Below are 71,922 nucleotides of genomic sequence, written 5' to 3'. Positions count from 1 at the left end.
TCTGACTTATTTGTGAACAACCCCTTTTTAAATAATACCTCATTCTTGGGGAACCCTGAATATTTATACCTACAGGTCTTTTCTCATGTGTTGATAATTTCTCTAGAAAAGAATCCTCTAATGTCCTGCCTTTGAGATAATAGTTCTGGCTGTCAATATCCTAGGAGCCCAGCAGCCAAAGGACACCAGGAATCCCCCTCCTCCCCAATTAGTAGGCCAACTTTTGTTCTAGTAAGGTCTCATCTATTCCTGGTGTTCCTGAGCAGAAAGATTCTCTGGTTCAGATTCTTCATTCCTGGGACTGGGCAGAAGTTGATGGACAGCAAGGCACAGGGGAGAGGCCTTGGGGTTTTAACTGCTCCTTCCGTGTTTAGATATCCCTGTAATATGCCCCATCTCTTACCCCTGTGGCAAATATATTTTCCCAAATGGCCACATCAATATATATCCTACCCCATAAACACTTTTTATAAACTGGTGTTGACACACCTCAACTGTGAGGTGGAGGTATATGTTCCCTCTTCTTGAATCTGGGTGGAACTTTATAACGGCTGCCATGGCCAACAGAATGCAGCAAAAGTGTGCTCTGTGGGTTCCGAGTTAGGTCATAGAAGTTGATATGACTTCATCCTACTCCTTTCTTCTCTTTTGGGATACTCACCACTGAACCCAGTTGTGAGGAAACCCAGGCCACATGGAGAAGCCACATGTGGGAGTTCTGTCCAACAGCCCCAGCTAAGGTCCCAGCCAAGAGTCAGCTTGTAAGTGAACTGCCAGACATGTAAGTGAACCCTCAGGTGACTCCAGCACTCACTTTTGAGTCTTCCGGGTGAACCCCAGACACAGGGGGGCAGAGACTAGGTGTCCTCATGGTGCCCTTTGTGAATTCCTGACCCACAGAAACAATGACAAATAATAAATAATTATGTTTGTATTAAGCCATTAAACTTTTGGAGTAATTTTTTTACTCAACAGTAGATAACTAATACACCTCTGTCTTCAGCAGTCTCTTATACCTCTAATTTGTGAGTTTTGCCAGTGTTCTGATGCAAAAATCAGCTTCCTTCATTTTTATCCCCTTGCCTTCCCTCAAACCCTGCCCCCCACTGCAGCAATTCATTATACCTTTCTCTGAGTCCATTCTCACTGTCCGTCTACTTTTTATCTTTCAAAACTGTGTTGATATCTCTTGTCTGCATGTTGTCATTTCTCTTGTTCTCTGTGTCCTAATAAAATTTGCTTTTTAAAGAAAAATCCTTATATGGGTATTTTAGTGGACGCAAGGATGAGTGGGGATAAATATATGTGTTTAATCCACATGTCTCCCCTCTCCGATCAGGTTGAACCCGAGTTGATTCAATCCCTTTATGAATCCTCAGAACATCCTATGATTTAATTTTGTGGCGAAAAATAGAAATGAACTCCAGCTAGTTTAAACACCTTATATACGAAGCATTATGAGGTTTTCAAATAATTGAAGAGAGAGTTCAGTGGCCAAGACATGAGGAGGGAAGAAGGGACGTGTGAAGTTTGGTAGAGATTTGATAATGTTGGACTCAGCTTCCATATAAAGATGAGGCATCTGCCAAAAGACAGCAGACAGGTTTCAACAGTCTTTTCATGTCCCAAAAGAAATGTGGTGTGGCCAGCTTCCTAGAGGATGTTTCTGTCCTGCTTTGGAAAATTCTAGGCATACAGGCCACTGGATATGAGGTGTGAGGAGATGGCCTCTGAAGACCAGTCTTTCCCCCGCTGTAGAAGAGCTCTGAGTCTCATGGATTGGGAAGAATTTGTGGTGCTAATTGACTATGATTGAAATTGTAATTTCAAAAGTGAGTCACAGAGTTATTTGGCACCAATACAATGGGTTATATGTATAAGGATGGTTTTTGATGTCTTTTTTGTAGTGGCCAAAAATTGGTAACTGCCAGGATATCCATCAAGAGGGGGATAGTTGAAGAAATTGTGATACTTATACACCTATGGAATATTATGCAGCTGTTTAAAAGTAAATTAAACCTATGTCTTTTGACCTGGTGGGAGCTCTACGATGTATTAAGAGAGAAAATCAAGCTGCACAATTAATATACAGAGAATGATCCTATTTTTACAAAACAACAAAATCCCACCTAAGTGTATAAATATTAGTACGTGTCTGTGTGGATAAGGAAAATGTATGGAATGATACACACCTGGAGAAGTGGAGCAGGAGCAGACTATTACCTTTTCCTTTTTATTTTATTTTTTATTCTGAAGTAATTTCAAACTTACACAAAAGTTGAAAAATAAAAATAGAACACCTATACCCTTTACTCAGATTCACATAACTGCTAACATTTTACCCCTTTAGGTTTTTGATTTGTGCATGCTTCACCCCCTCACTTATCCTTTCCCTTTCTTTCTCTCACTTGCTCCTAATCTCTACACACACACACACACACACACACACACACACACACACACACACTCACAGAGTTTGTTTTCCTGATCCACTTGAGGATAACTTACATACATTATGGGAGTTTACCCCCTAAATACTTCTTCAGCCTGCATTTCCTAAGAATGGAGTTGTTCTGTTACACAACCAGAGCACAGTCACTGGCTTCAGAAATATATAACATTGATATGAAGTAAGTTCTCTGATCACAAGAGAATTAAACTAGAAATCAGTAACAGAAAGATATACAAGTTCTGACAATTAAGTTTGCAAACTTTGTTGCAACAATGTTGTTAACCTTTTTTGATATCAGAAGGATTATTTATTATGAATTTGTACCAACTGGACAGTTAACCAAGTTTACTATTTGGAAGTGCTGAAAAGGCTGCATGAAAAAGTTAGATGGCTTGAACTTTTCGCCAACAATTCATGGCTCTTGCATCACGACAATGCACCAGCTCACAGGGCGCTGTCTGTGAGGGAGTTTTTAGCCAGTAAACAAAAAACTGTATTGGAACATCCTCCCTACTCACCTGATCTGGCCCCCAATGACTTCTTTCTTTACCTGAAGATAAAGGAAATATTAAAAGGAAGACATTTTGATGATGTTCAGGACATCAAGTTTAATATAACAATAGCTCTGATGGCCATTCCGGAAAAAGAGTTCCCAAATTGCTTTGAAGGGTGGACTAGGTGCTGCCTTTGGTGCACAGCTCCCCAAGGGGAGTACTTCGAAGGTGACCGTAGTGATATTCAGCAATGAGGTATGTAGCACTTTTTCTAGGATGAGTTCACAAACTTAATTGTCTGACCTCGTATAAGATGGAACTCAGTGAAAATTCTTCTTCCCATTTGGCCAGTTCTCCTCACTGCCCCAGGATAGCTCCTGTCTTAGTTTTTCATGAACCTTTCTGGAGTTTAAGTATATATAAGCAAATACAAATATTTTCCCTCTCCCTCTTTTTTAAAGAGGGAGTGGCTTTTAATCATCTCATGTCTACTGTTGTCACTTCTCCTATTCTTCATGTCCTTGCAGGAATTTTTTTAAATTCTTATATAATCATGTACAGTTTACTTAATTCTTGTATTTTTATTATTATTATCATTTAATTTGCCACACCCATAGATCTCGTCACTCCTGTCATATTTTAAATTCCTGGAGGTGAAAGCAATGTCTTATTTATCTTTGACAGTGCTTCATCTATTAAGTGCTTTCCACATGGTCAGTAAAAGTGAACTAAATTGAAAGAGATGATGAATAGATCTTTGTGAAACAAGTGAGATAATATAGGAAAATGTATTTAACACCTATCCTTTTCTAATAGTAACTGATTTCATAAACACTATGTTTTTAAAATAATTTTGAATATATAATGTTTCTTTCTGTTTGAAATGATTTTTTTTTTTTTTGCATTTTAAGAATAGGCTGATAGTATTTGTGATCTTGGAAAAAGATAAGTGTAAAAATCATATCAGAATGTCATTCAAAACTAACATATGTAAACAATCTCAAATAAATGAGTCAAGGTTTAATATTTTTCTTACAAGGAATCAACTTACATTTTTATTTGGAAACTTTCTGTGAGAAACATGAAGGCGTAGGACAAAGCAAGCATAAATCAAACTAACATGGGGACAAGAAGAAAGAAAAATATTTTCCCAGGAAGCTTTATTAGAAGCTAAATGGCACAAAGAAACCCTGGTCCTCTGATCATTCTTATATGAATTCTGATCCGTGCTTTTTTACAGTCCATGGCAAGTTTTTCCTTTAGAAGTGGTCTGTAATAAATAAGGGCTAATCCTCTCCCAATCTCACAGTGGTATTACAGGTCTTTTTAAAAACCTTTTTCCTCTTGTGGAAAATGGTCATTTGTTCTCATGCAGCTGCATTTTCACCGCGCAGGACAAAACGTAATTCGGAATTTGGTGCATTCCAAATATCATCATCCCCTTTAGCAAATATTTATCGAGGGCAGGGGCTGCGTCTTTTCTCCCATATGTTCATAGAGCCTAGCACAGTGCCCTGTCTGTGTTTGTCAAGTGGAGATAAGAAACCCGCAGTCAAGGAACCAACAGTTGACAATGAAGTTTAACCCTTTGTACAACTCCACCTAGACAAACATAAAGCAGATTAAAATAATTTCTAAAAAATTTTAAGCATTTTAAAACCCTGGAGTAACAATACTTACACAAGTTGATGTGCAAATCTGAAGTATACAGCTTAATGAACTTTTACAAATGCATATGTTCATGAAACCACACCCAGATCAAGATAGAGCACATTTCTAGCCCACGCAATGCGCCCATATGTACTTTTCCAGTCACAATCCTGCTTGTATTGTCTCAGATTTACCTTGCCAGTTTTTGAACATTATGAAAATAGAATCATATAATGTGGTCTCTTTTGTATCTGGCCTCTTCACTTAATATTCTGTGAGATTCATCCATGCTATTCTTTTTTAGCACTGAGCAGTGTTTCTGAGTATGAATATATCACAGTCTGCATACCCATTCCCCTGAATGGACATTTGGGAAGCTTCCAGTTTAGGCTGTCATAAATAAAGTGCTATGAACATTTGTATACATATCTTTTTAAAAATTATTTTTGTTTATTTATTGACTTTTTTGGTGTACTATTTTATGAATCTTGATGTGTGTGTCATGTAGATTTATACACCCACCAATCAAGATACAGTCCCATCATCCCAAAGAACTCCTGCTATTCCTCACCTCTAATCCCTGACAGCACCAATCTGGTCTCTATCACTACAGCTTTGTCTTTTTAAGAATGTCATGGAATTGTATAGTATGTAACCATTGGAGGCTGGCTTCTTCCATTCAGACAATTCCTTTGATATCCATCATTAGTACATTCCTTTTTCTTGTTGACACTATTATATGAACTTTGATAGACACAAGCACTCACTTCTATTGGGTATATTTTCAGGAGGGGAATTGCTTGGTCATAGCTTCATCATATGTTTAACTTTAGTAGATACGAACAAATATTTTTCCAAAGCGGTTGAGCCAGCAATGTAAGAGAATTCTAATTGCTCTGTTTTCACCAGCATTTGGGAAACATACTGTGTGATTATACATTTTAGTCGTTCTTATAGGTGTGTACGTAAATTAGATTTTAAGGTTTGTCATTAATCGTGGAAAGAATTAGTCATCTTCTGTAGCAGATGCTGTTGGTGCCCTGCCCAGATCCCCTGGGATCCTTTTTACTGTCCCACAGCTGCTGCAGGTGGTGTTGCTAATGGCTCACACCTGCAACTTTATCCAGAGAGGGCTCTTGGGCCATTAGAGCTGCCACACAGTTTTCATACCCCACCCCCAAACGCACTGGGGTGGTCACAGGCAATGGCTGACTGTTGTGGGGTACAAAAGCCTCAAGGCAGACAGACTCACAATGTTGCAATTTATACTTCCCAGCTCCCCATGGGATCAGGCAGACAGTGACTTTACCTGAAACCCCATTTGTGTTTGGTTTTTCCTCTTGCCTGGCTCTGCTCCCCTCACTCCCTTAGAAGGTTTTCCTGTGAGCACCTTCCCAATAAAGAAATTGGACAAGCACCCTCATTTTCAGCTCTGCTTCTAAGGAAACTGACCCCAGACAACTTTGCAGCATCCATTTCTCTATCCTCTGCTCCCCAAATCCCGCTTTCTATGTATGTATACAGTTAGAAAAATTGCAGAAAGACTGCAACTCACAAAAATCCTGATAAGCAGCGGCGTAAACAAACAAGCGTTTGTGTGTTTCCTCCAAGCAACTTTTGCCTCAATATGACAAGTGCCAGGTAAGTGGCAGGTTTCCAGGCAGAACTATGAGATAAATGAAATTACCTCTGACCATCCCAGTAGCCTTTCAAGACCTTTCTGCCTGTGTTGGTTGCTCCTCCTACTTCCTCCCCCCCCCCCCCATGTATCCCAGTGACCTTGGTATGCTCACTCCAAACATTTTCAATAAAAAGCTGAAACTTTTCAGCACACATAAAGTAATATTTTATGCCAAACAATAGAAATTTTTAATTCCTGAGATTTTTATCATTAGGCAAATTAATAACTAGGCAGTTAATTTCATTCAACTTTTAAAGACATCCCTCTAGTTATTTATCTCCATAGGAAGTGATCATATAAACTCATCTGTGCTCAGGTGTTAATGACAGTCATTAATTCTTTGGCTTAATTAGTGATGCTAGAAGGCCTGACCCAGGCTCTAAATTAGGTGTAGGGATTACAAATATGAATAATATATTGACCTTTCTTTTAAAGACCCTGCATGTACACATTTGATTGTACTTTTCACTCTACTGTAATTGTCAGTTTGCTAATTTATCTTGTCCATTTAGATTGTAAACTTCTTGAGGTCAGAACTGTGTTTTAGCTCTGTGCTCCTATAATTAGCATAGTAATTGGAACATCCCATACATGTTTATGGAAAGCAGAGTGGCAGAGAGGGATGAAGGAAGATAAAGAGAGAGAGGAGGGGAGGAAGGTGAGGTAGATTAAAGAGGCCACCAGTTCTTTGTGTTTTCCCCACTGAGAGGGCAGAGTCTATTTCCACTCCCCTTGAATTGAGGCTTATCTTGTGACCTGCTTTGACTAGCAGAATGCAGCAGACATAACGTAGTTCCAGGCCTAAGCTTTAAGAAGGTCTGGCAGCTTCTGCTTTTGCTCTCTAGGGGAAGCCAGCCGCTTGTAAGAAGTTTAACTATCCTGAGACTGCTGTGGTATGAGGAAGTCCAAGAGAACCTTGTGGAGAGGCCATGCAGAGGAGAACTGAGGAACCCAGCCAATAGCAAGGACTGAAGCCAGGAGGTATGACCCCAGTTGTTCCAATCAGACCTTCGTTATATGAGCCATTTCAACTGAAGCCCCAGAACCACAGAACAGAGATGAGCTATTACCTGTGCTCTGCTCAAGTTACTGACCCACAAAATCAGGTTCAAATTAAAATGTTTTCTAAGCCACTAAGTTTGGGGATGGTTTGTTACATAGCAAAAGATATCTGAAGTAGGAGGTATTTGTCATCAAAAGGACAGTTTACTATCTCATCATTCCAATTCCATTTAAGATATGCCTGTGGGAAGATAGCAATTCTTGCTACAAAGTAGAAGTTGTAATAGTGCAGATATTTAGGGGCAGAGAAAACATTTCTGACATTCCTCATATCCAAACAAGGGTAGGCATGCCTTGATTGGTCATGTTGGATGCCTTGATCAGGGCTAGGAGAGAAGCTCGGAGCCCACTGCATGTGTTGAAATTCAATTATCTACTATGGTCAGGGAGCTGAGATCAATGAATAAAGTGGATTGATTAATCATGGCAGGCTTAGGAAATGGAGGGAATGGTGAATTGGGAGTCACCAATACTCACTCAATTCCAGCCAATTATAGTTATGAGGGAACATGGGCCCTGTGTTGCTGGATCATCAGTTTTCTTCCAGAAGCAAAGTAGCCAGATTTTTACATAATAGCTGTAGGTTTTTTGTTTGTTTGTTTTTTGTTTTGTTTGTTTGTTTTGTTTTTATCTAGGCTATATAATTTGTTGGGCTGCCAATTTGATCATCCTGGTCCAGTGAATGAGAGCTCTGGATGAGGTGTCAGACTGAACATACATTGCACGTGCGTATCTCTAGACACCCTGTGACTTTTGGAAATGAAAGTTGGCCTATCTATGTGTTTTCCACCAAAGTCCAACCGGAATAGACTTAGAATATTCTAAGTGTTGGTGGAGATGTGGAGCAATCAAAGCTCTCACACACTGCTAGTTGGTATGTGAACCGGTACAACCATATTGGAGAATTGTTTGGCACTAAGACTGGGAATACACCTTACCTATCTTTCTGACTCCAAGGTACGTACCCAAGAGAAATGCAATATATGTTCACCAGGAGACATATATTAGAATGTGCACAGAAGCACTATTAGTAATAGTCAAACACTGGAAAAAAAATAGTGTTCATCAACAGTAGAATGGATAAACAACACATTCATCAGGGGAGTATTACACAACAATAAAAACTGATCTATTGTTTGGACATAATAGTGGTTAGTCTTGACAGAAGAATGGTAACCCGATGGGGTATAGGGAACTTCTGGTGCACTGGTCATGCTCTGTTTCTTATCTTTGAGCTGGTTACATGGGTGTAATCACTTTGTGAAAAAATTCACTAAGTTGTACACTTTGATTTATGTACTTTTCTATATGCATGTTGTATTTTATTTTATTTATTTATTTATTTTTAAAGATTTTATTGGGGAAGGGGAACAGGACTTTATTGGGGAACAGTGTGTACTTCCAGGACTTTTTTCCAAGTCAAGTTGTTGTCCTTTCAGTCTTAGTTGTGGAGGGCGCAGCTCAGCTCCAGGTCCAGTTGCCATTGCTAATTGCAGGGGTTGCAGCCCACCATCCCCTGCGGGAGTCAAGGAATTGAACTGGCAACCTCGTGGTTGAGAGCCCACTGGCCCATGTGGGAATCAAACCGGCAGCCTTCGGAGTTAGGAGCACGGAGCTCCAACTGCCTGAGCCACCAGGCTGGCCCTGCATGTTGTATTTTAATATAAGTTTTTAAAAAGCAAAATTTGAAATATGCAGTACTTCTCCTTCAACCCGGGTCCAAAGGTGAGGACAATATCGACCTGGAGCAAGCTGCTAGCTAGCTACCTGGCATGGGCATGCAGCATGAGAGAGAATGAAGCCTTTGTTTTCTTAAGTCATCAGAACATAGAGCAGTGCTCTGGCGCAGCCTGCTAACTGTCCTCTCAAATCTCATCTCCATCTTCCTGGATATAGATAGGGCTGCCTAACAAGAGGCTGCATTTCCCAGCCTCTCACATTGGGCCACTGGGAAGTAGGCAGAAGTAAAGGATATGAGCAACTTCCTGGTTATCTCCACATAGGATGAACACTTGCCACAGACTTTTGCTTTTACCCTTTTTAATGTGCCTGAATATGGAAATGACAAGGACCCATCTCTGACCATGCAGACCAGAATAACAGCTTAGGGGATGGCAGAGCCACAAAATGGAAAGAAAGCAGGTCTCTGAATGACCATGTAACTGAGAATCACCCTATCATCCTCGATGAGCTAGAATATTGACATGAGAGAAACAAACCTTTTTCTTCTTTAAGTTGCTATATTTGGGGGTTTATTTGTTGCTATAGCTAAGTCTCTGCCCTTTCCCAAATGTTTCATAGTATGGCTGTCATCATACAGCCACAAGCAGTAGGGACTTGGGGCTCATGGACTGCAGCTGTGGAATTACCTAAATGGCTAAAGTCGGTCAGAATTATCATGTAGTCTGGGGCCTTCAAAGCTGTAGCTGTCAAATAGAGCATTGAAAGAAATGGCTCTATGTTAGGTATTAACCTAGTGAGGTTACAACAGCGGTTCTTGAAGTGTGGCCTCCCAAACATCAGCATCAGCATTACTGGGAGTTTGTTAGAAGTGCAAATTTATTCTCAGATGGAATAAATCAGAGACTCTGTGGATGGGGCTCAACAATGTGTGTTCACCAGGCCTCCAGGGATTCTAACGCACACTCACACTTGACCCCCTAAGCCTAACCACTGGCTTAGGGGTCAGCAAACTTTTTCTGTAAAGGGCCAAATAGCATATTACATTTAGTCTTCATGTCTCCTTAAGCTCCTCTTGACTGTTACAGTTTTTCAGACTTTCCTTATTTATGATGACACTGTCATTTATGAGCAGTATAGGCAGGTGTTTCGTAGATTATCCCTCATTTGGAATTTATCTGAGGTTTTTCCTATGACTAGTTTGCTGTTATGGGTTTTGGGGAGGAAGACCACAGAGGTAAAGTACCATTCTCATCACATCTTATCAAAAGTGTAGGGGGCCGGCCCCGTGGCTCAGGCGGTTAGAGCTCCATGCTCCTAACTCCAAAGGCTGCCGGTTTGATTCCCACATGGGCCAGTGGGCTCTCAACCACAAGGTTGCCAGTTCAATTCCTCGAGTCCTGCAAGGAATGGTGCGCTCTGCCCCCTGCAACTAAGGTTGAACATGGCACCTTGAGCTGAGCTGCCTCCTGGATGGCTCAGTTGGTTGGAGCGCATCCTCTCAACCACAAGGTTGCTGGTGCGACTCCCACAAGGGATGGTGGGCTGTGCCCCCCTGCAACTAGCAACGGCAACTGGACCTGGAGCTGAGCTGTGCCCTCCACACTAAGACTGAAAGAACAACAACTTGAAGCTGAACAGCACCCTCCACAACTGAGATTGAAAGAACAACAACTTGACTTGGAAAAAAAAAAAAAAAAAAGGCCTGGAAGTACACAGTGTTCCCCAATAAAGTCCTGTTCCCCTTCCCCAATAAAATCTTTAAAAAAACACACCAAAAAAAACAGTGTATATTATCCATGACTTGTCACTGTTGATGTTAATCTTGATCACCTGGCTGAGGTAGTATTTGTCAGGTTTCTCCACTAAAGTCACTCTTATGTTTCCCCTTTGTGGGGACAGAGCCCCAGAAAGCAGTTTCCAGGCTCTTGGCCTCACATAGAAAGGTGCTGGCTCAGGTAGTAAATGGCCATCAACTGTGATTGGATGGCCATCAGCTGTGGCTAGTTGGCCGTCAGCTGTAACCAGTGAGCCATTGGCCACTAATATAACTGCCGTGGCTACGCTAGCAAAAAAATGGGGGCTAGCAAGAAGACGGTGGCTGAGCTAGCAAGAGCGGATTGCAGAGAGGCGGATGCCGCCAGAGAGAATATAGTGGTATGACTCCCCCATCTATGGCTCCGTGGGTGTTCCTTTTTAGCCTCACCGTGTCCTGCGTTCTTATGTGGGGAGTGGGAGCAGAGACCCCGCCTGGCACCCTGCACGACGCATGGCGTAGTCGGCAGGATATGGTGCCGGCCAAGGCTCTCCGAAGAGTGGTGGAGCAGTTTGTGCGTATGAACACTCAGTCTCTGGAAGAGCAGGAAGAGCAGCTGCCGGAGAGCTGGACCCCCGTGGAGGGGTGGGAGGACATGGATGGTTCTCCCACCAGCACAGGAAAAGCCATGCAGCTGCTGGAGAACTGGACCCCCGTGGAGGGGTGGGAAGATGTGGACAGTTCCCCAACCAGCATAGGCCGGAGAAAGCGAAAGTCATTGCGGCCCTGTGGGCTGGGAAGTGCTTGCTGAGGCAGCCCAGATGAGGGACTTGTCCCAGGAGGAAAGGCTTGCTGAGTCCTCCATGGGAGATGAGGGTGAGGTCAAGGTTGTCCCTCACCCCCAGGACAGCCCTGGCGAATGACTATGGACTATGGGGAATTGCCTTCTATCCTTAATTTAATGGACAGCTTGACTGTTTGTTTGGGAACATACCACCATGTGGTGGAACTGGTGGAGGTTTGCTTTTGTGTCTTGACCGGCCGCCATTGAGACTATGTAAGCACCTTGACTGTGAGCCGCTGTTGTTCCAGCACGGTACCCTGAGAGGCCCAGAAAGAGTGGCAGTGCCCTGAGAGCCCTGGCTGAGTCCAGGAAGTCTGGCTGTGCCCAGAGAGAGTGGCAGTGCCCTGAGAGCCCTGGCTGAGTCCAGGAAGTCTGGCTGTGTCCAGGACAGTGGCAGTGCCCGGAGAGATTGGTGGTACCCTAAGAAGTCCAGGAAGTCTGGCTGTGCCCAGAAGTACTGGTGGTGCCCTGAGAAACCCTGGCTGTGCCCGGGGAAACTGGTGGTACCCTAAGAAGTCCAGGAAGTCTGGCTGTGCCCAGAAGTACTGGTGGTGCCCTGAGAAACCCTGGCTGTGTCCGGGAAGACTGGTGGTACCCTAAGAAGCCCAGTAAGTCTGGCTGTGCCCAGAAGTATACTGTTGGTGCCCTGAGAAACCCTGGCTGTGCCCAGAGAGACTGGCTGTGTACAGGATATTGCATTCACCTCCAGGCTCCTCGCACAGGGCCCCTCTCAGAAGACGCTTGTCATGTAGATTGTGAGGCGAGAGCCTGTAGGGGTGGAGTGTGGGGACAGAGCCCCAGAAAGCAGTTTCCCGGCTCTCGGCCTCACATAGAAAGGTGCTGGCTCAGGTAGTAAATGGCCATCAACTGTGATTGCATGGCCATCAGCTGTGGCTAGTTGGCCGTCAGCTGTAACCAGTGAGCCATTGGCCACTAATATAACTGCCTTGGCTATGCTAGCAAAAAAATGGGGGCTAGCAAGAAGATGGTGGCTGAGCCTGCAAGCGGCGGAGTGCGGATTGCAGAGAGGTGGATGCCGCCAGAGAGAATATAGTGATATGACTCCCCTACTTATGGCTCCGTGGGTGTTCCTTTTGGGCCTCACCATATCCTGCGTTCTCTTGTGGGGAGCAGGAGCAGAGACCCCGCAGGACTCCCTGCACGACAAATGGCGCAGCAAGCAGGGTCTCCCGCATGACACCCTTTCCATATTGTCCTATTTGGAAGGAAGTCACGGTGCAACCCACATGCAAGGAGTGGGGAGTTATGTTTCATCTTCTAGAGGATGGTGCAGTAGGCAAAATAATACCCTCCCTAATGAAGTCCATGTCCTAATCCTCAGAACTTGTCAATATGTTACCCAGCAAAGAGGAATTAGGAACGTGAATGGGGTGATGAGAGAAAGGAAGAATCGAAGATGACTTTCAGGTTTCTTGTTGGGGCTGCTGAATAAGTGCCATTTATTGAGACGGGGGAGCCTGGAACAAGGACATGGGGAAGGAGAGATTTAGAGGGGAACATCAAGACTTTTTCAGACTTACTGGTATGTTTAGAAGACATTCAGATGGAGATACCATATAAACACCTGGATCCAGGGGAATCTGGATGTGGGGACAGAGCCCCAGAAAGTAGTTTACAGGCTCTCGGCCTCATGTGGAGGGGTGCTGGCTCGGGTGGTGAATGGCCGTCGGCTGTGGCTGATTGGCCGTCGGCTGTGGCCGGTTAGCCGATTGGCCGCTGGTATAACTGCTGCGGCTACGAAGGATTGCCGAGCAGAGCCGAAGAGAGCGGAAGAGGAGGGCCGAGAGAGAGGAACAGAGGAGAGAGTGGAGAAGAGTCATCGGTCGGTCGGTTGGCGGAAAAGCGGACAGCAGGTCGGCGTCCGGTGGGCCCAGCCTCCAGTGAGACCGTGGTGGTATGGCTCCCCTACCTATGGCTCCGTGGGTGTTCCTTTTCGGCCTCACCATATCCTGCGTTCTTGTGTGGGGAGCGGGAGCAGAGACCCCGCAGGCCGCCCCGCCTGAAAGATGGCGCTGCGAGAAGGCCTCCGCGCACGACAAATGGCGCAGCGAGCAGGGTCTCCCGCATGACACTGGAACTCTAAGGAAGGTATAGGTTGCGCATATGACTTTGAAGGTCATGGAATTTAACACTAGGAATGAGTGAGACCTCTGTGGGAAAGAATGCAGATAGAGAAGGGTGAAAGGAGCCAGGACCAAGCGCTGAGGAAGAGTTGAGATCAAAAGCCAGAATGCAGGGAGTTCCATGGGAGGGATAGTGAACAGAAAGTAAAAGTGTAAGTACGGATCACAGAGCACATATTGTCGTTCTCAAACCCAAATGATTATCAGAATCACCTGGAGGGCTTGTAAAACCTAGATTTCTGGGCCCAGGATTTCTGACACTGTAGCTAGGTCTAAGATGGTTCCTGGGAATTTGCATTTCTAACAACTTCCTGGGTGATGCTGATGCCTGTCGCCTGAGGACCTCACTTTGAGAAGCACTGCCAGAATGAACACTTTTGATATGCTTGGCTATGAGTGGGCATCACATAAGTGGAGGGGAGTGAGGATGAAGGATTTCTAAACTTGAAAGGTAACAGTCTATTTGCTTGTTGATGGGAGTGATCCGATAGAGGGGGAGATGGATGATGCAAGAGAAAGGGGGATAAATGAAGAGACAAAGTCCTTGATAATTCAAAAGGGGGCTGGATTTGGAGCATCTTGGGGGCTTTGGCCTCTGATAGGAGAATGGACATTTATCCCATGGTAGCAAGTGTGCATAGGTTTAGAGGATTAGAGGTAGGATATTGCACAGGCTTGTATCAGAGAGCTTCATATTCTCAAAAAAGAATGGAGAGTTTATCTGGAAGCTTCTGTATTCTGTATTCTCAAGGAAGAATAGAGACAATGATGGAGGAGGTTTGAGGTGGGGGGAGAAGGTATGAACTAGTTGTTTTGGATAACAGGAAGTCAAGTTTACTAGACCAGCTTAACAGCACTTTCTTTAATTGGGAAAATGTTCTATAGTCTGTGCTGTCCAATCTGGTAGCAACTAGCCACATGAGACAATTTATATTTCTGTTAATTAAAATTAAATAGAAATAGAATTTACTTCCTTAGACCCACTAGTCACATCTCAAGTATCAATGGTATATTCTTAGAGAAACAGAGTTGGGCTGTGGAGCTGTGTTGAGGGTGTGCGAGACGTTAGTGAAACCAACCAGCATGGCTTGTAATTTTTCTCCAGCAATGCTCACCAGCTCAGCAACAGGGCCAGAGAAAGTGAATGATGCAGGACCTGCAGGGTGGGATTTTTTCCAGATGAGTGGTACAGAGAGCAGGCCAAAGCACCAAAGATATTGCGGATGTAGTGATTAGAATGTCCAGTGCAGAACGCAGGACAAGAAAAGTAATGAAGCAAAGAGGACTCACAAATGTGTCCCCACTGTTAAAGTGACCCTTCCAGAATAAAGCATTTATCTTACTTTTTCTATATAGTGCATCTCAAGAATAAATTGTTGACAAGGGGAAGTTTCTCTTCATAAATATTCCACCTAATAAAGGAGTGATAGAATTAGAGCATCAATAATCTGTGAGTCCCTAATGAAGTAGTGGATATAGCCAATGCCCATAAATGGCTACTAAAACTACAGAAATAGAGGGAGAAAATGTTTTGTGCCTCTTGATGGAAGAACTCAGCACTACCTGGTGTGTCTTTGCCAAAAAATCACCCCTAAGTCTCATCAAGTTTCTAGATCCAACAACCAATTTACAGAACATGTTAGTGCCTAGGAGATAGAATCAGTAAAATCTACACTTTGAAAAATTCTACCAGATAAACATCTTGGTTTCTTCAACAAATTGATTGGAAGGGAAAAAAGAGATAGAGAGGGAACCTGAAAGAAATTTATGAGACACTTCAATAATAATGATATTGTGGTTATATGTTTTAGGTGTCCTTATATTTTAGGAATACATATTGAAATATTAACAGGTGAAATTATATGTCTGGGATGTATTTCAAAATACTCTCAGTGGTGGGGGCATAAATGAAAGAAGAAAAGGCCGTTTGATGATTACTGTAGCTGGTGATACATCTCTGGGTCTTGATTATACTATTCTTTCTTCTTTATGTATATTTGAAATTTTCCACAATAAAAAGGTTAAATAAAAATAATCCTTCCTACTCTGGATGCTTTTCACAGATACAAACCTGCCTCTCTTCTTCCTTTCATAGCAAGTATCTTGAAGGAATTATCTCTTGTTTCCCATCCTTACTTTCCATTCATGCCTTTAAACATACAGTCCTCCATCTACCCAGGTTCCTTCCCCAGCGCATCTCAGGCTAAGTTCCCTAGGACCTCCATAGTCAGGGAATACCCTTCTGCCCTCGGCTCCCTTGACACTGTTGGCGCATCCACCTTCTCACAGTCTCTTCAAAGCAGGACAACTAGAGTCAGGCAACAGGAACGCACATCCAGGCTGGCCACAATTTGGCTTCATCTTACTGGAAAACAGCTCTCATGCTCCATCTCTCCATCTCTAAAATGACGATAATGATAGTGTCTAACTTGTCCTGGGTACTTATTGCTGTGTAACAACTCACGCCAAAATTGAGGAGCTTGAAGCTTGAAACACTATTATTTTCTATGATTCTGAGGGGTTGATGGTCTCAGCTAAGCAGTTTTCCTTGAGGTCCCTTGAGTGGTTGCCGTCAGATGGTGTCCAAGGCTTAGGTTGCCTTCAATGAATGATGGGCCCTAGAGTGGGGTTCTGGAGCGGCTGGAGCTGGTTAGGCATCTCTCTCTCTCTCTCTCTCTCTCTCTCTCTCTCTCTCTCCATGTGGCCTCTCCCCATCTTCCCCTCAGGATACCTGGACTTTTTACATAACAGCTGGCTTCCCCCAGAGTGAGTATTCAATGAGATAGGAAGTGGAAATTTCTGATCTCTATAGCCTGGAACCTGGCACATCACTTCTACCATATTCTATTGGTCAACACTGTCACAGAGCCTGTCAGGATTCTAAAGGAGGGAACTTAGTGAAGTACCAGGGAGTTAAGTCTCAAAGTCATTCAGTTGTGAATAAACCCTATTCTTTATTATAAAAATGATCTCTCTCTCTCCCTTTCTCTCCCTTCCTCTCTCCTTCCCCCCAACACCAACATCTTCTAAGTCAGAATTCCTCAAAATATTAATGTGTTAGGTGCCTATTTGTCTGCAAGAAACAGCAGTGGCTTGAACAATAGAAGGTATTTTTCTCTCGTTATAAAGAATATGAAATTGGACCCCTGCAGACATTGGTTCAACTGCTCAAGGATGCCTTCAAAGTCCCATGCTCTTGCTTTCTGCTCTGCCAACATTGGCATCTGGGCTTTCATCATGATGCTGGCATCCTCATGGTCACAGATGGCTGCCAAACCTCCAGACCTCAGCAGAGCAGAGTTCTGTTTAGGACTCATTGGATGAAACTATGTCACATGGCTATAACTAGCTGAAAGGGAGGCTGGGAAGAGAGAATGGTACTTATTACATTACAATGCCATATAAAATTGGAGGTCTGTTATCAAGGAAAGAGTGGGAAATGGATATGTAGTAGGCAAAAATCTGTTTGCCACATTATGTCAGCACATTTATGTGTGCAGTACTTGGTAGGTAGTAGATATGCAACAGTGTTTGATGGATGGTGGTCATCATGAATTGGGAAGTCAGGACTCCAGGCCACCTCCTCTAAGGGAGATTCCTTACCACGCACCGTCTGATAGAATTAACAACTACTATATTCTCTGCCCAACAATACTGAGGACAGGCCTTTATTAAAGCATTTGAAAGATAGTAGGACTCTTAACTTGGCATTTCTGTCTCCTTCTTCTTAGTTATGTCCCTTTGAGGTCAGTAACCAAGTTGTGTCACCTTTGGGTCCCCATCACCTAACACTTTAGGGAAATGAATGTGATATAAGTTTGGGGAAAGTTTTGATTGTAGAAGGTCAACTTAGGAAAAATGAGGGGAGTTAGAAAAAGAGAAGACAAAATGACAGAAACATTCAGGAACAGTCACATAATTTTCTTGAAAAATAGAAATATAAGGGACGTTAATTAGCAAGTAAAGTTATTTTTGCTGATTTGTAAACAGGAGAGTAAGAAAAAAATACAGAAGGTAGTGAAAGACATTTGAAACAAAGAGGTTGGAGCATAAAAGGAAGGGAAAAAAGAAAGGAGAGAGAGAAAAGAAGGAAGGTAAGGTGGATATGTTAGTTTCCTGTGGCTGCTGCAAGAAATTGCCACAAACATACTGGCTTACACAACAGAAATTTATTCTCTCACAGTTCTGAAGGCCAGAGCCAGAAATCAGTGTCCCTGGGCTGAAATCAAGGTGTCAGCAGGGCCGTGCTCCCTCTGGGCACTCCAGAGGAGAATTTTTCCTGCCTGTTGTAAATTCTGGTGGCTTCTGGCATTCCTTGCCATGTGGCCACATCACTCTAGTCTCTACCTGCATGGCCACATGCCTCCTCTTCTGTCCATGTGATCTCTCTCTGTCCCACATTTGTCATGGCATTTAGCCCTCCTCCCCAGATAATCTAGGATAATCTCCTCAATTTAATCACATCTGCAAAGACCCTTTGTCCAAATAATATCTCATTCCCAGTTCCCAGGGGGAGGGCATAAATATCTTCAGCGAAGGGGGCATTTTTAAGCCTACCCCACTGGGGAAGAGGAAGGAGAAGAAGAGAGGACATCAATGTGTCAGCCTCTCCCACTTGAAAGGCCACCTTCCTTTAGAACAGTATTGCCTCCAAATCATTCTTTCCGCTATCATCTGAAGGATTTTAGTTCTACGTATGCTCCACCTATTCCATCATATAGTGGCCATGAGAAAGTGACTCACATCTCTTGGCTACAGGGAGTGTGACTGACCCTGGGCCTCAGCCACTACACTCTGAAGTCCACCACTGAGTTGGGGAGGAGGCCACGCTTCCCATGGGCTGCTCCAGCCAGTGACTGAGCACAGCAGGGATACTGAGTCAGGCCCACCCCAGGAAAAATTGGACTCCTCTGACAGGTGACTTTGGCTGAGGACTCCCAGAAAGCCTTGCTGAATATTCCTTAGAACTGCCAAGCAGTCTAAGATGTTAACAGCAAACCTACTACTTCCCTTCCCAATCTCCTTCAATTGGATCAGACATCTATCCAGGTCTGACAGCTTTCCAAACTCCTCCCAGATCCCTCTCCATTTTCTCTCAGGCATATCCCCTAATAAATGTTCTGCGTGTTTAATCCCTTCCTGGTATCTGCTTCTCAGACAATCTAAAGTAGCACATATTACCTACTTAATACTCATCTTTAAATAAGTCATCATTAAATAAATGTATTTTAAAAGGAAATTTTGCATCACTACTAAAAATAGAAAGCTAGCATCACTTGATACCAACAGAAGGCAAGTTGAAAATATACAGAGACATAGACCAGCAAAATGACGTTCTTACATTTCAGCCAGGTACCCATTGCTTGCCTGCCAGAGGATGAAAGTCTGGGGTTGGCTTGCTCATTAAAGGGAGCTTAGCGAGTGTTGGAAAGGTGTTAAAGACCTGTTAGCACCAAGCTAGGACTTCCTCCTAGACCTAATCAGAAGGACCAAAAGAGAATTAAAAAGAGAATAACTTTCTCACTTGGGGCTTTCATGTTAATATTTACCATAGACCAATAAATATGCCTCAGTCACAGAGCCTTGCACATGATTAGCAGGCAACAATGATGGGTTCATTGTTAGGAAGTCTTGTAGGGAAATTATTGAGATATTAATTTGTGTTTTGTTCTAGCAATAATTTTTCCTCTACCAGTACCAATCAGGTAGATGTTCCTCCAGGCTTTCTTGTCTTTGGGAAGGTCTGTGTTGAAAACTCAGTCTTTTGAAGGCACCTCTCTTGCACTCATTAAAGAAAACCTAAATTCATGAGTGAGGAAGAGAGAGATGTGGATGCAGCAGCATTGAGAATGAGCAGGGAGGTTACTTAAGCTGGGGAGTGGGACAGAGGCCCAAGGATCCAGAAAGCAGGGAAGACCCTCATGCCACTCGCTGGGGGAAGGATCTAGAGGGGAAGGGAGTGAAGAAGTTGGTTACATGACAAATCCACCACATTGGGATGGGACCTTAGTGTCAGGTTAACAAAAATAAAATTATATTATGTCTACACACCTGAGTTTGTGGATCTGTATTCACATGTACCTACAATGCAAGCATCTCAAGAAGATTGGATCAGTAATTCAGAATGGTAATCAACTTACTCCCAATTTACATTGATTTTTTTACATTGATATTTATCTGTTTACATCTATATTTACACAGATATTTTTATGGTATCCCAGATTATGGAGATTTATTGTTCACATGTGTGTCCTTAATTCACGGAGCCATACCGTCTATCTCTTAGGAGTAAACTAACAAGTAATTGTGTCCTGGTGGCCCTTGGAGAACCAGTCTGTAGTTCACTGGGAAAGGACACAATGTCTTTTCCATGAGTCACAGGAGAGCAGAGAAGTGAGCAAGTGCCATTTTAATAGCTATTTAGTTAAAACTATTGGTAGCAAGTGAGACAGCACAACTTTGAGAGAGAGAGAGAGAGAGAGAGAGATTTGACCACTTCAGGGATAAACTTACTTTGGGTAGTGCTAGATCCAGTAGTCATGAGAACTCCGTTTTGTTCTTTTCATCTCCTGGTTTTCCTTCTTGTGCGTTGGCACTATTCTCAGGCAGCTGCCTGCCCCAGGCTTGTATCCCATCCTCTTTCAACCTAAGGGAAAAGGGAAGTCTTAGCAACAGCTCCTCTCCAGTGCTGGTTCAGTTTGGATCTCATATCCAAGTTGAAAACTCTAATCAGCTGGGTTAAATGCCCACCTCCCCCAGGAGGGGTGGAGTCAGCCTGTCCAGAACTGCGTGTTCAGTTACTGGAAGATGGGGGAATGGATGCTAGAGGGCAGGTGAAAACACCAGGTGTCTTCTACAGGTAGACTCTTCACTTTCCCAGACACAGGTGCACCCGGAAGCAGGGAGAGCTCATTAATGTGGGGGAGACACTAATATCTTGTTCTTGGAAAATTCGGAGTGTGTTTACAGACTGAGTTAACCCTCAGGAGAGCAGGTTCCCCCACATGGCACATCCCAGGCAGACTGGGGCCCTCATGGACACACTGCTGATTTCTGCTTAGCTCATGATGCACATTCTTGGCAACCTGATGCAGCCCTAATGGGGACTTAACCTTTCCACTGTGTTAATTGATTTCAAGTTTGTTCTCCAAGACATGTCAAAAATCCACAGAAAATTATTACAGTATTTATGTATTTAAGTAAATACAGTTAAAGTGTTACATTTTATTTAAATAAATGATTAAAATATAAACATTTCCTATTGTTATTCATTCTTGAAAAAGAAAAATATAGAAAAATGCACATCTGCTTTCCTAAACTTCCTTTCTGGAACACTGAGCTCGTGGGGTAAAGTCGAACACCGCAGTCAGCGGCATAGAAATATCATTTGAATACAGACGAAAGTCACAGCAAAAATGTTAAGATGGGTTCTTAACCTTTCTAAGCCTTTATTTACTCATTTGTGATACAGATATAAAAAAAGTATTTCTCTTCCCCAAAGGATTGCTTAGTAAAACAGTCTGTTTACATCATAGAAGGCATTCGATTAACATTGGTCATTGTTATTTGAACAATAGGAAAATGTTTTCTATAATCAAATGATCCCATTTGATTCTCATAGTAACCCTGAGGGGTAGGTAAGAGACGTATTATTGTCTCATGTTAGGGATGAAGACACTTAGGCTCAGAGAATTTTAGTGATTTGGCCATGTCCCTAGATCTTGTCAGTGGCAGAGCCAGGTTTCAAAGCCAAGTCATTGGCCCCTCAATGCTACTTCCCTGTTCCCCAAATCACAATGCTGACAAGGAAATGCGGGGATACCTAAAGAGAGCCTTTCAGAATGACTGCAGGCTCTTCAAGTCAGTCATTACTAGTTTAGACCAGCACTGTCCAATAGAATGACAATGCAAACCACAGACGTAATGTTAAAATTTCTAGTAGCTACATAAAAAAGGAAAAAATAAATCCTGAAATCAATTTTAATAATATATTTTATTTAACCCAATATATCCAAAATATTATTTCAACATGTAAATCAACATACAAAACTATTAATGAAATATTTTGTAGTAAGTCTTCCCAATTCAGTGTATGCTTTATTTACATTTATAGCACATCTCAGTTCAGACCAGCCAACTTTCTGCTGCTCAGTCATCACATGTGATCAACTGGTGGTTCTTGTTTAGGACAGTACAGGACTGGAGGCAGATTAGGCATACATTTAGGGCGCTTGCAAAGCAGGAGCATGAAAAACAGGGGCTGAGGGAAGAGATATTGCTTCGACGATTTTAACCAGAACCTTGAAAATTAGTCTAGGATGAAGAGATATAAAATATGCATACATATTTTGTGGTTTAGTATTGCTTTCATTTTGAGTTATAGTAGGGTGGGGATGGTGAGACACCAAATCTTGTGCTTGATTAGGAGACAACTGAAGATCCTAATGAGGTCCTGGGGACAATGCCAATTGCAGAATAAATGACCCAAGATGTGGCAACAGAACCCACTCTAGCTAGTTTCATCAGAAAAGGAATTTATTGGGCAGACCCGGTAGCTCAGGCGGTTGGAGCTCCGTGCTCCTAACTCCGAAGACTGTCGGTTCGATTCCCACATGGGCCAGTGGGCTCTCAACCACAAGGTTTCCAGTTCGACTCCCGCAAGGGATGGTGGGCTGCGCCCCTGCAACTAGCAATGGCAACTGGACCTGGAGCTGAGCTGCGCCCTCCACAACTAAGACTGAAAGGACAACTTGAAGCTGAACGGCACCCTCCACAACTAAGATTGAAGGGACAACAACTTGACTTGGAAAAAAGTCCTGGAAGTACACACTGTTCCCCAATAAATTCCTGTCCCCCTCCCCAATAAAATAAAATAAAGAAGTATATAAATTACCATTAAAAAAGAAAGGAATTTATTGAAGGATGTTAGGTAGCTCATAGAATCTCCAGGAGAGCCGAAGAATCAGCCTCTGAAGAGGTCAGCCTGAAACGATGCTCAGGTTGCAGTTCCAGGCTTCTCCAGTAGGGGCTCTGTCACTGCCATCTCCTGTCCAGGGCGTCTCAGCTCCTACCATCCTAGCTGAGCACAAGACCCTGACCACCAAAGCCTCCCTAACGGGAGTCTGTGGGTATACCTCAGTCGCTGAACCTGGGTCACATGCTTGCACCCAGCAGCAAAGAAGTCTGGGAAAGCAATTTTCTGGCTCCCTTGTGAGGAGGTGAGACTCATAAGGGGAAATTGCCCCAAAATAAAGGTGTGGAAAAGCTACTGGGTTTCCTCAATCATGCCCCTATCCACTACACCAACTGATTTGTTTTTCTCATCTAAAAATTATTGTGAAATATGTAACACAGATAAGCGTGAATATAATATGTACATATGGTACAATAATTGTTCTTACCCTCCAGGTTAAGAAATTCAGAATTAACTGTACAATAGTCCAACAGGGGATACTTTCCAAGACCCCCAGTGGATGCCTGAAACTGAGGATAGTATTGAATTCCGTATATACTATGTTTTTTCTTATACACACACATACATTTTCACTTAAAGGAAGAACTTTACCATTTCTCTTTGGCATATCCGAATTGTCAACATCACTACTCTTGCACTTTGAGGCCACTATTAAGTAAAATAAAGGTTACCTGAACACAAGCACTGTGATACCCAGACAGTCGATCTGATAACCCAGATGGTTGCTACATGATTACCTGGCAGAGTGTCTACAACGTGGAGACGCTGGACAAAGGGATGATTCAGGTTCCGGGCAGGATGGAGCAGGAAGGTGCAAGAGGACATTAAATCATAGGCAGTTTGTGTCTTTAACATGAATAAATGAGTTTTCTGGAAAGGTTAAAAAAAAAATGAAATGCAGAATGGATGTCATGCACATTACTAATTGACAGCTACCATGTTTCCCCGAAAATAAGACCTAGCCAGACAATCAGCTCTAATGCGTCTTTTGGGGCAAAAATTAATGTAAGACCCGGTATTATATTATATTATGTTAGATAAGACCCTGTCTTATGTTATAGTAAAATAAGACCAGATCTTATATTAATTTTTGCTCCAAAAGATGCATTAGAGCTGATTGTCTGGCTAGGTCTTATTTTCGGGGGAAGCACGGTAGTTACTGGAGAAAGGTGACTCCAAAAGTGATAAGAAGGTAGTTCTGGACGACAAAGTACTTGTGTCATTTGTTTACATTTCAAAAAAAAAATCTCATCACATTACTCAGATTGGTGCTCAACTTACGAATTGTTTATTTCTGGAATTTTCCTTTAATATTTTTGGACTGACCACAGGTAACTGAAACCGTGCAAAGTGAAACCTCGGATAAGGAAGGACTACTTACTTTGAAACCTCCATTTGTCTCTCCCTAATTTTACACCTGTTCCTCTCCCAAAGTGATCACCATTCTCCTTTTGTATCAATCACTTTGTTTTGCCTAGATTTTTTTTAATTGAGATACAATTGACATATAATATTGTATTGGTTTTAGGTGTATAACATAAGAAGTTTATATATGTATATGTTATGAAATGATTACCACAAATTTTGTTAACATCCATCACCACATGTAGTTACATTTTTTTTTTTTTTTTTTTTGGTGAGAGACATTTTAGGATCTACTCTCTTAGCAATTTTCAAATTTTTTTTTAATTAAACCTTTTATTTTGATACCATGCACATTCACATGCAGTTGTGTTCTCTTCACCTGGTTTTCCACAGTGATAAATTTTACAGAATTAGAGTACTGTTTCACCAGCAAGATATTGACATTGAGACAATTCACAGATCTTATTCGGATCTACCCAGTTTTACTTGAACTCATTTGTGTGTGTGTGTGTGTGTGTGTGTGTTTGTGTGTGTGTGTATTTAGTTCTATCATTGTATCACGGGCAGGTTCATGTATCAACTACCACAAGTATTGAACAGTTCCATTACCACAAGGATTCCTCATGTTTCCTTTTTATAATTCTTAACTCCTGACAGCCAGTAATCTTTTCTCCATTTTTATGATTTTGTCATTTCAATCATGTTATTTAAATGGAATCATACAATACACAACCTTTAGGATTACTTTTATTTATTCAGCATAACTGTCTAGACATTCTTCCAAGTTGTTGCGTGTTGCCTAACGGTTTTAATATATGGGTTTATATTCCTAAACAAGATATTGTTTACTATGATCTGTTTTTAAAAATAATTTGAATCTTATAGAACAATTCTTCTGTACCCTGATATTTTTTGTTCAATAATATGTTTTTGAGATTACCTTTGTTAATGTCTGTGTCTGTGAACCATTCATTTTCACCGTATGGATTTATTACCATATATTAATCCAATCAGTTATCGATGAACATTAGGATGGACATTTTTCAGACTTTAATTTTTTTTAGTATGATGAATGATACTACAATGAATATTCTGGTTTGTGACTCTTGGTGCAAAAGTGCAAGAAATATTTTAGATTACAAAATTTGGAGTGGAATTTCTAGCTCATTTAATAATGTGTATGTCCAATTTTACTAGATAAAATCAAATTCCTTTCCAAAATGTTTGACTCAATCTACAAGCCCACTAGCAATATGTGAACAATTTCATTGCTCCATATTTTCATCAACACTTAGTATTGCCGAATTTAAAAAATGTTCCAGTCTGGTAAAAATGAAACAGTATTTCATTGTCATTTTAATTAGCATTTTCCTCTTTACTAATGAGATTGAACATCTTTTTATATGTGGATGAGATGAGCCATTCATGTTTTCTCTTCTGGGAAATGTCTGTTCATGTCTGTTGCCATTTTTCTATTGAGTTTGTCTCTTTCTTATTCATTCATAAGAGTTGTTTTTCTTTTTTTAATTTACTGAGGTGACAAATGTTAGTAAAATTACATAGATTTCAGGTGTACAATTCTGTGTTACATCATCTATAAATCCCATTGTGTGTTCACCACCCAGAGTCAGTTCTCCTTCCATCACCATATATTTGACATTGAGACAATCCACAGATCTTATTCAGATCTACCCAGTTTTACTTGAACCCCCTTACCCTCATCTCCCATCCCCCACCCCCTTACCCTCTGGTAACCACTAAAAAACTATTGTCTGTGTCTATGAGTTTTTATTTCTCAGTTGTTTGTCTTGTTCTTTTGTTGTTTTTGGTTTGTATACCACATATCAGTGAAATCACATGGTTCTCTGCTTTTTCTGTCTGACTTATTTCGCTTAGCATCATACTCTCAAGATCCATCCATGTTGTCACAAATGTTCCTATATCATCTTTTCTTACCGCCAAATAGTATTCCATTGTGTATATATACCACAACCTCTTTATCCATTCATCTATCGAAGGACATTTTGGTTGTTTCCATGTCTTGGCCACCGTAAACAAAGCTGCAATGAACATTGGAGCACACGTGTCTTTATTTATAAATGTTTTCAGATATTTTGGATAGATACCCAGGAGAGGGATTGCTGGGTCATATGGTAATTCTATTTGTAATTTTTTGAGGAACCTCCACACTGCCTTCCATAACGGCTGCACCAGTCTGAATTCCCACCAACAGTGTATGAGTGTTCCTTTTTCTCCACAGCCTCTCCAACACTTGTTACTATTTGTCTTGTTGATGATAGCCATTCTGACTGAGGTGAGGTGATATCTTATTGTGGTTTTATTTGCATTTTGCTGATGATTAGTGATGAGCATTTTTTCATATGTCTATTTGCCATTTGTATGTCCTCTTTGGAGAAATGTCTCTTCAGGTTCTCTGCCCATTTTTGAATTGGGTTGTTTGGGTTTTTTTTTGTTGAGTTGCATGAGTTCCTTGTATATTTTGGATATTAGCCTCTTATTGGAGACACTGTTTGCAAAAATCTTCTCCCATTCAGTTGGTTGCCTCTTTATTTTGTCGATGGTTTCTTTTGCTGTGCAGAAGCTTTTAAGTTTCATATAGTCCCATTCGTTTATTTTAGCTTTTACATCCATTGCCTTTGGAGTCAAATTCATAAAATGCTCTTTGAACCCAAGGTCCATAAGTTTAGTACCTAGGTTTTCTTCTATGCAGTTGATTGTGTCAGGTCTTATGCTTAAGTCTTTGATCCATTTTGAATTAATTTTGGTACATGGTGACAGATAGCAGTCCAGTTTCATTCTTTTGCACGTGGCTATCCAATTCTCCCAGCACCATTTATTGAAGAGGCTGTCTTTCCTCCATTGCATGGTTTTAGCTTCTTTGTCAAAAATTATCTGTCCATATTTATGTGGTTTGATTTCTGGGTTCTCAATTCTATTCCATTGGTCTACATGTCTGTTTTTCTGCCAATACCATGCTGTTTTGATTATTGTAGCCCTGTAGTACAAGCTAATGTCAGGGAGTGTGATACCTCCAGTATTGTTCTTTTTTCTTAAGATTGCTTTGGCTATTCGGGGTCTTCTGTGGCTCCAAAAAAATCTGATGTTTTTTTGTTCTATTTCTTTAAAAAATGCCATTGGGATTTTGATGGGGATTGCATTAAATCTGTATATTGTTTTGGGTAATATGGCCATTTTAACTATGTTGATTTTTCCAATCCATGAGCACGGAATGTGTTTCCATTTCTTTGTGTCTTCTTCAATTTCTTTCAAAAATGTCTTATACTTTTCAGCATATAGGTCCTTCACATCCTTGGTTAAGTTTATTCCTAGGTATTTTATTCTTTTATAAGAGCTCTTAATACAGTCCAGATTTTGATCATTTGTAAGATGAATGTGTTGCAAAAAGACCTCTCAGTTTGTTGTTTAGCTTATCATTCTCCTTATTGTGTCTTATTGTGTCTTTAAGAATAGTCATTCTTAAGTTTTCTGCAGTCAGACTCACCAAAATGTTTTATGGTTTGTTTTTTGTGTTTAAAACAATTATTCTCTATCCTATGGTCATAAAAATATTCCTCTGCATTATCTGTCTATCTACCTCTCTATCTATCTATCCACACATTTAAATGTTTAATCCACCAGAAATTGATATGTGTATGCATTATTCAATTTCATTTTTTCCCCAAATGGATAACCAAGCCTTTCAGTTTCACTTACCGAGTAGCACATCTTTCCCCACTGCTCTCCAGTGCCCTCTTATAAATCAAATGTCCACACGTGTGTGGTCAGTTTCAGGGCTTAGTGCTCTGTACTGGTGGTCTAGCTGTGCATTAATGGCACACTATTTTAATTAGTATTGATAACTGATAGAGTATCCACACCTTTTTCTTCTTCAGGAATGTTTGGTTATTCTTTCATATACAATTTAGAACAAGTTTGTCAGGTCCCACAAAAATACTTATTTTAAAGTATTTTTAAGAGTTGTATTGGACATACATGTATTAAATGAGCTAGAAATTCCACTCCAAAGTTTGTAATCTAGAAAAAGTCTTGCATTTTGCACCAAGAGTCACAGATAAGGATATTCATAGTAGCCTCATTCATCACACTAAAAAGACATTAAAACTTGAACACATCCAAATGTTCATCAAGAAGTGATTGGATTAATATATGGTAATAAATCCATATAGTGACTATGGATGACTCACAGACACACACATTAACAAAGGTAATCTCAATACAACTCATTTACAGATGAATTTGGGGATTTTTTCACTTCTTTTTTTTTTTAACTTTTATTTATTTTAAGTGTATTTTTCCAGAACCCATCAGCTCCAAGTCAAGTAGTTGTTTCAGTCTAGTTGTGGAGGGCACAATTCACAGTGGCCCATGTGAGGATCGAACGGGCAACCTTGTTGTTAAGAGCACCATGTGCTAACCAACTGAGCTAACTGGCCGCCTTGACTTCTTTTTTATTCAGTCTTTGATTAGTATAGAAATTTTTTCCTTTGATTAGTGTCTTATTGAATGTCTTCCAATAAAAAGTTTTCTAATCTAATCCACAAAAAGCTTATGCAATATTTTTTTAAATTTATTTCAAGGCACTTTATATTTTGGCTGCAATTGTAGGTCAATTTTTTTTTATTAGACTTTGAACTTTTCTTACTGTTACTGATATGTAGAAATGCAATTGATACATAACTCCCACTCACACACACAGATTTCCTATGCAAAAAACTTGCTAAACTCTCTTACTAATTCTAATAATTTGTCTGTAGATTCTGTTGGGTTTTCCACATAGAAAATCATGCTGACTACTAATACTGAGCATTTTGTGTTTTTCTTTATAATCCTTATACATTTATTTCTTCTTTTTTGTCTTATCATACCTGCAAAGAAGCCAGTCTAACGGAGTGGTGAGAGTAGGCATCTTTGTCTTGTGCTGGGGTGCTGTCTCCACAGGTAAATTCAGCTTGTGGAAATTTATTTAGTTGTGTACTTATGTTTTGTGCATTTATTCCCCCAACACTATGTTATATTTCAATAAAAAGTTTAAAAAAAATTTTTAGGAATATTACCGACATCCTAACCTCTCCTTACAACTGTATGCTCTGAGGATGCCACTGAGCACGTTTCTATCTGTCTATTTTCAATCTCACTATACATTTACTGGAGAAAACAAGTTTTAAATGAGAACACTGACGGCTGCTTTCATGCATGTAAAGAGCTGCCCGGGAGGGTGGCTCAGGCATAGTCTCAGCAGTCCCTGAGGACAGAATGGGGAGGGGAGTTGGAAATGCAGGGGAACAGATTTCTATAAAGGAGAAGGAAAAGCTTTCTAACATCATTGTTGTCTAACCAGAGAATAGACTGCTTTTTGAAAAAGTGAGTTCCCCAGCACTGGAGAATTCAAGCAGGACTGGATACACATCTACTAAGGATACTATGCAGGGCCACTCCATCCCCCCAATAGTGGATGGGGTGTGGACCATATCATGTCTTCTGTCTCTTCCAGCTTCAAACTTTGAGGTTTTTAAAGAATTGAGTTCATCTCTTATCCTACTTTTAGGGGTTGCTCTATGAACTCCTCTCATAATACTTAGAAAACTGACTTTACAATAGAGAAAAGTCAACAAAGGCAAAACTGGTTCTTTGAAAATGTTAATAATATTGATAAAACCCTCTCAAGTCTGATCAAGAAAAAGAGAGAAATATAAAACATTAGAATTTCTTTCACCCAAAGAAACATCCAACAAATATCATAGTAGGTGTGCGTCCAACAATTGTTGAATAAAAGTGTAGTTATCAGTGTTATTTTTCATCCTCAATCCCGTAAACGTTGCACTTTTTTTTAGGTTTCGAGACTTATATCCCATCATTCTATAATCTTTTCAAATAATGGACAAAGTGATCCAGGCACTCATTGCTTTGAAATCCAGTAAAAGAAAAAAAAGCTCTGTTAATGGTGTTGACTGCCTCTTTTGTAAAATAAAGAATTTTGAACAAAGTGAAGTATTAAAAGATTATGAGATGAGCGATAATTCTGATTTATAGTTTTGCTTTATTTTTACTTTCATTCATCCAAGCTCCTTTCTAGCAAGTCTCCAGTTTGTTGGCAGATAAAAATACATTCGCAGAAGTCTCCTAGAAGCTGAGCCATCAACCTCATAGACTAGAAGGAAGTCTCGTTTCCTTATACTGCTGTACAAATGTCTTCCTTCTCCACCCCCCTCACAAGTCCCCCACGCCCGAACCCGCCCCGGCTACCAAGATCAAAGTCTTTTTTTATTCTCAGTTGGTTGAGAAAATCTGGAGTCCAGACAGGAATGAGCCCAGAAAGGGCGACCCCTTGAGGGCAGACCCGGAGGCAATCCCACCACTATTCCCTCGGGAGTCCTTGGAGCGCTGCGCCCCCTCTCCGTGCGCAGGGAGCAGGCCAGTCGAGCCGAGAAATCCGTTACTAGGCTGCTGTGTCCCCAAGGGCCATTCCAGGGCGGAAGAGGACGGGGAAAACCGCTGTGTTGATTCCCCAGGGCTGTGGGCTGGGCGCGCAGCGACTCAGGTTACAGACAGGTGAGTCCGGCGGATGGGCAGAGCTGTGGGAGCCAGGGACGCGCCCCCGCAGACCCGGGAGCTGGCGTACGTCTGAACACCCCCTGGAGGGGGGCGCCCACCGCAGCGGTGGAGGTAGTGCGGTGCGTTGCTGGGCGCACCGGAGCCGGGGCCTTGGAAGGGCTGCGCGCCCCCCAACGCGAGCACAGCTGTTCTTACCAACACTCCTTCCTTCTCTCCCAACCCACCCCACCCCCCCAGGTATAAAGGTAGATAGAAAAAACTTAAACTCAAAATAAATACAAAGCTCTCCAGGCCCCTCCCCTCTCGGGGCAGTTAGGGGATGCAGTACATCTTCACTTTACTGGCTTTCGGGAAAGGTATTTCCCAGCCTCAGAATTTGGGGAACGGGCGGTTACGAGAGGCAATAATGGGAGTGGGGGAGGATAAATACGTTTCGAAGCTGCGTTTGCATAACATGCACTTGGCTTTTGTTTCCATTGTGTGTTAATTTGGGGTGAAGGTGCTCTTGGGGTGCAAGGCCTTGGGGTGGAACCTGCTTTAGCGAATAAAGCCGACTTGCTTTCTCTTAAAATGTATTGTACAAAATAAGAATGCGTTCTAAAGGTGGTGAATTTTTAAATTTAATATTACTGTGTTTATTTGGAGGGACTGTTGTGGATAGTTTAAACCCCCAAGTTCCGCCTCTACCAGATTAGAGTCCTGGGAATCTCCCCCCACAGCCTCCCTCTTCCGCCCATCAAGATTTCAACAAGCCCCGGGAATGATCCACAAGGTCACAAGGAACTGAGCCATTTTCTGGTTTGCTTGTCGGAGACAAATGGTGGTGGTGGTGAGGGGGGTTAACTCTCAGGAGGCCTCAATTGATTGTCAGGAGGGATGCCCTGGGAAGCGGACCTGAGGTTTACCTCAGAGTTCGCTACGAGGTGCCTATGATGGGGAATGGGGTTGGGGTTCATTAAAAAACGTTCTTCCTTTTAAAAAGGAGAGGGGGAAGAATCAGACGTTAAATTCTTTTGCAAACATTCATGCCTAAGGAAGGGCTGGAACAGGCAATCCCGGCCGCCGGAACCGGTCGGACAGGTAGCGAGCTTGTTGACACCGTTATGTTGCAGGGCGCATGCTCACTCCCAAGTTTCCTGGTGCCTTTTCTATTCCACCTTATGAAACTTTTTCCTCGGCGTGGTCTCACCCGCGATTTAAGGCATAGGTGTCGCCGAGCCGGGAGGCTTGGAGTCGTCGGGAGTGCGGGGGAGAGGCCAGGGCCACGCTGCGGCAGGGGTCGGAGGGAGAGGGCCGGCTAGGAGGGAGGGTGGGCTCTGGCCGCCAGAGCCGGGGACCCAGAGGAGCCGGGGACCCAACCATCGCCGCCGCCTCTAGCGGGGAGCAGCCGTGAAGAGGGGGCCGCAGTCCAGGGAGGGGGCCCTACCATGCCCAAAGTCTTCCTGGTAAAGAGGAGGAGCCCGGGGGTCTCAGTCCGCAGCTGGGATGAACTCCCGGACGAGGAAAGAGCAGACACCTACATCCCAGGTGAGCGCGCCGCTGGGGCCGGGCCTGGGCTCGGGACTCCCAGGGTGGGGGCAGGGATGACCAGATCCCCTTAGCTTATCCGCTGGGGCTGGACTCCCCACCCCATGCCCCCTCTTCCATGGGGGTAGGGGGAGGTCTCTGAGGCGCGGGAGGACCGAGAGTGAGAGGCTGGGAAACCCAGAACATCGTGCTCCCCCTTCCCCCTAGTGAGCGCCTCTAATTGCCCGGCGGCGGGACCGTTGGCTGCAGTGCGGGCCGAGGTGGCCCAGGAAGAGGGGTTGAAAGCCAGTAGGGGCTACTCCCAGTCCCACGTCGTCGGGGGGTGCACAAGGATCGGTCAACCCCTCTGGGGCTGGATGGGTGGAGGACAGACTCCTCCACCTCCATTCCAGGCAGAGGAAACTTGGCGCGCTGGGTCTCTCAGTTCTCGTGGGCGCGGGGACCAGGACCGAGGAGCGGCCCCCAGAACCCGGAGCTCGCTCGGGAGGCCGAGCCAGGGACTTGCTCTTCCACCCCCTCAGCGTTGCCCACTTGGCGAGATGCCCAGGGGCGGGGCGGCGGCGGCACCGCCCGCAGGTCAAACTGCCGCGGGCACCCAGGCCTGACGCCGCGTGTCTGTGTGCCCCTGCACGGCCCCTCCCTCCGCAGTGGGTCTGGGCCGTCTGCTGCGCGATCCCCCCGAGGACTGCCGCAGCGACGGTGGCAGCAGCAGCGGCGGCGGCAGCAGCAGCAGCGCGGGGGATCCTGGAGGCGCCGAGAGCAATTCGTCCCCGCGCGCCCCCGAACGCGAAACCTCTGAGCCTGGAGACGCAGAGAGCCCCGGTGGACACCTGGCGGTGAAGCAGCGCCCGGTCGCCAGGTCGAAAATCAAGGTACGGTTCCGACTCTGCCCCGCCGCCACCTGCACCACGCCCTGGCGTCGGGCTCCCAGGGCCCGCGCCCCTCCCTGCCGCGCCCGCCCGCGCACCCGGGCACCGTTGCACCCAGCGCGCCCGCCGCGTGGCTCCTGCACCTGCCCCTGGGCCGCCGCCAGGGCGCCTCCGCGCGTCCTCCCGCGGGCTGGGGAGCTAGTCGCCTGCGCCGCGGAGGCCGGCTTCCCCTGCGGGCACAATACACCGGGCAGCCTTTGGAACTGCCTAAAAGGCTCAGGCGCAGCTTCCTCCCTCCAGCAGCCGGTTCTGTGCGCTAGAGCCAAAGAAAAACCAGGCCGTCGGGGTTCCAGTGGTCGGGAAAGAAGGACCCAGGCTCCGGAACTCCACTCTCTGGGGCGCAGTTTTTAGCGTATTTGAATTCTAAGTTTCACACCCTGCCTTGCTTTTCGGAGACAGTGGCTGCAGCTTGGCACACAGTGGGCTTCTCACAATAACAGCTGTTCCCAATGCCAATTATGGAGTTCCCGTTAGAAACGAGGTCTGTGCTGGGCACTTTAAATTTGTCCTGTCTTTCAAGTTTTCTTGAGTTAAAATGATGGATAAATGAGTTCAATTGCAAATTGCCTCAGTGCCCCGCCCCCAGTGGGTTGGAGTGTTTGTTCCCCCTATCTTCGCGTTTCAGCTTCCCACCCCCACCCCAGTCTTCTAGATTGTAGGCGACATCTTACCGGGACGCCCATCTGCTCTTCCATGATTGCCTGCTCAAAGGTATACGCTACCTCCAAGATTAAGGAATGCCATTCCATGGACTCATTGACAGCGGGAGCCAGGGAGTGGTGTTTTAGGAATCACATGAGCCTAGTGCCTAGCCGGATGGGCCATAATGTGACCCTTTGCCGGTTCCAGACCCTCGGTGTAGGTGATAATTCTTGGTTGGTCTCGCAGTCCCATTGCCCAGGAGTGGGTAAGGAAGATAGGGTGGAGGAACCCTCGCGTTTGCTGTGGATTGGGAAAGCTTCCGTTACTTTTCCTGGGAGAGACCATTTCTCCCCTATGCATAGTACTGGCTCCTGGGGCTTGGCTGGGGTGGGGGGCTGGGGAGGAGGATCTCTAGCGTTTGCAGTGTATTGGGAAGGTCTCCGTTACTTTTCCTGGGAGAGACCACCCCTCCCCTATGCATATTCCCAGTTCCTGGCTCCTGGGGTTTGGCTGGGGTGCATTTGGTTATGAATTGAGGCTAGAGGCCTGAGCTGGAATCCTTTGGAAAAACATCTTTAAAGGATTCTGCAGACTAGGGCTTGCTGCTTAGTGTTAAGGTTTTTCTGCTAAGGGTCAAAGTCAGCTAGCCTAAGGTTTTTCTGGGCCAGATGGGGTTAAGTGGGAGGGCTCAGTTTGCCTGAGGCTGGTAGCTCTGCCCTTCAGGAAATTCTACAATGTCCCACTTGCATATTTATCACCAGGCTGGAAGGACAATTGAAACGTTGTTTTGGAATGGATTGTAGACTTTTTGCCCCTCAATTGTCCAGATTACCCTCGAGACAAAGCGGCAGACAAAAAATATCCAGTCCCTTAACCAACATTTTAGGAGATCTCTCTTTGCTGCCCCAGGCAAACAGCGCCGTTGGAGTCCTGACTTAAAGGAATGAATACACCAATTTTATTTTCAGGTTGGCTGCCTATGTGCTGCCTCAGGGATGGGGGTTGGGGTATAGAGTTTGCTCCTCAACCTTTAACATAGTTTCTGGAGGCTTGTTTGTTTGTTTACGGAGGACTCCAGTCCGGTTCCTTCTCCCTCTCAGCTTCCACCCACAAATAAGGACACCTCTTGGTTTTAAGATGCTCTAAGCCTCCAGAATTATCAGTCGTGATATTGGTCATTTTCAAATGACTGGCCAAATTGTCCATGATTTAGCACATTGTGTAACTCTAGAGTTCTATGCAAAGCCCGCTGAACTCTTTAAGAACTAGTTTCCTAACCAAGTGTGGAAAGCCATTCAAGTATGAGGCTCATACATGATGCATAATTTTAATGACTTAGTTTCAATGACTTGAAGACACTTGGCAGTTGGCTCTTAAGACCAGAGGAAGGGCACATGACCTGCAGAGAGGTAACATGCTATCTAACAGTATGAAGTGCCTACTGTGTACCAGGCAGCCAGGAGTTAAAAATGCTCCCACCCTAGTGTTCCAGAATCTGACAGTAACGGTTAAGCCTCTAGGCTCTAGCTTTGCACTTCTTAATTAGTTGTGTGACCTTGGGCAAATTGTTATCCTTCTGGACCTCAGTTTTCTTGTCTTTAAAATAGGGACAATGATGATACAGAGTTGTGAGGATAAATGAGCTAAGAGAAGAACATTGTAGGTGCCTGATAACTCTAGCTAGAATTGTTTGGGTTGGTGGGGAGACTCAAATAATTGTTAACTCTACTACAGGAAAGGGAATGCTAAACTAGAGACACAAGCAAAGATGTAATAAATTCTGAGCAGGGGAAGGTTTCTTGGTGTGGATTTGAGACCTATGGAGAAGGAGAGAAGCAGGCTTTTGGATGATGTGGGCTCAACCAGAAACTTGAGTAAGGAAAGGACTCAGAGCTTTGGTGGATGGAGGATGGAAAACTGCTGGGGTCAGGGAAAGTGAAGGCGAGGAGCGGAAACGTAGCTAGGACAAGGTGAGAGGGTAAAGGGGCCAAGCCAAGGAATGGGGATGCTCCCTTGAGGGTTAGGGAGGGGCTCTGGAAGATCTTTGAGAAGGAAAACCTCAGTTGGGTCCAACTTACCAGCTGTGGTTGGGGATATATGACTTGTTCTGAGCCTCGGTTCCCTGATGCGTAAAATGGAGAAATAATAGAATCAGCCTCTCAGAAGCATTGCGTAGATTGTAGATTAAATGAGATATAAGGGTGCAAAATGTTAAGTAATTTTGTGCCTATGAAAATTGCTCAATAGGAAGTTAGTTGACAATGACTTATAGCAAGTTTTGTTGATGTCCAATATTATGTTGCCTACAGTAGGGACAAGGGATTTTCCAACCTGATTGGATCCGAGAGGAGTTCTACAGTAGGTGTCAGTTAGGAAAAGTGTTCTTTCTCAGCCTTGCTGTCTTTTGACTGTGTGCCTTAGGGCAGGTTACAAAAGGATTCTGTAATTTACAAAATAGATGGGGGTGGGGAAATGATGTACCTCTGGGAAAGTGTTCATGCCCAGTTCCAGGTTGCTTTTAGTCCTTTTTGTACTGGACACATTTGCAGGTCTGCAGCTGTGGAGTAGAGACCCCTTTCCTCCTGGAAATCCCCCCTCCTGTCACCACTGTCCTTCCCAGGCTTATCAGAAACAAAGTTAATCATCTGAAGTAAATCAGTTAGTTGACTGATACCGTATACATTCCTGACTCAGAGTGGCTGGTGGGACCCAGGTGCAAGTACAGATTAACAAGTGAATTTGTCTTCTTCCCCTTTCCCGATCTTTTCTCTTCCTTTAACCTCTTCCAAGAATTCTTCAAAGGAATTGAGTTTAGAATTCCTTCAAAAGTATTTTTGGCCTTTTACCTGGCTCTGTAGTCCCCAGTCTTCCAGAAGTGACAGATGTGTAAATGTGGAATAGTCTTTTTCTTTTTCCATCATTTTTTTTTACAGGACTTTTATTGGGGAACAGTATGTACTTCCAGGACTTTTTTCCAAGTCAAGTTGTTGTCCTTTCAATCTTAGTTGTGGAGGGCACAGCTCAGCTCCAGGTCCAGTTGCCCTTGTTAGTTGCAGGGGGTGCAGATCACCATCCCTTGTGGGACTCGAGTTGAACCTGCAACCTTGTGGTTGAGAGCCCACGCTCCAACCAACAGCCATCTGGGAGGCAGCTCAGCTCGAGGAGCCGTGATCAATCTAAGTTGCAGGGGGCGGAGCCTACCATCCCTTGCGGGACTCTAGTTGAACTGGCAACCTGTGGTTGAGAGCCCACTGGCCCATGTGGGAATCCAGCCGGCAGCCTTCGGAGTTAGGAGCGCCGAGCTCCAACCGCCTGAGTCATCGGGCCGGCCCCTCCATCATTTTTTTAATTTGGAGATTTTTCAAAGGTAGAGTCCCTGTCTCTTGGCCCCAGCTACTGTGAACCCATGGCCGGTCCTATCCATCCATTACCCACTCATCTCCCGACATGATTTTGAGGCAAATCTCAGACATTATAAATATTTTAGACTGCTCTAATAAAACCAAAATACATGATTAATTCACAAAATGGTGTTCACATTGCTAATTTTCTCATAAATTCATACTTTTTTTCAGTTTGCTGAATCAGATCTACATAATGTTTACACATTGTAATTGATTGATATGTCTTTCAAGTCTCTTTTAATTTGTATATTTTCCCTCTTTCTCTTTTTCAGTTAATTGTTGAAGAGATGGCTAATTTTTGTAGAGTTTTGTAGAGTTTGCAGCAATCTGGATTTTGTGGAATGCATCACTGTGGTGTCTAATGTTCCTTTTTCACCTGTTTTCTCTAAATGGTGATTGGATCTGCAGCTGCACTGTCCAAAATAGTAGCCACAGTCACATGTGACTACTTAAATTTAAATTAAGTAAAATTAAGTAAAACTAAAAATCCCTCAGTCTCATGACCCATATATCAAGTGCTCAGTAGCCATGGGTGATTAGTGGCTGCTGTATTGGACAATATAGATTAGGACATTTCTAACATTGAAAAAGTTCTGTTGGACAACACTGCTCTAGATGCTTGATCAAGTTTATTTTATTTCAGCTAAACTCTGTCACAGTGAGGGGTGTCTATTTCCATCAAGAGGCACATAATGTTTAGTTGTCTCTTTGTGATGTTAGCAGTCGTTGATGCTCAAGGTCTAAATATTTTAAGTTATTAGGGGTTACAGAACAGTAATATTCTAATTCTGTCCCTTATCTATTAGCTGAAATTCTTCTATAGAGAGACACTCCCCCTCATCTGCTATTTGGTTTCTCAGTACGACAGTTTCTCAGTGTGACAGTTTATTTAGGAAAGGCAGAATAGGATTCCCTTTACTTACGAGTCTTCAAAATAATCAGTTGGTTTGCCAGAATTCTCTAGTGATGGTCAATTGTTTATTTTTAAGTATTGTTGTGAATCATGGATTTAAGTAGCTTATAAAAACCTAAAAACCCATCCATTTGATATTTGGAAGGGAACATAAGCTCCGTCCCTAACTCCTTGCCTATTCTGTCTCCTAAGACAGAATTGGATGCCCCTTTCCCTGCTCCCACTGTAACTTGCTGATCACCTCCCTGGCTGCACGTTTAGCTGACCAGATTCTTCTTCTTGGTTCTCGATCCACCGTAGGCAAAGAACAAGCCCCTACTGGGCTTGTATTTCCAGCACCTGGTGCAGTAATGCCTGACTCATAGTAGGACATAAGTCAACACAGGACAGAAATACAGGCAGGGAAGGGGTCAACAGTCCCTAGACGTAAATGACAGCATTTGGAGGAAAACAGGAAGCAAGAAGAAAAGGGAGATCTTAGAGAATGCTTGGAACAGATGCTCAAAAAAGTTTAAATTAATTTAAAAGGGGAATAGGAGGGATAGGAGAACAGTGTAAGCATTAACTGCATGAGCTTTTAATTTGAATATAGGTGAAGTGGTTTTTATTATTGAAGGGACTGCATGGGTTTAGTTATGGACAACAGAATCCACTATAGCTAGCTTAAGCAGAGAATGGTTAATTATAGGGTGCTAAATGAACTAAAGAAAGAGCAAGCTGAGCTCTCAGGAATGACTCTGAGAGCCACACTGCAGAACGAGGCCATCTAGGGAGCTGTAGCTACTGCCTTTATGGCTGGCTGCCTGTTCCTGCATCATAATGCTTCTGCTAATGCAGAGTGTAAAACAATTGCCATGTGCCTGCCTCTGTTCAATTAATCCAGGTTCAAATTCAAATCTTCTGGTAGTTAATGTAATTGGTGGAACCCAAGTGCCTACTGAGCTGTATCTTAAAACCAAAGCTGCAAGGGAGTCTGGGAAGTGTAGTTTCTAACTTCCTGGCTTCTGTAGTACAGGATTGCTTATCAGAAGGAGTAGAAATAGAGACTGAGTGTCTATCCATAGGATCTACTACAAGGACCTTTAAAGCTTATCTGATCCAATCTCTTCGTTTTCAAGGGGAAAAAGGTAAAGCCCAGAGAGGTTTTGTTAAATTCCTCATAGTTGTTAGTGGCAAAGCCCAACCCAAAGATCTTTATTCTTTTAATGCTGCTGTATTCCATTGTGGGGGAGGTATCTTTGACTCTTTAGCTATTAGCATAGACAGTCTGCCGTAAAGGAATCCGAAGCTATTTCTCTCCATGATATGAGACAAACAACAGGGTCCTTTTCTCCCTCTCCCCACATCATGCCTAGACTTGTAGACCTGTTAGGGGGAACTGTAGACACAAGTTTTGCAGACAGGCCACATTCAAAATCTCAGTGTGGGCACCTACAAGTCATGTGGCCACGGATAGTTTACAGCTCTTTGAGCCTCAGTTTTTTCTGGGTTATAAGAATATATTCCCTTCATCATCTTTGCATTTGAGAAGGTTCTCCATTCTGCCATATTGCAGAGTTGTGAAGCCTAAGGAAATGGTACATGGGACCAGGAGAGGAATTTTTATCTCAAAGGATTTGGGGAAATATGCTTAGCATGTTTTGAGCACTCAAGCTTAGCAAACGTGTCTGTGGAAATCTTGTCCAAATGGCCATCAGAAGGTTTCCTGGATTCATAGTACCATCCCACAGGAAATAGGACCATTAATTTAATGAACTTGTCTGGTGGAAACATCAACAAAAAATAAAGGATTAAAAAATTTTTACTTTAGAAGTTTGACAGGTCAGTGACCTTAGCTAGCTTTGAAGTTGGCCAGAGGGACAGCTGAAGTCTCTACCTCCCCAGACGCTCCTAAAGTTTTCAGCAGCACTGATACAATGATTGGTTTGTTTCTGCTGCAGAGGCCTGTTGTTTAGAACTAGAGGGGAACTTTGTGTGTTTTTTAAAATGAAAGCTGAGATCCTGCAGAAAACAGGACAGCAAGTAAGATAGCGCCAAGCCATGAGGGTTGGAGAATTGCTTGTTCTTTCTTCATTTTTCTTGCCCTGAATTAATCTCCAGACTGATGTCATCTCCCACCCTCCATGGTAGCTTCCCCACTTCAATTAATAAGCCTTTTGCAAAGTGTTAATTTTGGATTAAGGGTGAAACTATCAAGTTTTTTCAGAAGATAGCACAGTGTAAATATCACTCCTGGCAGGTCTGGAGCAGTACCCTGTCATTAAACACATTAATAATTTCCGTACCAAAACACGTGAATATTGAGACAAAACAGATAAAGTCTGTGCATAGTTCCACTTCTGCTTGGGTCAGGTTTTATTGCTAAGGGAGATGGGAGAGAAAGTTGGTTTTCAGAACTTTTTGGATTACAGAGCGTTGGATGAAGGACTGGGGACTTGTGGCTCACACTGAAAGTTAGTCCCATTTTCCTTTCAGCAGAGAGAAAAATTCAAAAGCCAAAGGGATAAACAAGGGTTTTGACCAACTATCTTTTATTTAGGATCACAGAGTTTTGGAGCTGATCTAACTATAACAGTTAGTTAGGACTTATCGAGCACCAGCTTCTTTTTAAGTAGCTTTTCTTATTTTATTTTTAAAAAACTTTTATTTATTTAAGTGTGTTTTTCCAGGACCCATCAGCTTCAAGTCAAGTAGTTGTTTCAATCCAGTTGTGGAGGGCATAGCTCACAGTAGCCCATGTGGGGATCGAACGGGCAACCTCGTTGTTAAAAGCACCGTGCTCTAACCAACTGAGCTGACTGGCCGCCCCCTAGCTTTTCTTATTTAATTCATAATAATCCGAAGAGGAAATATCATTATTATCTATATTTTACAGGTGATTAAATTAAAGCTTAGAAAAGTTGAGTAACTTGTCTATGTCCCACAGTCCATAAGTAGTGGAGCAGGATTTGAACTTAGATGTTGGAAAACACTCTGCTCTTAGTTTCATATTCTGCTGAAGAGCTCATCTAATGCTATTTTATTATTTTTACATGTGGGAACTTGTGGCCCAGGGATATTACATGACATCACACAGCTAACCAGGTCTAGGTTTTCATTTGATCCTCAGCATTTGTGTTTCCCCACTCCACTCATTTTGTAACTAAGATGTCTAAGGTATAACTAGTTTTGGTCTATTACTTACAGAGTAGAGTAACCAGGTAAAATCAGTTAACTCTTATTTTGAACTTTTAGGAGGTAGAGTGTTAGACATAAACCTGTGTAAACATAGTAAAGATGGCCTAGTGAGCAGAGATGTGACCTGGGAGGGATTGCTGGTTCTCTGGCTCATGGGACGTCATTCCAGGAATCAGACGTATCTTGTCTTATGCAGCCCTCATGGGAGAAAATGTTCAGAAATATGGCAGGTCTGGTGTTCTGGAGAGGAGGTGACACACCTGTCACTGTTCCAGTTCATCTCTTGCTTCTTCACAAATAGCCCCAAATTTAGTACCTTAAAATAATGTATTATTATGTCTCCTAGTTCTGTGGAATGACTGGGCTTAGTGGCGTGCGTCTTCCCTGGCGCTTCTCTTGCTATTGCAATCAGAAGACAGCTGGGACTGGACTTTTCTGGGGGTTTGACTGGGCTGCACATCCAAGAGGACTCAGTCATGTGGCTGGCAATTGATACTCTTTCCTTTTTCCAGATGCTTTGATTAAATCATTCTATTTTGTTAAACAAGTTGCTATTGACGGACATATAGAATAGTTTCAGTCTTTTGCAGATCACATTATCACAGATCACATTTCAAGGCACAAGACATGTAAAATACACTCTGGGATAAATTTCATGTTTATGAATTTATCCTACAAACATTCCTTCCTTTCTAAGGAAAGAACTACTCAGGCAAAAACTGGCTTCATCAGCCGCGAACATTTGCCATTTAATTAACATTACCTCTTGCTTCAACAAGGCTCTTTTAAGGCTTCGAATATAATGTGTGATAGCTGCATTGGTCATAGATGTATATAAATGGCAAGTAGCCCTTCATGGATTGGAAGGTACACACCAGTGGATTCCCTAAATGAGCCACTTTGTGCTGATTCACTTTTCCATGCTGTGAAATGGGAATGTGTATGAAGGTGAAGAAATGTATATGAAGGTGAAGAAATGGAAAAATTGCCTTTGCTGAGGCATACTTGGAGAACTTCTATTTTTGCTGCAAGAAAACCAGAGGAAACCTACCCTGGCAATGGGGTTCTCTCAGTCTCCATCCCCTCCCCCATTCTCTGTTTCTCCCCTGTGTTAAAAAGCTTTCTGTATCTTAGTCAGATGATCCATTAGCCCTGCACTCCCTTAAATATTTACTAATCTCTCTTCCCTCTGCCCTTCAAGACTATTCTTTTCCAACAGAATAATGCCAATGATTTGAGATTTTTTTTCATCCTGGCCTATATTAGAAGGTATCTATATTACATGCATAGCATTTCAAAAATAGGAATTTACCAAAAGCATTAAAATAAGCAAGAGTTCAGGTTTGAACTGTAGTTGGCGAGTCCTCAGGCACATGCTGCAGGATTTTCAAAAGATCTAGCTTTCTACATGTTTTTAATCAGAATTACCAGGGTCAGTTGTCTATGTTCTATTTTATTAGCCCCTCCCTATCTTTATTCTGTGTAAACTTGGCCTTAAGAAGCTCAAAGTATTCAATTGCCAAGATTTGGGCCATATTTAGTTTTTTCACATCTCTTCAAGGGAGGCAAGACCAGAATGGGGACTGTCGGACAAGGAGGAGACCATGACCTCTTCTAGTGATAGGAGTACACAACTGGGTCTCCCTCAGGGCCAAGTGCCAGGTCCTACCCCTTTGGGGAACACATGGCAGAGTTGGGGTGTGAGGTCTATTCTAAGGAAGAAGGGGAGAATAAATGTTGGGAGGACCTGCCAGTTGTTCCATCTTCCCCAAAGCCAAAACCTGCTTGGAATTTTTAGGAGGCAGAAGCCCCAGCCAGGTCAGTCCTAGAGACACAGGGAGGTGGGATCCTGGAGTAACCGCCAGGATGTGCCTGCCTGCACTGGGGTCCTCACAGCCTCTCTCTGTGTCCTAGTTCACTACAGGGACATGCAGTGACTCGGCGGTTCACAGCTGTGACCTGTGTGGCAAGGGCTTCCGCCTACAGCGTATGCTCAACCGGCACCTCAAGTGCCACAACCAGGTTAAGAGGCACCTGTGCACCTTCTGTGGCAAGGGCTTCAACGACACCTTCGACTTGAAGAGGCATGTCCGCACGCATACAGGTGAGGAAGGGGCATGTGCTTAGCTTTTGGTTTTATTTTTCTGGCCAAGAGTTCCTGTTTCTTTCCCACCAAAGAACCAAGTCGGGAACATGGAGCAGTGTCATATTTCTGGAAAGATCACAGGATGGCGCATTTAGAGCCAGCCCATCTGGGTTCACCTCCTGGCTGTGCCATCTGCCAGCTGTGTCACCTTGGACCAGGCAAGCCCCCTCTCTTAGCCTATTTCCCCCCTTGTAAGATGGGGCTAATGATACACATTCTGGCTCAGCTCAAGACAAATGCCTGGTTGGAGGTATTCTGAGAATTGTGATGCCTGACGCAATGCTGCGGGATTTCATAGTTCAGCCCCTTCTCTGGGGGTTTTGGTCCCTGTGGTCCTACTGGTGGTATTTTATGCTCTGTTCTTGGGAAGTAAGCCTGTGTCCAAATAGCATCATGTTCTTCCTGAGATCTCAAAAAGAAGAAAGTGTTTCACTTACTTAGAGATGACTGAGCCTCCTACTTGAGGCTGGCAGGAAAGCATCTTCCTTTCCTTGGGCCTCCTTCAGTTTCTCTCATGATGTGTGGATCTGAGTCCTCCCAGCTCATTTCACAGAGAATCCTGGGGGTGCTCATGAGCCTCTCTCCCAGCCCTTTTAATTGGTCGCAGCATCATTAGTTTTATCTTAGAAACATCTGGCCTCCAGTCTTCTTGAGGTCCACAGTCCACACCTTTGTCAGAGAGATCCGTTGAGGAGAATTCTAAGGATGCTACTTCCCTGCTAAAAAGTCTCCAACTGTGGATGGGAGGAAATCTAAACTTGTCTTGATGAGCTTCGAGTCCCTCACAATCTGGGTTCCATCTTCAAGTCCCCATCCCATCCCATCCCATCCCATCCTATCCCATCCCATCCCATCCCATCCCATCCCATCCCATCCCATCCCATCTCATGTAAACCTATCCCATCCTAACTCACTCAACCCCATCCTGGTTGCTACCCACTCTCCCTACAGCCTCATAGAATTTACTGTGTATAGTCCTCCTGATCCTGGAAGCCCTTTCAGAGTTTAGGGTTTCCCCTGGCATTTTGGTGGGGATGGGAAAATGTCCACTCCTCCCTCCAGATGGGGTTTTCCACTCCTGAACACCCCACAGGACCCTTCCCGGATCCTCTAATTCAGAATTCTTTTATAGCCCTTATGCTTCTTGTTCTTAGAGTACTGGCCATAAGCTGCCTCCCTGGCCTGAGGAGAGTGCCCTCCACCTCAGAGGGTGGACTGGCATACTAAAAGGTTTTTTTTTCCCTCTTAAAAACTTTTTCTAAAAGTAATTTTTCATTGAAATGTAACATACATCTAGAAAAGTACACAAGTCCTCGGTGCATAACTCAACAAATTTAGGCATTTTTGTCAAGTACACACATCCATATAACTAGCACCCCGACCAAGAAACAGAATATTTCCAGACCTTAGAAGTCATTGCCTATGCCCTCATGCCCCCTCCAAATCACTATGTCCTTCTTTCCAAGAGGCACTGCTATTGCAGCTGCTAACAGTATAAATTACTGTTGCCTAGTTTTGAACGTGATAGAAATGGAATCCTATAGTGTGTACTCTTTTGGGTCTGGCTATAAGGCTTCTGTTCTGGTCCCGAACAACAATGAATCAGTAAAAGTTTGAGCTCTGTCAAACTGGCCTCCAGGCACTTCCAGGCTAGGCTGGAACCTTAGGTTGGGTCAGGGAGAATGCTTAGGGAGTGTCAGGGTTGGGGATGGTCCTGTGGGATAATGGAGGGTCCTGGAGGTAATGGTGGATTTTATAGGTGGTAGGCTATCAATGGATCCATTAAGTGACTATAAATCTAGGTTCATAGACAACCGACCCAAGGGCTAGAGGAAATTGGGGATCACTCATGCAGTCATTTGTCATTGGTTGTCCTGGAGAGTTTTCAAGCTTTTCATCTCTGTGAGAGGATGTCCTTGAGGGCATGGCCTATGTCTTCTCTTCCTTGTCTGGTAGGCTGTACGGTCACTACTTTCATCCTGTTTGAAAAAGCAAAGTGAAGAGGACTCAGGGAGCACTGTTGGCTGTTGGTACCTTCAGTTGGAGTAAACATTGAACTGATGGAGCTTCTTCATCAGTACCTGAGTTAATTCTCTGTTGATGGAGCATTAACCAGGAAATATTAGGGACTGACTGCTGCTCAGGGAAGAGTTTGCAAGTTGAGTTGATGGTAGAGTAGTTAAGAACTCTGGCTCTGAGTTAGCTGACTGTTTAAGCAGTTTATTTCGGAGATGATCCTAGGGGGCACAGTGTTGGGGTGGAGTGGGGAGATAAAGGAGAAGAGTGAGTTAATGAGCAGGTTACCACTGTGGGCAGCTGGGGCTCAATCCCACTGGGGTCCCTCTGAAGAAATATATAGAATGCACCCCAGAATTGCCCCAAGGTTGAGGAAGCTAGGGTATTGATCTATCGACTGCTATCCCTCCTTGCTTGGGAGTCCATCCTGGGACCCTCATCTCCTAGGCAGTCCCTCACCCCCAGCCCCTTACAGGCCTCTCATGTTTACTGGGGAACATCCTCAGGAGATGTGGCAACTGGCCTTATAGGAACTACCTGAGATGACCTGGCGGTAGGCTGAAGAGGTTTGGGTTGTGGGTGGATAGTGTCTGCTCAGGAAGTAGACGGGTTAGCAAGTGAGGAGGGTGGCTTGGCAGAGAATGGAGACTACAGAGGGCTACATGGTTTCCTCAGATGCAGCAAGCTGCAAAAGGTCACTTTCCTTAGTGCCAGGCTCTCAGCATTTATCATCCCAAACAACCCTGAGAGTCAGTGCTGTTGTTACCCTCGCTTCACAGATGAGGAGACCAGGCTCAGGGAGGTAAACAACAAAGGTGGTAGAGCTGGGAATCAGACTGGCTGGTCCTGAAGTTCATGGTCTTCTGTCTTCTACAGAGTTCCCTTCTCTGCCTCCTTTGCCCCCTAGTGCCTTCCTCATTCAGTGTTCTCCCTGGGGCTGGGGCTTCAGCAGCCTGCCCCATTTCAGTTTATAGAAGTCTGTTTGCTCTGTAAGAAGGTGAGAAAAAGGCAAACTCAGAGCTAGCACAAACTGCACACTGCAGCCTGGGTTCAGTGGTGTCTAAATGTCCTTTGCCCACAGACTGAGCAAGAAAAGGGATGGCATGCACCCCCCAGACTCCTGGGCTCCTCCATCTTCTGTTCCTCAAAGGTGATACTTCTAGTGACTTTTAGAGGAAGGGCTGAAATCATTGAGGTCCCATGAAGGGAGAGTAATATTGAGGAGACGTCTAGGAATGGGAAAACCTACAGCTGCACTGGCCGCTACAGCACCCACTGGCCATGTGTGGCTGCTGAGTCCCTGTAATGAGGCATACTGTAAATGTCAGACACTAGATTTTGAAGACTTAATTCAAAATAAGAATGTAAAATATCTCAATTTTTAATGTTGATTTAATGTTGAAATGGTAATATTTTGAATATATTGGGTTAGATAAAATCTATCATTAAAATTAATTTCACCTGTTTTTTACTTATTTTAATGAGGCTACTAGGCATTTTAAAATTCCAAAGTGGTTCAAAATGGTTTGCATTTTAATTTCTATTGGACACACTCAGATCATCTACAGAAAACCATTAAAAATGTTTTAATCATAATCTTGACTCTTAAAGTGATCAACAAATAGGATTATAGAAATGTCTTGACCCTGTTTTCCCTGTGCTGGTTTATTTTCTAATGGAAATATGCCTCGAAATAATAATGAACCAGAAAAAGGAGCCAGGGGCTTACTGACAAAGTAGCTGGTAGCAAACTGAAAAAGGAGGGCCAGCTCTGGGGATACTGCTGTGCTAGCGGGTCAGGGGGAGCAGGCCTGGCCTCCTGATGTGAGACACCTGACTTGCTATCTCTTGAGCTCTGTGCCAACGGGATAACCAGTAAATAGGGCAAAAATTTGGGGTTTTCAGATATTTTTGAAGTTCGTGTGAACAACCTCACTCTTTCCAAAAGATCTCACCAGAATTCTGTGAATTCAGTCTTGCCTTTGATTGAGACATGAACGTTGGATTTTTGTTATTGACTATTCAGTAAATGTTGTATTTAGACCAGAAGCAAAGATATGGACAGTGTTAACACAAATACATTTAGACAGTTGAGTGAAGGGTATGTTTGCTCACAGTCCGCTTAGACCAGCCCGTGACTAATTTAAAGACTTCTCTTGGATCCCAGGACCTTTCTGAGATTGTAGCTACAATATTGGTGAGGTGGGCAAAGACAATGGGATAGAGAATCAGGATTCACCCCCCTCTCCCTCATGTCTCCTCCTGTCCCCTGCAACTACTGAAAGGACAGGGCACCCAAGGAAAGACTCAAAACACAAGGAAGCATCTTGGAAAAGATCCAGGGAAACCAGAGCCTGAAAATGTCTTGCCTTAATATCCAAGCAGATGAAAGAAAAGATTAAGATGTCTTTTTTGGATATGACTTTACCAAGAAGAGAGTAAATCAGAGCACTGTGTGTGAGATGAGGAGAGGGATGTCATGTCAGGTGCATGATGTCTGATTCAAGATTGGAAGACAGAAGCTAGTGCAGAAAAAAACCCACAAAAAACAGCATTTTGTGAAACTATTTTAGCAAGCAAGCATCTATTTTCGATCCAAATTGTCTTAGGGCAGGTTCCCTAGAAGTAGATTCCAAGATGATGATTCTTATAAAATGATTTGTTGAGGGAGGGCTCTCAGGAGAAACCTGTAAGGCAGGGGGAGCAAGAGGGTAGAGGAGGGAGCTGAGCAGGGTGTGCCCTCAGCTGGAGTCCAGCCCTGGCCTGATCCCACAGGGCTCTGGAGTGTGGATGGCACCACAGCCTTTTCCTGGCTAAACGCAAGCGGGGGATATTTCTGTGCCATGTCAGTCAGATATTGGCTGAAGGCTGCCTCTCTCCTAGGCAGAGAGTTCAATTCCTCGGTGCCCATTCCTTGGAGAAGGGGGCAACCGGGAGTGGTTAGCTGCCAATACACATGACAGCTGGGGAACAATGCGCTGGCTCAGAAACTGGGTCTGGACAGAGGACCAACAGCATCTACTACATGCATAATGGAGGTACTTGTTCTGTTTAAGTGAGGTTGACAGGACCTTGGAGGCCAAGGTGGGAAATTATGACTGTTGATCCACCTCAGGTCCAAATGGGAGTGGGGGGCATGAGCTTTAAAGAAACCAATGTATATTCAGTTCACAGCCCGTGAAGAACATCATGGGCCTGTTTTTAGAGAATTTTCTTTTGGATTTAAGTGTTGAACCAGCTGGGATGCATCCTAAGAGTGGCCATCTGTTGAGGCAATGATTTGATTTTGGTCAGGGAAGATCCGTATTTCAGAGTGAAAAATAACCAACACTCACATGTGCCAGACTCTGCACTCAGTGTCTACAGCCTCGATACTCAAAGTGCAGTCCGTGCACCAGCAGCATTCGCAGCACCTGGGAGCATGTTGGAAACTCAGAATCACATTTACTGAGGGCAGCATTTACTGGTATGACCAGATGTGCCAGCCTCATCAGACAAGTACAGCTTTTATTGAAAGGATTTTATTTTTCTCATTTGTAAAATGACTACTTATTCTGTAAAAGACTTCAGCCAATATAAAAGTAACAGAGAAGAAAATGTAAGCCACAACAAACAGTTGAAAAGGCACACACATATCTGGAGGGTCCCCAGCTCAGTCTTCACAACTCTGACTTATATAAAGGAATCAGTTTAATTAAGATGCTTGCCATTCCTGTGGAAGCTTCTGAGTTCCATCGAGAGAAGCTGAGAAATTCAGATTTGAGGTCAGGGAAGTAGGGAGGGGGCACTGACCAAAACCACAGCATCTGCCCCTGGGTTGCCTTCTGGCCTTATCTTCCATCAGCCACGTTGAGAGGGACTGAAGGCAAACAAATCCCATCTTGATTGAAGAAGAGGAAACAATGGTGTCTTTGTTTGGAGCCTAAAGGGAAGGATTGACTGGATTGGGGAAAATGCAGATTGGGATAAATTTGGAGTGGGGCAGGAGGAGAAAGAATAAAGTGCCCACTACCTCTAGTGAGTCGAATGCTGTCTTGTGGGATTGTCTCCTTCATACATCAAACTGTGTCTCCTTTATTTTATTTTTACTTACTTTCTTAGCTAAAAAAATAATATGAGAGGGGGGAAAAAATGACAGAAAAACAAAGTAAGCCTCTTTCCTCATATCCCTGTGCCACTCCTGTTCTACCATTTAATTTTTAAAGATGACTTTCCAGAAGTTTTTAATACACATTGCTCTTTTCTTGGAGATTGTTTCATAGCTGTACAGGTAGACAAACTCACTCTTTTTAATAATTGTCAGGGTATTTCTTAAATAAGAGATTATGACATATTTCAAATATGGAGGCATCATCATTTCTCCTTGCCCCAATTGATGACATTTCCAATATAGGGGTTTTCTCCTTTTATTTATTTCTTCTTCTTTTTCTACACTTGATCTTAGCCAAAAGGCTGAGAAGGAATGTCTTCTTCTTTTCTTTTTTTAATTTCAGGCAGTACTACCATGAATATTCTTTGCCTACCTGTGTCTTTCTGTAGATAATTTGCCTGAAGTGGGCCAAAGGATAGACACATTATGAGTTTTTATGGGCATTGCCACGTTGTCTTCCAAGGAGGTCACCTTAAATATACACTCCAACAAAGAGGTCTGCAAAAAGCTTCTTGCTGAAATTCATGTTTGGACAAAGTTCGATAAATGGAGCACTTAGCTATAGCAAGGAAAGCAAACAGAAAATGCCAATAATGGAGAATTTCTTTTGGTGATATGAAGTTTGATTTTGGTAGTCAGAATAGCAGATTTGAAAAGAGGAAACCTTTTTTGGTTACCCCAGCACACAATACTTTTTAGACTAGATAATACAGGCCTATGACACAAAATTCAAAAGGGTAGACAGTGAAGGAAGTCTCTTTTCTCTCCATCAGCCGCCTAATGACCACATATCAAAAATTATCTTTTTTTTTTACTCTGTGAAATAATATATCCAAAAGTGCGTACAAATACAAAAAGTGTACAGATAGGTACAATTTAAAGACAAATACTAAATATTCATGTCCCCACCAGCCAGTGTATGAGTGGAGCATATTTGTGTTATGTTGAGCTGGATTGTAAGCTCTTGCGGTTGTGTCCCATTGAGTACCTAGTATATACTGGCCCTTTGCATGTGATGTGTTGGTTAATCCTCAGAGCAGCCTTACAAGGGCGTATGGATATTATCCCCATTTTACAGGTAAGAAAACCGAGGTTTAGGGGGGTGTTCAGCAATCTGACCATGGACTCAGTTAATGAGTAGCCGATGTGTAATGCCTGGGTTTTCAGTGGACTTGCACTCTGTTACTGTCTAGGTGTCAGTAAATTAATGGTGTCTGGCTCAGGGATGGTGTTTTCTGGGATCTCACTCCAGACATGAACAGGATTGGCCTTTGCTCAAGAGCACTGAGGTGGGTGAGGCCCCAATGTTGGGGAGGCCTTGATGTCATTCCCCCTTGTCCAGGGCTCCTCTCTGGCCACCTTTATCACCCACTCCTGAGACGGGGGGGGGGGGGGCGTGAGGGGGCTCTAGAAGGGAGGGGCTTATTCCCTAACCCAGAAAGGGTCACCAAGGGGCAGCTACATGGCAATGTCCGCCTGTACCATTGAGTGAAGGATGAATGTGGTATTTATAGAGAGGGGAAGGGAAGCAAGCTTATAAATGTCAGAATTGCCATACCTAGAGTTTTTAGGGCCTCCTGTGTCCTTTCTATCGCTGTGTCTGTGGGACATCCATCCTGTAAGCCAGGCTCATTCCAATCCCTCCCTGGGAAAAAGCCCCCATGCTATAGTCACCCCCATTATCTCCATTGTCCGGACAAGGCAGGGCTCTGACATCTAGCCTTTGCTGTCCAGGCCTTGTGGGATGCTCTTTCTGTAGAAGATGCTCTGCTGGCCTGCTGAATGAAGAGAGGAAGGAGGCGTGACCCTGTGTGCGCCAGACTCGGTCCTGGCACGCTTGCCTCTCCAAGGGGGCAGGGATCAGACAAAGCAGTGCAGCCACATCCACATCACCTTTTCAGGTCTCTAATGGGGGGTGGAAACTTCCATGAGTAGGCCTGGAAGCATCCATTTCCAGGAATCCAGAGTTTGTTACAGCCTGCTGTAAGTGTGCTGGTTTCCCCACATGTTTAGTTTAAATGTTTTAAAACAGTTATTTCCATGAACTATTGAAAGGAGCAACTGGTCTCTGGGTGAATTTCTGTTTTAATGCGCTGCGGGTTTGAAATAGGTTTGTTGCTTGATCTGCCAGAGGTAGGGGGCAGCCAGCTGCCATGTGGGCATATTCGTTTGGAAAGGTCTCATAGACCTTAAATTTGTAGAAATCTAACCCCAAAGATGTTAGTTCTCATTCATTCATTCATTTAAAAATTATTACTGAACACCTATTATGTGCCAAGTGCTGAGGATTATAAAGGAGTTTCTTAACTTTTGGTAGTTTTTCTAGGATGAGTGAAATACAGGCCTGCATTCTGCTTGAGTAGGTTGGAATAACATCTCACCATAACATTGATCCAACACAATTTTTTTTCACAAGAGAGTTAGAGGAAACGATGTGTGCTTCTGGATGTAGACTGGAAGAAAAAGGAGTGATTTGATTTGTTCACATGGTTGGATGGAGGTGGGGGAATTTTTTTTCCATTTTGACATCCTTTATCATCTGTATATACTTAAAAAAATTCTTATCAACAGAAATGGCCCCTCTTGACCCCACTCCACAGCCACCATTAAGGAACTGGGGACATTGAACCTTGAAGAGAAGACATTGGGTGGGGGTAACATGGCTACCTTCAGACACCGGAAGTGCTGTCCTTACGATTTTTAATTTGGCATCATATTAGACCTGTGACTCTCAAAGACCTGGTACAAGCATCCTCAGCATCCCCTGGGAAAGTGTTAGAAATGTAGTCTCAGCCCCGCCCCAGAATCAGGGGTAGGGCCAGGAACCTGTGTTTTGACAAGCCTCCTGGGTTGGAGAACTGCAGCTTTCGCATTCAATTCAGTTTGCAGGTGGGGCCTGAGACTACATCAGGTGGGGCCTGAGACGACATTTCCTACAAGCTCGCAGGTGACGCAATTTGTTTGTTGGTCCATGGACCACACATTAGCATTAGTACTGGGTTGTATAAGCCAGTATGATATGTAAGGGTGTGGGCTGGGGCAGTACTTACTCAATCTGTATAGTTTTTTTTTTAATATAAATTTTATTGGGGAAAAGTGTGTTTTTCCAGGGCCCATCAACTCCAAGTCAAGTCATTGTTTTCAATTTAGTTGTGGAGGGAGCAGTTCACTGGCCCCTGTGGGAATCGCACCAGCGACCATGGTGTTATGAGCACTGTGCTCTGACCAACTGAGCCAACCAGCCGCCCCCACCCTCTATAGTTTTTAAAAGATGGGATTTGGGTACAGCAGTACAACAAAACGCCATGGTGCTGTTAAAGAGGAATGAAATCAAGCTGTAAGCACCAACATGGAAAAATCTCCAGCGATAGTGTTAAGTGAAAAATGTAGATTTTGAAAGTATCTTTTGATAAATTTGCTTCTATTAAAGCCAGCATAGTAAAATCATAACAAATTCCATTATTATATAAATATAATATTTAAACATTTTAAAATGTAATTTTTAATACCCCTACTTTTCAATTTTTCAGTATTTTATTCAACAGTCAAACATTCTGGGGGAAAAATAACTATTAAAAAATATGTAAAACCGTACGATTTCACTCATGTGGAATATGAAACAAAAAGTAATAAACGAACTAACAAAATGAACAAAAATAAACTCATAGATACAGTAGAATGGTAGTTACCAGAGTGGAAAAGGGGTGAGAGGAGGGTGAAGTGAGTAAAGGGGGTCAAATATACAGTAATGGAAGGAAACTAGAGTTTAGGTGGGGAGCATGCAATAGAGTACACAGATGTCTAATGCTGTACAACTGAAAGTTATATTATTAAGGTTTACCTAATAAATGTAATTAAAAACATATGTATATAAAAACATCTACGTAGGGGAACACGTTTTTTCTTTCACCTCAAGCTCCAGTGTGGCTCCACACGGCACTGTCAGATTCTGTCCTCATTTAAAATTATGACAACTTGTTCATCATGGATTTTTTTTATGTACTTTGATTTTTAAATATTATTAATATTTATCTTAATTGATGAGTTTTGGGGGTACCCTTAAATTTTATTCCAGAGACTTTGGGGATTCTTCCAGGCAGTGGCCCTCCTGGTCTCTGGGCTCTGAGATGGTCTGACTGTGGTGGCAAACCCCTTTTTGCTCCCCATACCCCCAGCACAATATTCGCCCTCTCCCAGGCTTCCATGCTTATGTGATGTGACACTGTGCTTCCTTTACAGCCAGGATCCCCGCCTTTAGAGCTTAAGTTAGACCTTACTTAAGTCTTTGTCTGACATTCTGACCTCCCACAGTCAGGGTGAGTACTACTGATGGGGGAAATAGGAATGACTGTATTTTTATAAGGCTGAGCTCCCTGGTATATGAGTATATGGCACATGTGAACTCTCCATCTAAAAGGCAAGCCCCACTAATATTATCCCTGTTCTAAAGTCACTGTGAGGTCTAGTTTGGAAATGTTTTCATAACTGTAGCAGATGCCATCAGTGTCCTGCCCCCGCCCCCAGCCCCTGCCATTTCTGGGCATACCCATCCACTCAGCAGCTGCCCACACCTGCAACCTTGTTCTTGTGTTCTTGCTGGAGGCCCCCTACCCGAAGCAGGCCAGAAGTACTGGGGAGGTAGAATCAGTGCCACCCAGGGGCAGCCCTCAACAGTGCTGCCGGGGCAGGTGGGTAAAGACCCAGCTTCCAATGGGTAGGTGACTCTGAGGTCAGTGTTCACTGTTTCCCAACTTGCTCAGCCGACTGGACTCTGGTTGCCTATAGCAATTACTGGCTCGATAACCCCACCTGATAGGGGCTCTTTCCCATGTCCCTGTCTCACTTCTTTACTCCCCTACAAGTACTTCCTGGGGTCCCCGCCCAAATAACTCCTTATACTGGAATATTTGTCACAAGATCTGTTTCCTCAAAATTCCAAACTAAAGTAAAAACAAGGTTTACTTTGCCCACCCTAAAATCAAAACATTAAGGCACACAAGTAGAATAAAACTGCATCCATTTTTGTTTGTTCATGTGGATGCTGTGAACCTTTGTGGACAGTTTTGTATCCTGCTCTAACCATTTTCCTCCTGTTGAATCCTTGGTCATCATGATTGTTTTTTCTTCCTACTTCTCCCACCCTGAGCACCTAGCAACCATTTTTCTATGAGTTTGTCTCTTTCCACGTATCAGTGATACCAGTGCAGTATTTGTCTTTCTCTGGCTTGTTTCACTTAGCATAATGCCCTCAAGGTCTATCCATGTTGTCTCAAATGACAGGATTTCCTTCTTTCTCATGGCAGAATAATATTTCATTGTACAAATATACCGCATCTTTTTTATCCATTTATTCATTGATGGACACCTAGGTTGTTTCCATGTCTTGGCTATTGTGATGAATGCTGCTATGAACATGGAGTGCAGCTATCTCTTTGAGAGCTTGTTTTCATTTCCTTTGGGTACATATCCTAGAAGTGGGATAGCTGGGTCATAAGGTAGTTCTATTTTTAATTTTTTTGAGGGACTTCCATACTGTTTTCCATAGTGGCTGCACCAGTTTACATTCCCACCAATAGTGCACAGGATTCCCTTTTCTCCACATCCTTGCCAACACTTTGTTATCTTGCCTTTTTGATAATAACTATTCTGAAAGGTGTGAGATGATATCATTGTGTTTGTGATTTACATTTTCTTGATGATTTAGTGATGTTGAGCACGTTTTCATGTACCCATTGGCCATTTGGGGAAATGTGTCTTTAGTTCCTCTGCCCATTTTTGAATTGGGTAGTTTGCTTTTTTGCTGTTGGGTTGTATGTGATGATTTTTTTTTTAATTGTTTATTTTTTATTGGGGAACAGTATGTTTTTCCAGGACCTAGCAGCTCCAAGTCAAGTCATTGTTTTCAATCTAGTTGTGGAGGGCGCAGTTCACTGGCCCCTGTGGGAATCGAACCGGTGACCTTGGTGTTATGAGCACCGTGCTCTAACCAACTGAACCAACCAGCTGCCCCACATGATGATTTTTGATGTCTTCCTACTTGGGAGGCTCTGGCTTGGCTGTGACCAACCAGTGATGCATCTGCCCCTCGCCCTTGCAGGCATTCGTCCCTACAAATGTAACGTCTGCAACAAAGCCTTCACCCAGCGCTGCTCCTTGGAGTCCCACCTGAAGAAGATCCACGGAGTGCAGCAGCAGTATGCCTACAAGCAACGCCGGGATAAGCTCTACGTCTGCGAGGATTGTGGCTACACGGGCCCCACCCAGGAGGACCTGTACCTGCACGTGAACAGTGCCCACCCAGGCAGTGCGTTTCTCAAAAAGACATCCAAAAAACTAGCAGCCCTTTTGCAAAACAAGCTGACTTCCACACTCCAGGAAAATGCCAACCTGAGCGAGGAGGAGGAGAAATGAGGAGGAAGAGGGGAGAGATTCCAACGCTGCCACATTTACATGGATTTTTGGTTTGGAGGGTCCCCCACCCCACTGGCTCTTTCTAATTACAAGTGTTCAGTTCATCTCTGTCCTTTTGGGGCCTCAGCAGGGGGATCTGTTCCAAGGCTGCCAGTTGTAATTGTGGCGTCAGGCCCCTGTCACCCATGTCCTATTGAGCACAGTCAAGTTAAGGAAAGTTTATGGATGGCTGTGATCACTGTGCGGGACTTTTCTTTTTCTTTCTTTTTTTTAGGCTTTTCACACATGGAGGCAGAGGTGTTCTTAGAGAGACCATCATTTTATGGTGCCTTGAAATAAAGTATTTCCACTTGAAATGCTACTCAAGCAAGAAAAATGAACTTTGTGGTCCTGAAAGAGTTTACAGGAATTATTTTAATAAATGAAATATCCTCATGAAACTTTATAATAAAACGGGAGTGTGGAGCTATATAGTCCTTGTTTAGAGCTTGCTGTGTGACATTCAACTTCAGGTTATGTGGGGGTTGATTATTTTGTGTCAGTGAGTGTGGGTTTGAAGAGGAAAATCTCGAGTGTTGATGAAGAAATAGTATAGAACAACTAATTCATGCACTCATATGCCTGGGGTCAACTCAACAGGTAACTCACGAATGCTCTGGTCACTTTTGTGGCAGTGAGATTACTGCAGAGATGCCTCTGGCTCTCTGAGTCTGGGTCTTGCTGGCTGAAGGCACTTCTTCCTTCCTGGAGTCCAGCACTGGGATCAATGTGTGGCAGATGCTGGAGTGTGAGGAATGCTCACCAGCATACACAGTGCACTTGTGGTGGGGATAGCAGCATCGGCAGTCTCCTTCAAGGCATGTGACTGCCACGCACATTGACCTTTGTCCACCTGCATCTCTTCACCTGGGTGGCCTGGGAGATTCACAATAAAGCTGACTTGAGACCATAATAGGGCAAAAGGGAGGCAGCAGACAGTGGGGAGAGGGGCTGGTGAGGTGGTTTCAGGGTCCATCCATACCTGGAAGAGCAGCCATAAGGGTCCATAACCCTCAGGAAGCCACAGTGGCCCGTGACTGGGAAAAGTATTTATCGCAGACCCTTGAACAGGGTGAAGGCCTGTGAATTGCCCCACATTGTCCTGCCCCATCTCCCTTGGGCACTGCCTGGGCTGAGTGCTTCTGGTCCATTTCCACCTTGGAAGATCAAGAAAATCTTGCTTTCGGACTGGGTCACTTCCTGGTCTAGGGAAACATTTGGATGATGAGGCCATTTTCTTAATTCCTTCCTCTTCCGTCATCCCCCTTCCTCCACTCTTCCCTTGCTTTTCTCTCCCTCATTTCCATTCATCTTCTCTCTCTCCTTCTCTTCTCCTCACTCACCCTGTGGGCCAGGCATTATGCCAAGATCTGGACAGTGTAAGTAGCATATCCCATAACTTTTAACACCTCTGTTCAAAATCAGCACTTTTGTTTCAGATGGAAGGAAATGAACCCTTTTGCAGGACACCTACAGCCTGTGGGGCGCTGCACATGTTCTCTGGAGCCGTTCTTGGAGTACTCCTGAGGAGTCAGCTCCCTGTGCCCATGAGCGAATGAGGTGCCAGCAGAGGTCAGCAGTTGGCAGCCAGAGGAAGGGGCCAGGAATCTTAAATCTGCTCAAAACCCCTTTTGCTTTCTGTCCCCACTCTCCCTTCAAAAAGGAAAGAAAAGGCTTCAAGTTCAACTTGGACGTACACAAGAGGCTGGCCTGAGTCCATGGCAGGATTTGGGGGATCCTCACCCCTCTGGCTTCTCTGAATGGCAAGACTGCCACAGGGCCCAAGGATTACCCTCACCTGAAGGGCCCATGTGCATCCTGCTCAGACTCACCTGAAGCCCCGGGTGCTTTGGGTAAGGCCACATGGTCTAAACAGCCACGTTTGAGCATCTGCAGTGGCAGGGTTTGCACTTGGAACCCACAGCAGCACAGTGGGATAAAGTTCAGCCTCAGGACAGAACCAGTACTGAGGGTTCAACACTGGCTCCAGTGGGCAAATTGCTGACATCGTGTTGCGTCTCCTAGCACTCGACACAGAGGAGAGAGGCTAGAAGGCGATTAATTTCCTTTCCTCAGTTATCTGGGTCATTTAGACATTAATGAGCATTCCTATAAAGGAGTATTTGGTTGACTGGGACAGCTGGCCTATGGCCTGTTTTGCCCAGGGGATTGTAAACTAGCTGACGTGACGTTCTCTTTAGGGTCAGATTTTTATTGAACAGAATTCTTGGTTGCACGTGACGGAAACTCAGATTAAAATGACTAACAGAAAAGGGAATGTATTGGCTAATACATCTAGGGTTGTTCCCATTTCATGGTTGTCTGGATAGGTGTTCAAATCATGTCATCATCCCTCATCTTTCTTTTATCTGGTTCCCCCCCCGCCCCCCAGGTGGCTTCTTTCTCAGGCAGGACCAAGTGGAAGCTGGATGGCCACCCACCCGTGGACTTCTATCCCGCAGTGCAGCAACGCATTAGAAGGAGGGTTTGTCCTTTAGCCAGAGATGTTGGGCTGATGCTTCTTGTCTCCGATTGGCCCAACTTGAATTAGCCCGCCCCTGAGCCAATTACTGTGCTCTGGGAGATATAGGGCTCTCTTAGCTCAGGCCTGAGTCATATCTTCCTACTTCTCCTGAAGCAGGGGTAGAGAAGGGAGGTCAGCTATATCTCTGGATTGAAAGTGGGTAAGTGGTTCCCTGGCAGAAAAACAGCATGCTGTGACAGGAAATGGATGTTGGGCAGGTGTACTAGCTAAGGCAAGTTGCAGCTGCTGTAACAAAGATTCCCAACAAACGCAGTGACTTAAAGAAGAGAGGTTATTTTTTTCTCATCTGGGTTGGTAGGTGGCTCTCCTCCACGACATCACTTGGGGACACAGACTTCTTTCCTTTCTTGCTCTGCCATGCCCTAGGATATTGTCAACATGGGCATGGTTGAAGCTAGGTCTCTGTGGGTGGGTTTCAGCTGAGAGGAGAGTTGTCTTGGTTTGAGTTCCTCCAGAAGCAGATTCTGAGGCAAGAGTTCAAGTCAACTCTTTTGGCGAGTGATCTCAGAAAGCATCTGTAAGGAAGTGTGACAGGGAAGGGAAGAAAGCTAACAAAGGGCATATGGTCAAGGAAGTTACTGCTGTGGACAGCTGGAGCTTAATCCCCGCGAGGATCTCTGGGAGACAATACAGACGCGCCTCAGAGCTACCCCACCTGAGATGCATAGGAAACCATTTGTCCACTACCTCCCCATCCCTGCGGATTTAGTTGAAGTGCTGGCATAGGGGCATTCATTTCTGGGCCCTTCCAACTTGCCCTGTGCACTGGCAAATCATGCTTCCTGTTTCAAGAAAGGCCCTTAGGCAGAATAACGGGTTGGCCATAAGCTACCTTCAGCACATAGAGCCAAATGCTGAGGAGACCTGGGCAGGGCAGCACTGAGTCTGGTATGGGTGTGGAAAGGTCACACCCACGGTGAAGTTGCTGGCTTGGACATAGCACATGGCCCTTCCACTCATATTCCAGGGTAAGGATTTCGCCACATTACTCGGGATGTGGGATAATGCAGCCTTCTCTGCCACAACACTCAAGCCGAATGAGGAAATGGGTTATGGTGGATAACTCACCGTCCCTGCCATTGCAGGCCAGACCTGTAACATTCCACCTTAGTTTTGACCCCCTCCTCCCAACCCTGTTTGCTTGTCCTGCTCGCAGTTGTCAGGAAATCCAGCTAGAGTGTATAAGGTCATGATTTAGGGCACTGGTTCTCAAGGTGGCATCCCTGGAACCTTAGGTTTGTTGGTGGTAGGGATGTGAATGGATGAGCCATTGTCAATATTTTATATCCCTCATTAGAAATCATTTATTAACCTTTACAAAATCCACCCAGCAGTATCTTTGCTTTTGGCTGGTGTTAGTTCAGCACAGTGTGGAAACTGGTGCTCATGCTTGTCAGAAGTGCCTACTGGTGGTTCATTTTGCAGAGAGGGTTCTGTTATCAATCAATGTGGTTTATTTGGTTTATGGCTTAGGTTGGGTTCCTAGAAGCAAAGCCTGAGACAGAGACTCTGGGATAAGTGATTTATTGGGAGAGGCTCTAGGGAGGCAATTGTGAGGGCGAAGGGTATGCTCACTATAACGTTGATCAATTTGGCCCAATTCTCTGGCACAGAGATAGACCATTTTGCAGTCCCACCGGCAATGTGTGAGAGTGCCCCTCTCCTCCTAGATTGTCATTTATCTTTAGATTTTGCTCATGCTGTGCTGTTTTTTTCTTGGCCAAGCAGAAGTTTTGTGATTTTTATGAAGTTTGAATTGATCCATCCTTTTCTTTTATAGCTGCTGGAGATTGAGTTGCAGTTAGAAAGGCCTTCCCACTCCGTTACATCTGAATTCTGTCATGCCTTTTTCTAGGACTTTAATGGTTTCATTTTATCATGTATAAATCTTTGATCCTTTTGGACTATTTCCTGGTGTGTAGTGGGAGGTATGGATCCAACTTTATCATTTTCCAGATGGCTGACAAAGAGATATTTTTTAACAGGGAGCTGGTCCAAAACACACCAGAGAATGCTTTCTTGAGGAAAAGGTCATGTGCCTCAGCAAAAGGTATTGAAAATTATAGTAAGGAGCAGTTTTCTTAGTTAGCAAAGATTAATTTGTTCAATTGATATTTGCTGAGGGCCCACTGTGTGCCAGCTACCTTTCTAGGTACTGTGGACAAAGTGGACACAAGTCCTCGTCCTCCAGGGCTCCCATTCTCTTGGGGGAGAGACAAACAAGAAATAAGCAAGTAAATATATACAGTGTTAGCTACTGTAAAGAAAAATCACAATGGTGTTCCAGTTACTGTGACTGTGTAACAAATTGTACTCAAACTTAGCGGTTCTGTGGGTCAGGAATTTGGACGGAGCACAGCACAGAAGCACAGAGGATGGCTTTCCTTTACTCCATGATGTCTGGGGCCTCAGCTGGCAGACTTGAAGGCTGGGGCCTGTGCACCTTCTGAAGGTGTGTTTGCTGATGCATCTGGTGGTTAATGCTGGCTGTTGGCTGGGACCTTGATTCCCTCCTACATGGGGCTCCCCTTATAGTCGCTCTGTGTAGGATAGTTTGGGCTTCGTCTGATGTGGTGGGTTCCAAGGGAGAATGTCCTCGGAGAGTCAGGCGGAGGCTATGTCATCCATGAAGAGCCTGCCTCAGAGTCCTGCAGTGTCACTTCTGCCACTTTTATCTGTTAGAAGCAAGTTAGTTTTTAAGACTGATCCATATTGAAGAAGAGGAAAATAAGACTCCCCTTTGATGAGAGGAGTGGTTCTCAAAGAGCTATGGGACCATGCAAATTGCTATGGCCATTTTTAGAAAATAAAATCTGCCACATAAGGCAAGGACGGTTGGGATGAGGATGGATAGGTGATGGCGGTGGAGGTTCTTGGCATTTATATAGGGGGCCAGGGATGCGCAGCCTTAAATACCTGAGGGAGTAAGCCCTGTGGTTATCTGGGGAATTGTCTCAGGCAGAGGGAACAGCAAAGGTGAGGCCAGGGAGCAGGGGTGTACTTGACTTGTCTGAAGAGCAGGAGAACCAGTGTAGCTGCAGTGGGGTAAGAAGAGATGGGAGAGTGTAGATGAGGTCAGAGGTCAGAGGGAGCAGACTATTGTAAAGACTTTTCTTCTGAATGAATTAGGAAAGCATTGAGAGTTTTGAGCAGAAGAGTAACGTGATGTCACTTATGTTTTAATGGGCTTGCTGTGGCTGCTGTGAGAACAGATTTGGAGTGAGAGGCACGAGTGGAAGTGGGGAGACTAGTACGGAGGCCATTGCAAAAATAGGCAGGACATGATGAATGTTTGGGCCAGGGTGATGGTGGAGGAAGTGGTGAGACCCGAATGCTGGATATGTTTTTATAAATAAAGCTAGCTGGGTTTGTTGATGAATTGGATGTGGGTTACTGGACAGACTATACATGCTTATTTGTCTGGGATAATTCCAGTTTATATAATGAATGACATGGTCCCCCTTGTGATGAGAAAAAGAAAGAAGTCAAGAATGGCTCCAGTTTTTTTGCCTGAGCAACTGGAAGAATTGCGGTGCCTGAGGAGCTGGGTAGGATGAGGGGAGGAATCAGGAGTCCAGTTTGGATCTTTTTAAGTTGCTTATAAGACACCAAGTGTCTGGTAAGCACAAGGACAAGTTGAGTAGGAGGTGGGAGTTCTAGGATCAGGTCTGAGATGGAGATAGGGAGTTGAGTGTTGCTGGACCAGAGAAAGCATGAAGCCAGAGGCTGAGGCAATCATATTGCAGCAATGAGAAAAGCCCTGGGCACCTTGGTGTGCTGGGGAGTGAAGATGCAGCAAGTGAAGAGCAAGAAGGAGCTGCCATAGAACCGCAGGGGACATGTAGACTGTGGGGGTTAGTGCCCTTTCAGAGGTGTTTTCTGTCACCAGCGGGGTGCTGCTCTTTGCTTTGAATGAAAATCTTTCTTAGATATGTATACTTCCTCAACTTAAACAGAGGACAATGAACACAATCTACTGTTACGAGGGACTTAGTCATGACTATAAATATCTCCTGTGGTCATACCATTTGTAAGTATGGTTGCTGGAAGCCTCTCAGACCCCAAGGCCTGCTAGTGCCTGCCCTGCAGCCCAGACTGTTCTGAATCTTCGGTTTGTGTTTTGAGTTTTCTGTCTTCTCCTTGGCTGGCAGCTGTCACTTTCCTTCTTATCCTATCGCAGCCCCTCCTCCTTTAATCCATGGCTTCCCAGGCTACAGTTGTTTGATAACCGGCTTATCGAGCACACTAGAATTGTAGGTGAAGTGAATAGCTGTCCTTGACCATTAGTCACTATTTAGGCTGCTTGGCAGTCTTGTTTCTTTTGCTCTTCACTTTCCCTGGATGATTGCTTACTTTAAGGTAACTTTTGGATAAGAGGAATGTAACTGTAAAAGTTATTTTGTTGCCAAATTAATCAGTCATTCAGTATTTACTAGGCACACCCTGTCCCCAACATTGTGTTAGACCCAGCAGGGGCTACAGAGAGTGACTGATTAATTCATTCATACAACAAATATTAGTTGTGAGCTTACAGACAAAAATGCTGCCTGTTTTGAGTTTACATTCTAGGGGAGAGGGTAGACAATAGATAAGACAAATTAGTAAAATATGAGAATGTAGGTGGCGCTAAGTGCTGTGGGGAAGTCATCAAGCAGAGAAAGCACATGGCGTGTGAGGGAGAGGAGGTTGCAGTTTAAATGGAGTGGTCCTGGGAGGCCTTAATGAGAAGATGTGGGGAGCCTAGACCCACAAGCTCAGGATCCAGCAGCATCGAGATCAGGTGGTGGCTGTGTATCGTGGCAGGTCCAGGGCTTCCCATCACACTAAGAATAACTCCTGAATCCCTTTCCATGGCCTCCAGCACGGAGGGGATCTGGTCCCTGGCTGCCTCCTGACCTCATCACTCACTGCTCAGCTCTGGCCACAATGGACTCTGCTTTCCTCACACACCTCAAGCACATTATGGTCTTAGGGCCTTTGCACCCCCTCTTATTGCTGCATGTCTCACTCTTTCACTTTATTTTGGTCTTTGCTCAAATGTCACATAATCAATGAGTTCTTGTCAGTGCTGGCCCCCAGTGAACCCTGCCTCCCAGTGCTCACCTCCTATGCAGTCCCCTCCCACACTGAATCTATATTGGCCGTGTGGCGCACTTTAACCAACAGAATGTGTTAGAAGTGATGCTGGGCCATCTCCAGGCGTAGCCCTAACATGGCCTGGCAGCTTCTGCTTTTGAACATGGAGAATGCTGAGCTGCCATGTAAGAAGTCTGCCTACCCTGCTGGAAAGGCCATGTGAGAGGCCACATGGACAGGCCACCCCGAGAGGGAAAGGCCCTGAGACTACCTGGAGAGAGGGGCCCAGCTGTCCTGACATCCCGGAGGAGCTTATCCTTCTTGCCATCCCTGCCAAGACACTAGACCTGTGAATGAGTCACCTTAGAGGTTCCCACCCAGTCAAGCAGCAGACGACTGCAGCCCCAGCGAAAATCTGGGGAGCAGAACCACCTTGCTGAGCCCAGTCAGTAAACAGAATTTGAGAGATGAAACAATTGTTGTTGTTTTTTGTTTGTTTTTTAAAAGATTTTATTGGGGAAGGGGAACAGGACTTTATTTGGGGAACAGTGTGTACTTCCAGGTCTTTTTTCCAAGTCAAGTTGTCCTTTCAATCTTAGTTGTGGAGGGTGCCGTTCAGCTTCAAGTTGTTGTTCTTTCAGTCTTAGTTGTGGAGGGCGCAGCCCAGCTCTAGGTCCAGTTGCCGTTTTCTAGTTGCAGGGGGCGCAGCCCACCATCCCTTGCGGGAGTCCAACCAGCAACCTTGTGATTGAGAGGACGCATTCCAACCAACTGAGCCACCTGGGAGCTCAGCGGCAGCTCAGCTCAAGGTGCCGTGTTCAATTTTAGTTGCAGGGGGTGCAGCCCACCATCCCTTGTGGGAGTCAAGGAATCGAACTGGCAACCTTGTGGTTGAGAGGATGCGCTCCAACCAACTGAGCCATCCGGGAGGCAGCTCAGCTCAAGGTGCCGTGTTCAATCTTAGTTGCAGGGGGCACTGCCCACCATCCCTTGTGGGACTCGAGGAGTTGAACCAGCAACCTTGTGATTGAGAGCCCACTGGCCCATGTGGGAATAGAACTGGCAGCCCTCAGAGTTAGGAGCATGGAGCTCTAACCGACTGAGCCACCGGGCCGGCCCAACAATTGTTGTTTTAATCACCTAGTTTTGAGGTGTTTTGTCATACAGCAGTAGTTAATTGGAACACTTTCTCTGACCACCTCAATTCAAATTGTATTCTCTGTCTATATTCTTTCCCCTGCTTTGTTTTTTTTCACAGCACTTAAACTTTCCTGACATTTAACATGCATTTGTTTACTGTCCATCTCTCCCATTGGACTATAATCTCCATGAGGTGAGGAATTTTGTTTGTTCTGTTCACTACTTTATTCCTGGAGCTTAGGACAGTGCCTAGGTCCTAATAGACACTCTATAATTACTTGATCAATGAATAAATATATAAGTATCCATGCTTTTAAGATCCAAATAGCCTTGATTTTAGAATGACTCATTTCCTCTGAGAAAAAACATCTAATCCCCAGCTCATAAGGTCACACACAGTGTTCCGTGAGGAGCATCCTGCAACTGACCGTAGGAACGAAAATCCACACGTTTTATTGAACTCCTGCCACATGGAAAATTGATTGGAAAACTAACAGATAAACATTTAAAGATAAATACCGTGTTTCCCCGAAAATAAGACCTAGCCGGACAATCAGCTCTAATGCATCTTTTGGAGCAAATTAATATGAGACCCAGTCTTATTCTACTATAATATAAGACCGGGTCTTTAATATAATGTAATATAATAGTATAGTATAGTATAGTATAGTATAGTATAGTATAGTATAGTATAGTATAGTATAGTATAATAACAAGTCTTATATCAATTTTTGCTTCAAATGACGCTTTAGAGCTGATTGTCCGGCTAGGTCTTATTTTCAGGGAAACACGGTAGCAACTTTAAACAAATCCAGTTCTATGTTTGGGAAATCCCATGTCCCCAAAGAGAGGGCCAGAAGCAGTAGCTGCTGCAAAGCCAGCTGGAGGAAGGGTGAAGAGCACCAGGTACAGGAGGAGATGCATGGAGGGTACTGGACCAGCTGCTCATGACCCCTAGGGTCTGCCCTGTGTGCACGTGCATGGCGCACGCGCACACATGCTACCTAACAATTTCCATAGAGAGGCCTCTTGGGCTCTGCTAGTCCTGCCTTATATGCGAAGGGACAGATTTGAGTGGCTACCATCATGGTCTACACAATTGCTATTTCTGCTCTCTGTTCTGTCGGCCTGACGTTTTCTCAACTAATTCTAAGCCCAGTGCACCATTTTAGCTAGCGTGGGCGAGTGTTTCATGGGGACAGCAGATGGATGGGATGACAAATAGCACGATGGTAAGGACAGCTGAGAAGTGCTTTTTCCTGTGCCGGAACTGTTGGCTGTGCACGTGCTCCAACGTAGTCTGGATGTACTATGGAAGCAGCAGCAGATCCTAGGGGTCAGTGGACAAGCTGGCTTCCATTTTTTTCTTTGCTGCTAAGCATCGTCATCCATACATCCAATCAACCATCTCACCAACTGTCCCAGACCCTGAGACAGTGGTTTATTACTGTCCCCATGGAGTATGACATGGTTGTAGGAAGTGAAACAGGGAAAAGAAGAAAGCCAGCACAGGGCATGGAGTGAGCAGTTTACTGGGGAACCCTGGGCAGCGACACAGAACATGCCCCAGAGCTGTCCCACCCAAGAAGTGAGGAAGCTGGGCTATTCAGCCACAACTCCTGTATTTCACTGGCCAAGGGTTGCCCCTGGGGGAGTTTACTCCATGGAACTTCGGCCTGCCCTGTAGCTAGACAAAACCTTCAGGTAGTTCTCAGGTTCTTAAAAGAAGCCATCTGTCATTGTCAGCTGTGGGCTGCTGCAACAAAGTACCATTGACTGGGTAGTTTATAAACAACAGAAATTTTTTTCTCACAGTTCTGGAGGTTGGAAATCTGAGATTAGGGAGCCAGTATGGGTTCTAGTGAGGGCCCTCTTTCAGGTTGCAGACTGCCACCGACTTATGTCCTCACATGGTGGAAAGACAAAGCTAGCTTTCTGGCTTCTCCCTATAAAGGCACTAATCCTATTCCTGAGGGCTCCACCCTCCCAACAGCCCCATAAATACCATCACATTGGGATTAGGGCCTAACATGAATTTGGGGGAAACACACACATTCAGTCCATTGCACCATCATTTGGAGCAGCAAGTGCTGAGGGGATATGGACAGGACACGACAATGTTGCTACACGGACCAGCATGGCCTGTGTGTCTGCCTCAGGTCAGGCCCTGTGCTGCTAGCACTGGGTGCAGAGGAAATATAAACCCGGATCCTTGCTCACCATAGGGGAGACGAATGTACAACTACGTAGATGTGGTGAACACTTACACAGAGGCTGTGTCAAATGCTGTGGGAGGCAGATCACCACTGAAGGCACCAGGAAGCTTCGCAGGGCAGGGAACACAAGCTGGGCCTTGAGAGCCAGATACTAGTTGAGGGTCATATGTGTGTCACTAACAAGTCACAGAGTGTCGTGCGGGAGACCCTGCTCGCTGCGCCATTTGTCGTGCAGGGCGGCCTGGGGGGTCTCTGCTCCCGCTCCCCACACAAGAATGCAGGATATGGTGAAGCCAAAAAGGAACACCCACGGAGGCATAGGTAGGGGAGTCATACCACTATGGTCTCACTGGAGGCTGGGTTCACTGGACATGCAACCTGCTGTCCGTTTTTCTGCCAACTGACCGACGACTCTCCTCCACTCTCCTCGGCTCTCCTCGGCTCTCCTCGGCTCTCCTCGGCTCTCCTCGGCAATCCTTGGCTCTCCTCCGCAGCCATAGCAGCCATACCAGCGGCCAATTGGCTAACTGGCCACAGCTGATGGCCAAGCCGACGGCCATCCATTACCCAAGCCAGCACCCCTCCACGTGAGGCCGAGAGCCTGTAAACTACTTTCTGGGGCTCTGTCCCCACACAGAGTTTCTGCACTCATGTGGTGGCTGCTGTGATGTTGGGCAGGTAGAATTCCTAACTATGATAATGTTCGTCAGGCATTCAGAAAGAAAGCTACACCAGAAGGGTGCAGAGGCCTCTCAGTCAATTCCGGGTGACATTCAAAAACAATTCTTAGTGCACAAACTGCAGAAACGGGCAGCAGGCCAGATTTGGTCCACAGGCAACTGTTTGCTGACCCCTAAGCAAGACTTGCAATAGCTGTCCAGCGGGTCTCTGCCTCAGGTCTTGCCCCTGCTTTCTGCCCTCGAAACAAAATGGATCTTCTTGAAAGGGGATGGGATGGCTTTACTCCCCTACTTATCCCACCTTTCCATCTTCCTTAGAATAAATCCAATGTCCTTTCATGGCCTATTGAATCTGGCATCACTCTTCCCTTTCCTCACTGCTTCCTGACCATCCCTGTCTTCTTACCACTGCATGTCCTTTAGGCTTGGAGAATACTCTTTGTGGGGCTCTTTACATTGGCCACTTTTCATCTTTCAGGTTTTATCTTACATGTCACCTCTCAGAGGAGCCCGCTCTGACTGCCCAATCCAAAACTGCAATTCCCTCACTGGCTCAGTGATTCTGGCTCTTAATGGTGCCTGTCAATCTGAAATTGTCTTACTGCTTTTTCAATTGCCTGCCCCTTTTCTAGACTGTAACCTCCATATCTGTCTTGATCCTCAGTGTCTTGTATAAGCTGGCACAAAACAGACACTCAATTTGTGGGATGAAGGAATGAATTAACCTCTAGCCCATGACCCCATTCATTTGTACCACCCTGTCCTTCTGTACTGCTGCCCAAGTCCCATTTTATAAGTATTGGCTCACTGTCTGGCTTCTCTAGTTCTGCATCTACTTTTCAAATCACTAAGCTCACAAGGGAACCCACAGCCTGTTAGCAAAGAACTAACCACAATATCTTTGGTGGTCCAGTCTGATCCCCAACTCTTTTTCTGCTATTCTGGGGCAGGGCAGTTTCCTGTTTTTGTTTGTCCCTTCATTTATCTCTCTTAAAAACTGTTCTGTATGGCTTTTGACTACTTCTTGCACTTTCTTGATTCATGTGTAGTACAGTTTGCTTAACAAGCACTGTATATGTATTGAATGCCACATTTGTCCAGCACTATTGATGTATCCTAATGACTGGGGAGATGATATACACACCTAAAATGGTTAAGTGACTGAAAAACGTAGAATACCAACGAAAATCAAAGTGAGTGGTAAAAATAATGCCCCCTTAGGAGTTCAGTGAAGCGTGGAATCATCATGTACTGGTTGGAATCAGTTCCAAGGAAATAGGAATAAATATTTACCCAGTGCCTACTCCATTTCCAGCATTGTCACAGATTCCCGCATGTTAATTTTCCTGACAACACTGGGGTCAGTACTATCCCCAAGTTACTGGTGAGGAAACAGGTATGGGGAAGGGAAGTGACTCACCTAACATTGCAGGGCTGGGATTTGAACCCTGGTCTGCCTGATTCTGAGGTTCCTGCTTTCTGCACTATACTATCTCCTTTCCAGCAGAGTTGGGAAGACTTGTGCCAGACATCAGGTAGGAGTGGGGTTCAGGTCCAAGCATTTAGAAAATTAAGATTTGGCTGAACAATGGGATGAAGGGAAGTTATTTTAGGTGAAAGCATCATCACAAACTACAGCTTAGAAATGGTGATGAGCCTGGTGCTATGGGACAGATGAGATTGGTCTGAATGGATGTTTCTAATCAAAGCTGACCTTTGCTTGTTGTTTAGACTCTGTTTTCTTAACTTTTAACATCCCATTAACTTAGTGACTGTACTAATTTAAAAATATGTTATATAACAGAGTTCAGCAACATTGTTTTTTTTACACCCTTTCATGGAACATTTTTGTACAGATATTTTAAAATGTATGTGTCTTTGATGATTAATATAACATTTTCGTGCACCCTGAAATTGTTTTAGACTATGATTTTAGAAGTCTTTGCAGCAGACAGTCCAAGCCCCTAATTCGGAAAGAAATTAACTAACCGGGCCTCTCAGCTCAGCCCTCTGTGGCAGTTTGAGGGAGTGGCCCTGATACACGCACTTGACCATCTCTCCACTGGTGAGTTAGGATTTCTCAAGAAAAGCCTGCCCTGCTGGGTGCCATGGTCTCCTGCCAGTTTGTAAATAGCCTTGTTCCTAATTTGTCTCATCTCTCTTTTCTGAGCCTGTGACCCAGATTCATTCAGCTATAGGAAGCTGCACAGGGCTGTGCAGACAGGTCACCATGTCGCTGTACTGGTAAAAGTAAGGAGAAAATCACAAGCTGCCTAAAAATGGTGAGAAGATAATAGAAAAACTCTCACACAATTACTTTAATTCAAACCAGATCTGTGTTAGGGACTACCGTGTTTCCCAGAAAGTAAGACCTAGCTGGACGATCAGCTCTGATGCGTCTTTTGGAGCAAAAATTAATATAAGACCCAGTCTTATATCATGTAAGACCCGGTCTTATATTATTATATAAAACCCGGTCTTATAGTAAAGACTGGGTCTTATATTAATTTTTGCTCCAAAAGACGCATCAGAGCTGATTGTCTGGCTAGGTTGTCCGCATTTTCGGGGAAACAGGGTAAAATGCCACAGTTCCTCTGAGATTCATGTAGGTCCACCCATATTTGGCTTCTGCCCCATAACTACAGTCTACTTCTCCCACCACTAGATGGCAATCCCGTTTTAAAGCAGATTTTATTCAAGCAATCCTGTTCAAAATAAAAAGTAAAAATGAATTGGTTTCACCCCATCATGTTGTCAAAAAGGTCTTAACGTTCTTGTGTTAATATGTGGGAAAACAGAAAATTTCAGACACCACTGGTGGGAGCTTAACTTGATTTGGGAGACGAATTTGGCAGTAATGTTTAAGCTGTGCACATATTGAGGCCAGCAAAGACATGTCCATGTGTGATCATTTGATGATGATGATGATGGCTAACATTTACTTTGCTCCCATGATGTGTGTGGGGACAGAGCCAGGAGAGCAGTTTCCAGGCTCTCGGCCTCATGTGGAAAACTCCTGGCTCAGTTATTAGATGGCCATCAGCTGTAATCAGATGGCCATCCTCTGTGACTAGTTGGCCATCAGCTGTTCCCGGTTAGCCATTAGCCACTAATATAACTGCCATGGCTATGCTGGCAAGGCGGTTGGCAGAGAAGTGAACTGCGGATTGTGGATCGTGTGGCTCTTGCTTCCTGTATCTCCAACCCAGCCACCAGCGAGAATATAGTGGTATGACCCCCCCTCTATTCATGGCTCCGTTGGTGTTCCTTTTAAGCCTCACCATACTCTGTGTCCACCTGCCAAGAGCAGGAGCGGGCCCAGAAACCCTGCATGACACATGGCACAGAATATTCATGGTGACAGCCAGAATTTTCAAAGGGGTAATGGAGCAGTTTATAGGTAAGAAAGCTCAGTTTCGGGAGGCCCATGAGGAGCGGTGCCAGTAACAGGACGCACGGTCTGCCTGGGAGATTCGAACCTCTGGATGGCACACCACCCTCTTGGCCATAGAAGGCGTCGCCTTCCTTTTGGTGGTCTGCTGCTGCTGTAGGCTCCGATGGTTGTGGACATCTTACACCGAGGCCATCACCCACTCGGACACTTGGCACAGTGAGCAGGATTCTGGCCAGGTAGGAATGGTGTCTGACTCTGGGTAGGAGGACGTGTGGCCCCCACACAGTGTGTGGTACCAGGTAGCCACTGTTCTCAGGAGTTTAACTCCCGAGGAGGGGTGGGAGGATGTGGATGGCTCTCGGGCCAGTGTGGAGAGGGCCCTGCAGGTTCTAGCTGAGCAGTTGCTGGAAGAGGCGAAGGGTACAGCCGGCTGTGTGCGTTGGATGTTCTTCACTGTGTTGCATCTTAACACAGAAGCTGCGCTTAATGAAATAGCTCGGGTGCAGGACCAACAGCCCCCGTGGGAAGTGCTGGAAGCTTGGAACCACCAGTTAGAGGAGGTTCTCACCACATTGTGTCATAAGTCAGGGGAAGCGCTTATTGAAGCAGCCCAGATACAGGACTTGCAGTCCCAGGGGGAGATGCTTGAAGCTCGGGTCCGCATGTTAGAGGAAGAGCCGCACAGTGGAGACTCTGAGGCAGAGGCAGACGACAGGAGTGGAAGCGATGTAGCTCCCGACCCCGACGCCCAGCCCATTGTGCAGCAAAAGGTGAAGCATGAGCAATCTTTGGGCCCCGGGGGCGTTGCTGCCGACAACCCA

General features: G+C 44.4%; 1 protein-coding gene across 4 annotated transcripts; it reads left to right on the top strand.

Moving 5' to 3' along the window:
* Positions 1 to 30,468: 30,468 nt before the first annotated feature.
* Positions 30,469 to 69,621, top strand: OVOL2 (ovo like zinc finger 2). 4 transcript variants are annotated; one of them, XM_074317593.1, is made up of 4 exons: positions 30,476 to 30,693; positions 32,872 to 33,095; positions 43,203 to 43,392; positions 55,698 to 69,621. In XM_074317593.1, exons 3-4 carry the CDS (start codon positions 43,278 to 43,280, stop codon positions 56,009 to 56,011), a joined length of 429 nt encoding a protein of 142 aa, XP_074173694.1. In that variant the 5' UTR covers positions 30,476 to 30,693; positions 32,872 to 33,095; positions 43,203 to 43,277; the 3' UTR covers positions 56,012 to 69,621. The 4 variants fall into 4 exon arrangements, with proteins under 4 accessions (XP_074173695.1, XP_074173694.1, XP_019566263.1 ...); XM_019710704.2 differs by lacking the exon at positions 30,476 to 30,693 and adding an exon at positions 31,383 to 32,223; XM_074317594.1 differs by lacking the exon at positions 32,872 to 33,095 and having other exon boundaries at positions 30,469 to 30,693.
* Positions 69,622 to 71,922: the final 2,301 nt, after the last annotated feature.

This window comes from Rhinolophus sinicus, linkage group LG13, assembly GCF_036562045.2.
Source record: "Rhinolophus sinicus isolate RSC01 linkage group LG13, ASM3656204v1, whole genome shotgun sequence".
Lineage (NCBI taxonomy): Eukaryota > Metazoa > Chordata > Mammalia > Chiroptera > Rhinolophidae > Rhinolophus > Rhinolophus sinicus.
Note: the sequence above shows the minus strand (reverse complement) of the source record. Positions and strands in the feature narration are given on the sequence as shown.

Excerpts from the sequence above, each read along its gene's own strand:
- OVOL2 (XM_019710704.2), top strand. The coding sequence starts at position 32,124 with ATGCCCAAAGTCTTCCTGGTAAAGAGGAGGAGCCCGGGGGTCTCAGTC. Across the intron at positions 33,096-43,202 it reads TCGCCAGGTCGAAAATCAAG|TTCACTACAGGGACATGCAG; the intron begins GTACGGTTCCGA and ends TCTGTGTCCTAG. Across the intron at positions 43,393-55,697 it reads GCATGTCCGCACGCATACAG|GCATTCGTCCCTACAAATGT; the intron begins GTGAGGAAGGGG and ends TCGCCCTTGCAG.